Source organism: Podarcis erhardii (assembly GCF_964252035.2).
Source record: "Podarcis erhardii genome assembly, chromosome: 18".
NCBI lineage: Eukaryota > Metazoa > Chordata > Lepidosauria > Squamata > Lacertidae > Podarcis > Podarcis erhardii.
Window position 1 is genome coordinate 2,697,580 of NC_138516.1, and position 71,208 is coordinate 2,768,787.

The window sequence follows — 71,208 nt, forward strand, 5'->3', positions numbered from 1 at the left end:
AGTACCTACTCAATATCCTTGATTTGGAGAACACTTAGCTAAGGCACGGCTTGCAAATGCAGCCGCTTGTTGTGTGGCGCATCTCTTTGGTTGCCCTGCCATACGCAACAGAAACATCAGGATTAATTCTGCAAGCTTTTGCAGGTTGCATCTGCTGTTGGCCATACTCCGAGTAGTCCTATTGAAACAGACGGATGTGGCCAAACGGGTCTGGTGGATCTGCTCTGAGCAGAACTTAATTGGGCTGCAACCCTAACATCACTTTCTTTTTTGGGGGGGGGAGGGGGGGACAAGACCATGCCTAGACGTTATTTCCCCCTTCAATCCTAACTAGTTCCTAACTCTATATGGGCATGAGCAGTTGCACATTAAACGTAATTATCCATATTATAATAACCATATTGCTAGAGACATCCAGAACATTAATGCAACTTAGCAAGTAAACAAAATGTGCTTAGTTCTAGCTGTTAGTCGGGTGGTAGCTTTTCAATACATGGCTTTCTTTTGGGGGCAGGGAGGAAATTAAATTTTTCTCTCCCCCCCCCCATTTCTTTTGGGGCACCTGAAAGTGTAAAAGAACACCAGGGGAAATGTGGGTTTTATCTGAATAAGGTAGATTCAGCTGTGTTTGGCAGCTTCCCTTACAGACAGGCAGCTAAAAAACAGTAACACAAAAATCATATTTTGGGGTGGGGGCGGGAGGCGGATTAAAAGGGTGGGAAGGGAACAGTCTTTTGTTTTCTGTATTTTTGGACTGTGTAACATCCTGTTCTTTATAGTTTTTTTTAAAAAACAAAAACAAAAACATGAGGACTAGTGGAATGACTTTACTGATATATGCAAATCCTACCATTGAGTTACAGGTTTTCTTGGGGGGTGGGGAGGGGGGTATTTGGGGGCAGCAGCACAGGAACTCTGGAGCATAGGAGCTTAATTTATTGTGGCTTTTTTCTTGGCAAAAAAAAAAGGAACCCTGAAGGTGGCTTTGTAAGCGTGTGTGTGTTTTTTTCTTCTTTTTGCAAACTTAAGAACATGACAATGATGTGAAAAAGCGGCAAAACTCTGTGTACATTCTTTTTGATCTCTCTTTTTTTGGTTCGTTCGTTTCCTTTTTTTCTTTCTTTCTCTGTGAAGGCTTTTTTTGTCTTTGTAACTTTGCATTATTTGTAAATGAAATGTAATAAAGTTCAGCTGTTTTTCTCTCTGGCTGCTCAGCTCTGCTTTTCTGAATAATTGTTGTTAATTGCAAAGCTGCTTTGCAATGGGTTAAAAAGGGGTGGGGTTTTTTGCAAAATGCCTTCCTCTTCCCTGGCCAGATGGCAGTTTTGCTTTTTGGGATCTCTCCTGGCTTTCAGAGAGCCTGCCCCGCGGGCAGCATCAAAAAACAAAACACAACCTTCTTGTCCTTAAGACAAAGTAATTTAATTCTCCAAATTCTCTATACATACATATTTTTTAAAAAGTGCTTTCTCTGCGTTTCTTCTTATTGCTTCCGAGAAGGTGCGCATTTCATTACCTGCCTTTAATGCGCCAGAGATTCAGGGCCGAGGAATAAGCGTGCAACTGGGTTTGGGAGGAAGCCCTGCACCACGTTTACCCAAGGTCACCTGCTCAGACTGGCAGCCGCCCACCAGGCTTCTCACCACCTGAGCCTTGAGGGGCTGAGGATCTAACCAAAGCAGGGGCACCTCTCTTGCAGGAAGCCAGAGCAGGCCAGATTGGATAAGCTCAGCACACATTTCCCTCCCTGTCCAGTTTAAAGCTGGTTCAGTCATACATTTCTCAAAATTGGTTACTTGCAAGAATATGACCATTTTCTCACATCGCACCACCCCGTTTTTGCATGAATCGCTGATCTGTGCCTGGACAGTGATTCATGCAGGGGTGCAACGGTGAGCCCCACTTTCTTGACATCAGACCCGAACCCCCTATCTAGGGCTGGAGCAGAAGGAAGCAGCCTCCCTCTGCTGGCAAGTGCTTTGGAGTTCTTGGAGAGATTCTCCTAGCCAGCCTCTCCCCTCCATGTTCTCAAGCGCCTCCGCTGGAACAGCTGGATTAGCTGCTACTCTTCTGCACGGTGCAGAACATTCAGCAGATTCGTGGCCAGTGAGGGATTCCAAGGGGGCTTCCGCTTACTAGGGAAAGGGAGGCGCAGCGATGCCAGAGGGCGGCTGGGCGGCTGCTGCAAGGTATTGCAGTCCATAATCTGATATATCGTAAAAAGAGCAGGAAGCAGAGGGGTGAGTATGTGAGTCTCGGGCCAACCCTAAAAGGCGCTTAGTAGTCTTGCTGGTTCCGGTAAGATTCGTAGTCCTCTGGGATCGTGTCTGTGAATGAGAGAACAGGAGGCAGGGATCTTAGAATGGGGTTACCAGACGTCCCCGTTTCCCGGATTTGTGAATAAGTCCCCGGACAAATTGCATCCCCGGAATGTCCCCGGATTTCATCTAATGTCCCCAGGAAACACAGCAGCAGCAGTCTCAGCAGCCTGGAGCAGTTGGCTGGCTGGCTTCAGGAGCTGCCCGGACGTCCCCATCTGATGGTGGTGTGCAGGGGCTCTAAGACGCAACTGCTGCCTCTACCTTAGAATCATAGAATCCTAGAGTTGGAAGAGACCACAAGGGCCATCGAGTCCAACCCCCTGCCAAGCAGGAAACACCATCAGAGCACTCCTGACATATGGTTGTCAAGCCTCTGCTTAAAGACCTCCAAAGAAGGAGACTCCACCACACTCCTTGGCAGCAAATTCCACTGTCAAACAGCTCTTACTGTCAGGAAGTTCTTCCTAATGTTTAGGTGGAATCTTCTTGTAGTTTGGATCCATTGCTCCGTGTCCGCTTCTCTGGAGCAGCAGAAAACAACCTTTCTCCCTCCTCTATGTGACATCCTTTTATATATGTGAACATGGCTATCATATCACCCCTTAACCTCCTCTTCTCCAGGCCAAACATGCCCAGCTCCCTTAGCCGTTCCTCATAAGGCATCGTTTCCAGGCCTTTGACCATTTTGGTTGCCCTCCTCTGGACACGTTCCAGTTTGTCAGTGTCCTTCTTGAACTGTGGTGCCCAGAACTGGACACAGTACTCCAGGTGAGGTCTGACCAGAGCAGAATACAGTGGCACTATTACTTCCCTTGATCTAGATGCTATACTCCTATTGATGCAGCCCAGAATTGCATTGGCTTTTTTAGCTGCCGCGTCACACTGTTGGCTCATGTCAAGTTTGTGGTCAACCAAGACTCCTAGATCCTAGACCTTCCCTGACCCCAGCAACTAAGCTGTGAAGGGAGGCTTCATGCTGTCTATTACAGCAGCCTCCCAACTCCAAGGGAAGGGAGGCATCGCACTGCCTGAGAGATTGCTGCCCCCTCCTGCTTGCACGCAAGTAGGAATGGGATTGGGGCTGCTCTGATGGGAAGGGAGGCATCGCGCTGGCCTAGCCTCGCCACCACCTCTGCTCTCAACCTTCCTTCTCCGCCTTCCATGCCTGACCCACCGCACATTGCTTCCCCACCACCACCAAAGAACCAACAACTCGGGCTGCCCAGGCTCATGGAGAAAGGAGATAGAAGCCTCAGAGGAAGGGGAAACGTGGTGGTTGAGGTCAAGGCGGCGGCAGCCCCTCTGCCACCGCCATCGCTGCATCATCAACGTCCCAAATGTGTAGTAATTAAAGTGTCCCCAGATTAACTGAAAAAAACTGGCAACCTTATCTTAGAGTTGAAAGGGGTCCTTAGGGTCATCCAGTCCAACCCCTGCAACGCAGGGAGTTACAGAGTCCAGCCCAGTAAAAGAGAGACTTGATGATGCGACTGTGGGGGCAAAGCGCTTTGGTACACCCCTCCCTGGCCAACACTCTGTTCCTACAGCGGCTAAACACCCATAAGAAACTAGGGATCCAGATAGACTGCCTCTGGACCTGGAGGTTCCACAAGAACATAAGGAAACTGGCTGCTGGATCAGGCCAAGGGCCCACCTAGTCCAGCATCCAGATGCCCCCACGGGGAGCCCCCAAGCGGGACCTGAGTGCGAGAGCCCTCTCCCCTCCTGGGGTTTCCAGCAATTCCTGTTCAGAAGCATCGCTGCCTCCAACAGGTGAGTCCCAAAGGAAATACGACCCCAAGGCCCACAACTTGCCGGAGTCCGTTAAAGAAACTGAAACTCGCTTTCTTTTTGCTTGTGTGTGAAACCCAGTCACTAAATCTGTTTTAGCTCCACCCCTTGGCATTAAAATGGGCATGGCTTTGAAGGCTGCCCCCAGGGAGGGGGAGAGAAGATGTGTGGGGCTGGGCGGGAGGGAGTAGGGCTTGCTCACCGTTGCAGCGATACCGCAAGTTGGACCAGATGATATTTTCCTGGGAGAAACAGAAGACCCCCAGGCGCCCGCCTCTCATCGTGGTGTCCAGGACGACCCCTGTGTCGGCCACCAGCTCAGGACCCTCGTAGAAGCGAGCCCTGGAGAGGCAAGGAAAACCATCAAGGATTCGAATGCCAGCACATTTGTGGCAAAAATGTGAGGGTCTCGGAGGCAGGAGCCTCTGCTTGAAAATATTATTATTATTATTATTATTATTATTATTATTATTAATAATAATAATAATAATAATAATAATAATAATACGCTGCCCATCTGGCCAGGCCTCCCCAGCCACTCTGGGCAGCGTCCAACAAAATATTAAAATACTGTAATACATCAAACATTAAAAAGCTTCCCTAAACAGGGCTGCCTTCAGATGTCTTCCAAATGTCTGGTAGTTGTTGTTCTCTTTGAACATCTGGTGGGAGGGCGTTCCACAGGGTGGGCGCCACTACCGAGAAGGCCCTCTGGCTCTCTGTAACTTGGCGTCTCGCAGTGAGGGAACTGCCAGAAGGCTCTCGGCGCTGGACCTCAGCGTCCAGGCAGAACGATGGGGGTGGAGACGCTCCTTCAGGTACACTGGACTGAGGCCGTTTAGGGATTTCAAGGTCAGCACCAACACTTTGAATTGTGCTCGAAAATGTACTGGGAGCCAATGTAGGTTCCTGCCTCCAAGATGATTTTTTGAAATAATAACACAAAATCTCTTTGGAAATAACCACAAATAAAGGCCCCTTGCACCTTAGGAACTTGCCTTATCTGGTTTTATTTTTAAATATGCATTTCACAAAACAAGACAAATACGTTAACTGGAAACTGAAAAGGGAGCTTATAACCTCTTGCTTTGTTTGAAATAAATTTTGCAGGGTGTCTTGCGTTCAGCGACAACAGAAAACAAGAAGATACGGTATACAGTGCTACCTCGGGTTAATTACTTAATTCGTTCCGAAGGTCCGTTCTTAACCTGATACTGTTCTTAACTTGAAGCCCCACTTTAGCTAATGGGGCCTCCTGCTGCTGCCGCGCCACCGGAGCACGATTTCTGTTCTCATCCTGAAGCAAAGTTCTTAACCTTAAGCACTATTTCTGGGTTAGTGGAGTCGGTAACCTAAAGCGTATGTAACCTGAAGCATATGTAACCTGAGGTACCACTGTATATAATTTTAACAGTTTTCCAAAAACAATTTTCTCCCCCCCCAAAAAATTTTTTTAACTTGATCACTTAACATCTTTCATGCTTTCTAATTTAGCTTTAAACAACTTAATTCCTAGAAATCTGATTGGTTCTTATGTACAATGTGTAAAAAGTTTTTTTTGTGAATAAAACGACCTGGGTCGAGGGGTGGGCAGGAATTATTATTACACGTACCCCTCCCAGAGTCTTGCTGGTTCAAGCCTCTGTGTGTATTTTATTATCAGAGTCTAATCCTTCCTTTGCTTTGGAAACGCCTCACAGGACCACCACTGAGCCAGGCCTTCCTGCGGGCACCCATCCCTGGCGCACCTGTGCATCTGGTCCCTGCCACTTACCGGATGTAGCCCACCTGGGGCCGGTGCTGCAGGAACCAGCGGTAGGAGGTCTTGTCCTTCCAGCCGACGTTGCGAGGGTCTTTCCAGAGCAGCTTGACCTGGTTGGCTGTGTCTCCCGTGTGCCAGAGGGAGTTGCGGAGGTATTCTCCAGGGCCCGTCTTGGACTTCACCGCCTGGGATTGGAGGGAAGGGCAGGGAAGTTCAGAAAGCAGGAGCGGGGTTGTGGGGGATTCCCTGAGGACCCCACCCAGATGGGGTTGGAGACCCACAACCTGTCAGCGTCAGCAATCTGCCCCTTTCCTATTTACTGTACAGTGGTACCTCGCAAGACGAAAAACGCGCAAGACGAAAGAGTTTTCCGTTTTTTGAGTCGTTCCGCAAGACGAATTTCCCTATGGGCTTGCTTCGCAAGACGAAACGTCTTGCGAGTTCTTGCGAGTTTTGTTTCCTTTTTCTTAAAGCCGCTAAGCCGTTAATAGCCGCTAAGCCACTAATAGCCGCTAAGCTGCTAATAGCCATGCTTCACAAGACGAAAAAACCGCAAGACGAAGAGACTCGCGGAACGGATTAATTTCGTCTTGCGAGGCACCACTGTATTTTTCGCTCTATAGGACGCACCGGACCGTAGGAGGAGAACAGGGGAAAAAAAATTCTCCCCCTCTCTGCTCATCGCCCCTTCAGCGAAGCGGCAGGAGAAACAGAGCCCCTTCCATTTCTCCACCCGCTTCGCTGAAGCGGCGCTGCGCAGAGAGGGAAAACTGTGCAGCGCCTCTCCAGCGAAGCCAAGCCTGGAGAGCAAGAGGGATCGGTGTGCACCAACCCCTCTCGCTCTCCAGGCTTCAGGCAGCTATCCGCAAGCCTTTGGAGCGCAACGGGATCTCCCGCTGCACTCTGAAGGCTTGTGGATAGCAGCCTGAAGCCCCCGGAGCACAGCCGGAGTTCCCGCTGCGCTCCGGGGGCTTCAGGCGGCTTCAGCGAAAGCAACGTGAAGCCTCCGGAGCGTGGGGGAGCTCTCCCTCTGCATTTTGGAGGCTTTGCGTTGCTATCGCTGAAGCCAAGGAGCCTGCATTTGCTCCATAAGACGCACACACATTTCCCCTTAATTTTTGAAGGGGAAAAAGTGCGTCTTATAGAGCGAAAAATACGATATACAACCCGCCTTTCTCACAAGCTGGGATTCAAGGCGGCTTCCAGCATTTTAAAAATAATGGTTGTAAACATTTTTTTGGTGATCGCTTTCATTCGCAAACCGGTTTTGAGGTTTTCTTTTCAACACTCAGGCATGTGAATCTTACGAAATCAAAGAAACAAACGTCGTGGAATGCGAAACAATTCTAACAAACCAGTGTAGTCAAAATGCATCTGAACACATTTAGAACCTGTTTGTCATAGAACTGTATTTTGTGTTTTTTATCCTGTATTTTTATGTTGTGAAGTGCCCCAAGATCTATGGATAGAGGGCGGTATACAAATTTTAATAATAATAGAGTTAGAAGTGATTTGAGCAGGGGTGTCAAACTCAAATTCATCGGGGGCCGCATCAGCAGTTTGGTCACCCTCAAAGGGCCGGTTGTCACATCACAGGATGGCATGCGCTCAGTATAAAAACAAGTGCAGGTTTCCTGAATGCATGTAAAGTGGAGGTTTCCTGTGTAGAACGGCTGGCGCCACTAGAGGGCCGACGTTCTCTGGCTTGTAGGCTGCCGCGCATGCGCTGAAGAGGCGGCTTTCTTGTGTCAAAAAAGAAAAAAGCGAGAATAAAAGGTGAAGGCTGGCGGCCGGCGGCGGCTACACGGGCCGCATGACGAGGTCTGGCGGGCCGGATTCGGCCCGCGGGCCTTATGTTTGACACCCGTGGATTTGAGGGTCCTTAGTCCAACCCCCTCCAATTCAGGAATCTCAACTACGCCATTCATGTCACACACAGAGAGAGGAGATCTTGAGGCAAGCCTTTTCCTAGAGAAAAAGACTACCAAGAGCAGGAGGACATGGTTGAGGTGATGAAAGCCTAGGGGAGCTTCCAGATGACCTGATGTGTTTGATAGGAGCAGTCCATTCTGATCTGAGCACTTGGCCATCGTCCCATTAGCCCCGGTGTCAGACGGCTGCCCTGGCAGGGGATGATGGGAGTTGTAGTCTAGGACATCTGGAGGACAACATGTGCACCAAAGGCTGCCTTAGCCTCTTCCCTGGTGGCCGGCCAGAGCCTTTGCCTTGTGTCTGCAGGAGAACTGGCTCTTAACTGCTTGAACAGCCTGCGGAGCCAAAATGCAGACAAGATTTGGGAGAAGGTAAGTGAGATACGGGATGCGGGTGGCGCTGTGGGTTAAACCACAGAGCCTAGGATTTGCTGATCAGAAGGTTGGCGGTTTGAATCCCCGCGACGGAGTGAGCTCCCGTCTCTCGGTCCCTGCTCCTGCCAACCTAGCAGTTCGAAAGCACCAGTAGATAAATAGGTACCACTCTGGCGGGAAGCTAAACGGCGTTTCCATGCACTGCTCTGGTTTCCCAGAAGAGCGGCTTAGTCCTGCTGGCCACATGACCCGGAAGCTGTATGCCGGCTTCCTCGGCCAGTAAAGCGAGATGAGTGCCGCAACCCCAGAGTCGGCCACGACTGGACCTAATGGTCAGGGGTCCCTTTACCTTTAATTGAGATACAGATCAGCTGTCGGGGAAAACATCCCTTTTTCCCCGCTCTCGTTGCCAGCGAGGAGAAACAGAGATGGGAGATTTTGTGTGGCCGGTTTCGTCCCCTGTTTTCCTGGCTTGGCCCACGGCGTCTGGGCTCCCCCAGGCTCCTCAGCCACCTACCTTGAGCTGGATCCCCGGTTCCGCCACAGCCCGGAAGGGGTTGGCCTGCCAGTAGGTCTGCTCCATCTGCTTCCACATGACCACGTAGAAGCTGGCGCTGTCCTGGTAGCCGAAGATGAAGCCGGCGTAGTCATCGTCCGTGGCCGTGTTCACGTGGAAGGTGCCCTCGAAGTCCACCCCGTTGAATGCGGTGTACCCTCAAGCAAGGGACAGAGGGGTCACCGCCACAGAATCTGGGGGCGGGGGGCGGCTGGTGGTCTTTGGCCTGCAACTCCTGCCAGCCAGCAGGAGCCCCCAAATGGCTAGGTGTGGGGAGGTGCAGTCCAGCAGCACCTTGAGGGGCAGAGGTGGCCCCCCTGAGAGCATGGGAATCCTGTCTCAGACCCTTGGCCCATCTAGCTCAGGACTGTCTGCACAGACTGGCAGCAGCTCTCCAGGGCTTTAGGAAGGGTTGTCTCCAAGCTCTACCTGTAGAAGCCCCAAGGGACTGAACCTGGGACCTTCTGCATGCAAAGCAGGTGTTCTCGGCCCAGTATACCTGAAGGAGCGTCTCCATCCCCATCGTTCTGCCCAGACACTGAGGTCCAGCACCGAGGGCCTTCTGGCGGTTCCCTCATTGCGAGAAGTGAGGTTACAGGGAACCAGGCAGAGGGCCTTCTCGGTGGTGGCGCCTGCCCTGTGGAACGCCCTCCTACCAGTTGTCAAAGAGAAGAACAACTACCTGACGTTTAGAAGACATCTGAAGGCAGCCCTGCATAGGGAAGCTTTTAATGTTTAATAGACTATTGTATTTTAATATTCTGTTGGAAGCCACCCAGAGTGGCTGGGGAAACCCAGCCAGATGGGCGGGGTATAAATAATAAATTATTATTATATTATTATTATTACTACTATTATTCTACCCCTGAGGCATGGCCCATCCGCCCCACATCACTATTGGGGCAAGTGCTGGGGCCAGATCAGCCAACAAGATGCCAGTGAAGTTAACACTTTATTCAAAGGAAACAGCTCAGACCAGTGAGCATAGCAACTCCTCCTCCTCCTCCTCCTCCTCCTCCTCCTCCTCCTCCTCCTCCTCCTCCTCATATTTATTTATATCCCGCCATCCCCAGCTAAGACTGGGTTCAGGGTGGCTAACACCAGGTATAAAAACAATTGATTAAAATACAACTTAAAAACAAGGCTAAAATACAACTTTAAAATGCAGCCTCATTTCAGTAGAAACTCAAAAACTTTTTGTGGATGAAAACGTCAAGTCTTCACCAAGGCCAACTATCCAGACTGGTCCTACGTGGGCCAGAAAAAAGCCAGGCAAGTCCCCAAATAGGAGTTCCATCACAGAAGGAGAAAGGAAAAAGGAAAGAGGGGAAAGGGATCAAGTTGATTCCAAGCCAAAGGCCAGGTGGAACAACTCTGTCTTACAGGCCCTGTGGAAAGAGATCAGATCCTGCAGGGCCCTGGACTCATGAGGCAGAGCGTTCCACCAAGTCGGGGCCAGTGTTGAAAAGGCCCTGGCTCTGGTTGAGGCTAATCTGACTTCCTTAGGGCCCTGGACCATTAGGGTGTTGCTATTTATGGACCTTAAGGTCCTCCGTGGGGCATACCGGGAGAGGCGGTCCCGTAGGTATGAGGGTCCTAGGCTGTGAAGGGCTGTAAAGGTCAAAACCAGCACCTTAAATCTGACCCTGTACTCCACCAGGAAGCAGTAGGTCTTGCCCTGGTGCGGAAGTTGTGAGGACTGAAGTACCCACCTTCCCACAACTCCCTAAGCCCTCCCCTCCCCAGGTTCTTTCCCTTGCAACCTGAGGCTCCTTGGCTGTCTCTGCTTTGCCCTCTGCACATTCTGGGAGACCGGGGGGGTGGGGGTGGGGGGAGCTGGTCACAGCAGGAGGGGGAGACGCCCTGGCTTCTTCAGCAGCCTGCCTCATCTCTGCCTCTTCTGCCCCCTCCTCTCCTGTCTCTGAATCTGGACTGCTCTCTGCCACAGAATCCCCCCGCTCACTAAACCCTGTTGCCTCTTCAGCTTCTGACACTCCCTCCATCCAGTCTTCTCCCTCTGACTACTCACTGTCACCCCACCACCCCTCATCGGGCTCTGAGCCTTCTTCCCTTGGGGGTCCCCCAAGCTGGTGCCTCCCCCCACTCACCCACAACCAACCAGTCCACGGCAATCACTTTTATCAACAAGCCCATGGCATTTATGTTCGGATGACACAGCTATTCGCTGATATTTTTTTATTGGTGGTTGGTTTTTAGGAAGACTTTGTGAAAGAATATGAATAATGGTGGGGAAAGGATGTGGGATTTATGTGTGAAAAATACCACTTACCAACTGCCAAACCTGGGTCGCTGTTCATGGTCTGAACAATCTCCATTCCCTGCAAATGAGAGAGAGAGAGAGAGAGAGAGAGAGAGAGAGAGAGAGAGAAGGAAGGAAGGAAGGAAGGAAGGAAGGAAGGAAGGAAGGAAGGAAGGAAGGAAGGAAGGAAAGAAAGAAGTGGGTGCTTTTTTCAGTCTGAGAGCATCGTTCCAGAAGCACAGGTAGTTTGGAAGCACTAACTGGACTACTGCAAAGTGCTTGGTGTGGGGCCACCTTTGAAGACCATCTGGTAGCTATATCCAGTGTAGAACAGCTGGGGAGCTTTCTCAGCCGTTCAGAAAACATAACACTGGGAGGGGGCAGGGTCCCAGTTTGCTTGCATCTCAAAGCCAAGGCTGTGGTAGATCAAAAAATTTAGCAGCTACGCAACTTGGAAACTAAATGTCTGAGGAACGGCTCTCTCACATCCATCTCCCTGGGCCACCCCTGGAGATTTGGCTCCCAGTATGTTTCCGAGCACAATTCAAAGTGTTGGTGCTGACCTTGAAAGCCCTAAACGGCTTCAGTCCGGTATATCTGAAGGAGCGTCTCCACCCCCATCGTTCTGCCCGGACGCTGAGGTCCAGTGCTGAGGGCCTTCTGGCGGTTCCCTCACTGCGAGAAGCAAAGCTACAGGAACCAGGCAGAGGGCCTTCTTGGTGGTGGCGCCCGCCCTGTGGAGCGCCCTCCCACCGGATGTCAAAGAGAAAAACAACTGCCAGACTTTTAGAAGACATCTGAAGGCAGCCCTGCATAGGCAAGCTTTTAATGTTTAATAGACTATTGTATTTTAATATTCTGTTGGAAGCCACCCAGAGTGGCTGGGGAAACCCAGCCAGATGGGCGGGGTATAAATAATAAATTATTATTATTATTATTATTATTATTATTATTATTATTATTATTATTAGTTCCCAGGGCCAGACAGAGATGTTTGGAGGGCCACATCTGCACCCCTCTTCTGGACAGCCCCCTCCACACCTGGGTGTAATTGAACAGGGACATAGAAGGAAGCGTATTCTGCGGAAAGCTTTTCATAGAATCCTAGAATCATCGAGTTGGAAGAGACCACAAGGGCCATTGAGTCCAACCCCCTGCCAAGCAGGAAACACCATCAGAGCACTCCTGACATATGGTTGTCAAGCCTCTGCTTCAAGACCTCCAAAGAAGGAGACTCCACCACACTCCTTGGCAGCAGATTCCACTGTCAAACAGCTCTTACTGTCAGGAAGTTCTTCCTAATGTTTAGGTGGAATCTTCTTTCTTGTAGTTTGGATCATTGCTCCGTGTCCGCTTCTCTGGAGCAGCAGAAAACAACCTTTCTCCCTCCTCTATGTGACATCCTTTTATGTATTTGAACATGGCTATCATATCACCCCTTAACCTCCTCTTCTCCAGGCTAAACATGCCCAGCTCTCTTAGCCGTTCCTCATAAGGCATCGTTTCCAGGCCTTTGACCATTTTGGTTTTCCTTCCGCCTTGGACCACGGCAGGAAATGGGGTACGTAAAGGCCCCCAACTGACCTGGTTGAGGACGATCCAGTTGGGATCGATCTGCGCATCTCCCTCAGGATCCAGCACCACCGTCTGAAACGCCCGGAAGTCGGTCAGCGTCACCTGGGCATTCTCTGGGCAGACGTCTATGCGGTCGACCACCAGGTCCTTGTCGAAGTCGCCCTGGCAGGCGTCCCCAATGCCATCTCCTGCAGAGGGGGAACGAGGCTCAGTTCCTCAAGAGCAGCTCTACCCCCCCCCCCACGGGGTTCCCGTTGGATCACGGAAGGACCCAGGCAGGGGGTGGTGGGGCAGGAAGGTCACAAATGACATGCCCCCCTCCCTGCAGACAGATGCCGCTAGAAGAAAAGTTAGGATTCAGGGGCTTTCCCTTTTTTACTTATTTCATATTTATTTACATTTCTAGATCTCTCTTCTGCCCACAGACATTCAAGGCAGCTACTGAAGTTGGAAGACAAATGATTTTTTAATTAAAAACAACAACAGCAAGTTGATGGATCTCATGGATTCGAAGTTATTGTTATGAGTTTGGCGGGGGTGTCAGTATGGGCGATACCCTGGGTCGCTTCCAATCCTGTATACAGTGGACGCTTGGGTTGCGAACGTGATCCATGTAGAATGCATGTTCGCAACCTGCAGCAGCGCATCTGTACATGTGCGGGTTTCAATTCAGTGCTTCTGCGCATGCGCAACATGTGATTCAATGCTTCTGCGCATGCGCGACCGCCGAAACCCGGAAGTAACCCGTTCCGGTACTTCCAGGTTTCGGCGCATCCGTAACCCAAAAAAGCAACAACCTGAAGCGCCTGTAAACTGAGGTATGACTGTATTGTGGGGGAAGAATCTATAAGAGGAATCCTGACCAACCAGTTATTCTGTCAAGGCCATGCCTTTGGTAGGCCAGCTGAGACCTACAATTCTACAGATCCAAAGAGGCTGCCCTGTTGCCATAGAGACGTGTGGGTGGTCCTTCTCCCACATCACCTGCCTGGATGCCACACCATCGTGGGCTGGAGAGCAGGTGGCCAGAGGGGTGTGTATGAGTTTTGCTGATGACTTTGGGGGGGGGGCGGAGAGATGCCTCGCTCTGTGCAGGATTTGGGTCTCTAATTGGGGAAGCAAAATCTGCTGGGGCGTTAATGCTGAGAGCCTCTCTGCCATAAAGGTAAAGGTAAAGGGACCCCTGACCATTAGGTCCACTTGCGGACGACTCTGGGGTTGCAGCGCTCATCTCGCTTTATTGGCCGAGGGAGCCGGCGTACAGCTTCCGGGTCATGTGTCCAGCATGACTTAAGCCGCTGCTGGCGAACCAGAGCAGCGCACGGAAACGCCGTTTACCTTCCCGCCAGAGCGGTACCTATTTATCTACTTGCACTTTGACATGCTTTCGAACTGCTAGGTTGGCAGGAGCAGGGACCGAGCAATGGGAGCTCACCCCGCCGCGGGGATTTGAACCGCCAACCTTCTGATCGGCAAGTCCTAGGCTCTGTGGTTTAACCCACAGCACCACCTGCATCCACCTCTCTGCCCTATGCTCTGGTAAATAAAACCATACATGCTAAAAGAGACCACCATCTCCTCTGAGGAAACACCTTTGCAGTCTTTCAGCACTCTGAGAGGGGACAGCACCTAACGAACCGCTCCAGGTGAGGCTGTGGCGAATGACAAAACCAGAGAGGTGGCCTGGTGAGGTTTTTGCTTTTTGGCAAGGCCAGGTCTCCATCCTTACTGTCAGTGTCTTCCTGCCCGGGGTTAGGGACCAAGCGGCAGTTGTCTGGTCCGGGGGGCCTGCGGTCAGGGATGCCATCGTTGTCGTCGTCCTCGTCGCACTCGTCCCCGATTCCGTCCTGGTCAGAGTCCAGCTGGGAGCTGTTGGGCACCGAGGGGCAGTTGTCCCTGGAGTCCTGGTGGCCATCCCCATCTCTGTTGTGCAGAGAGAGAGGAAGGAAGGGAGGATTGCAAGTTTAGGGTATGGGAACTGAGGCTTCAAGGACGACCAGACCACAAAGGAGAAAATAGAAGAGGAATTGGCAGTGGCCAGGTAAGTCTCTTTCTATGTCTCCTCTTTTAACGGGTCCCTTTAAAGTAAACCGATCCCCTCAGGAAGAATGGACAAAATTCAACGATTATTTAGCTAAATTTGTTAAGTTAAACTAATTGGAAATAGCTTGCAGGCAACAGACTGGTTTAGGAATTTATATAAGTTAAGTGATGTTTAACATGTACAATTTTGAATTGAAAAGATACAAGGATGTGAATGGACTAAGTTAAGTATATAAGAATTAGGATTTGTAAAGCCGTTATAAGTATATGCATGGAAATTCAACCAAGGGGAAGCGAGGAAGTCACTTAACAATGTTAATAAGTGTAATTTTAATAAAGGTTATGGTTTATGTTTGTTTGTGTGTTTTGTTCGTTTATAATTTTGTGAAAATTAATTTTTTAAAAAATTGAAAAAATAAATAAATAAAGTAAACCGATTCCCAGCTCTGAAATTCCTCGGCTGAGCTCCAGCCCTGACTCCAGGTTTCTTTCAAGGTGAATCTGGACCATACGCTCCACAGGAGGCTGCCTGCTGTATCTCTGCATGAGCTAGTCTTGTCCTTCATAGAATCATAGAATCATAGAATCATAGAATCATAGAGTTGGAAGAGACCACAAGGGCCATCGAGTCCAACCCCCTGCCAAGCAGGAAACGCCATCAGAGTACTCCTGACATATGGTCGTCAAGCCTCTGCTTAAAGACCTCCAAAGAAGGAGACTCCACCACACTCCTTGGCAGCAAATTCCACTGTCGAACAGCTCTTACTGTCAGGAAGTTCTTCCTAATGTTTAGGTGGAATCTTCTTTCTTGTAGTTTGGAACCATTGCTCCGTGTCCGCTTCTCTGGAGCAGCAGAAAACAACCTTTCTCCCTCCTCTATGTGACATCCTTTTATATATTTGAACATGGCTATCATATCACCCCTTAACCTCCTCTTCTCCAGGCTAAACATGCCCATCTCCCTTAGCCGTTCCTCATAAGGCATCGTTTCCAGGCCTTGGACCATTTGGGTTGCCCTCCTCTGGACCCGTTCCAGTTTGTCAGTGTCCTTCTTGAACTGTGGTGCCCAGAACTGGACACAGTACTCCAGGTGAGGTCTGACCAGAGCAGAATACAGTGGCACTATTACTTCCCTTGATCTAGATGCTATACTCCTATTGATGCAGCCCAGAATTGCATTGGCTTTTTTTGCTGCCGCTTCACACTGTTGGCTCATGTCAACCATCCCCCGCTCTCCTGTCCTCCATCCATCCAATCGGCCAGGTTGGGTGCAATCGGATCTTAAGATATAGTAGAACTAAGTGCCCTTGAAGGCGCCTGACTGTCGCATCTCTGTATGACTCCCTGCTCTGGGTGCTCTGCCTGTCAGAAGAGGCCATTATGGCACAAATCCAGTGGTGTGTGCTACCCTGAGGGGAGATAATGATTCTCTCTCAGTTGCTCTTACTTTTGGGTGTCATGATAGGTCTCAGGACTGTGGCAGTTCAGCAAAACAACAACTACAGGTGCTCCCTAGCTCCTACCCCCCAACAGGTGAAACGAGACGAGCCATTTCTATAACTTACCGGTCTTGGTTGGTATCACACAGGTCCCCCACGAGATCGTGGTCAGTGTCTTTCTAAATAACAGGAAGCAACAGCTGCATTATTTGCTTAAAATAAAATTAAAAAGTTTACAGGAGCAAAACAAGACTTTGAAATCTGCAACTCTTAACTTAGGGTTACCAGATGTCCCCGGTTACAGGGGACAGTCCCCAGATTTGCAAATTTGTCCCTGGACAAATTCTGTCCCCGGAATGTCCCCAGATTTGCAAATCTGTCCCTGGGAAATGTGGCAGCGGCAGCCTTGGCAACAACACATCATATGGAGACTTCCAGTGAGGAAAAATGGTGGGTGCCACGGCAGCAAGCAGCTCCTGAAGCCAGCCAGAGCCAACTGCGCTACCAGGCTGGCTCTGGGCTGCTGACTGCTGCTGCCGCCACTGCCAAAGGGAAACTGGGGATGTCCGGCGGTACAGATCTCCTGCCCCCTTCTCCCTTTGTTTTGACTGATTGGGGGAAGCTCAGGAGTCGCAGGCTGGCGGCTGTTGCCCAGTTTTTTAAAAACACTGCACATTTATGTTTCACAGGGTGTGAAAGAAGGGCTTTGCACCTTGCCTGGCAGAGAAACCATGCGCCTTGCGCCTCTCCTGGGCAACGGCCGCCCGCCCGCGACTCCCAAGCCTCCCCCGATCTGTCACAACAAAGGGGGCAGGAGATCAGGGAAGGCTCGGGAGTCATGGGTGGGCAGTGTGCTGTTGCCCAGTTTTTTTAAAACTCTGCGCATTTATGTTTCACAGGGTGCGAAAGAAGGGCTTTGCACCTTGCCCGGCAGAGAAACTGCACACCTTGCGCCCCTCCTGGGCAATGGTTGTGCTGCCCGCCCGTGACTTCTGAGCCTCCCTCAATCTCCTGCCTCCTGCCCCCTTTGTTTTGACTAATTGGGGGAGGCTCAGGAGTCACGGGTGGGTGGCACGCCATTGCCCAGTTTTTTTAAAAACTCTGCGCATTTATGTTTCACAGGATGCGAAAGAAGGGCTTTGCACCTTTATACAATATGCATGTGTGCTTGGGCCCAGGGTCTTTTGCCTCACCATCCCCACTACTGACTCCCTGTTGCTACTCAACTTTAAAAAAAAAAAGTATCCCTGGATTCATTGAAAATATCTGCTAACCATGTCTTAACTGCAGGGGTTAGGGAACCATGTCTACATACAGCCCCTATTTCAAAGCTTCTCTTGAAAGATCTAAGCCACACAGACATTCACCTTCAAGGCCAGTCTCTAGGCATCCTTCAAATTGCTCTCCCAGCCTTGGGAAAAGACCCATTTGCAACACACGCCACCAACTCATTCCTTTCCCCAGGAAGCGCATACCTGGTCTGGGTTGCTAATCAAGGGGCAGCTGTCGCAAACGTCTCCAACCCCGTCACCGTCGCTGTCCCTCTGGTCTGGATTGGGGATCCTCACGCAGTTGTCCAGGACATTTTTAATCTCTGCAGAAGCAGGAGGCAAAAACAGCCGTGGTCATCATCAAGAGTGCGGCATCTCGCCTGGCCTGGAAAGCTGTAGGAGAGGTATTCCCTCCTATGCAGGAGGGGTAAGGTAGGTTTTCTCCTCCTGGAAGAGGCATCAGTGCTTATGCCAAAGTCAGGAAGAAGACTTTGGATTTGATATCCGGCTTTATCCCTACCAGAAGGAGTCTCAAAGCGACTAACATTCTCCTTTCCCTTCCTCTCCCACAACAAAGACTCTGTGAGGTGAGTGAAGCTGAGAGACTTCAGAGAAGTGTGACTGGACCAAGGTCACCCAGCAGCTGCAGGTGGAGGAGTGGGGAAGCGAACCCGGTTCACCAGACTACGAGTCCACTGCTCGGAGGAGCAGAGACGCAAACCTGGTTCACCAGATTACCAGTCCACCGCTCTTAACCACTACACCACACTGGTTCTCACAAAAAAATTAATGCCCGATCCACAGTTCTTCTGAGAGCTTACATTAAAAATAAATAAAACATTTTTCAAAAAGCCTCCTGGCCAATTAGTTGTGTGTCTCTTTGTTGATTAATTCAGAAGGTGTGTGCTTTAATTGACTAAATGGTCCATCTTTCCACTCTAACGGAGATGAGCTTTCTCGGTCATGTCGTGGAATGACGACAGGACAGGTGTTGTCTGTGAGATGCTAGGACGGAGCAGCTACGATTATCTTCTCCTGACCATCCCTTTGCCTCAGGCCTGATCCAGCACCCAGGCTCTTCTTACATTCTTGCAGAACCTCCAGTTCCAGAGCCAGTCTATCTCTATTTCTAGGCTCTGTGGGGTATTTGGCCACTGTGAGAAGAGGTTGGCCCGATCTTGGAGGCCTGCTCTTATGTTCATCACCATAATAATTTGTGACTATTATTGCTGTTAATCCACCCGCTCATCATCATCTATCCTGCTCTTCAGCTCCTCTGTCTTTGAAATCGCTCGGGGGGCGATCGCCACAGGCACTCACTGTCTCCGTCCATGTCATCGTCACACAAGTCCCCCCGGCCGTCTCCATCACTGTCTCGCTGGTCGTTGTTCTTCACATTCCGGCAGTTGTCACAGGCGTCGCCAAAGCTGTCCTGGTCGCTGTTGCGCTGGTCTGAGTTGCGAACAAATACGCAGTTGTCCTGGGTGGGGAGAGGAAAGGAGGGGTGAGTCAGGGGAGGGGGCTGCAGAGATACTGGAAGGCGAGAGTTTGCCACTGGACTGGAACCTTGAGCCTGTCTATAATAATAATAATAATAATAATAATAATAATAATAATAATAATAATAATTTATTTATACCTTGCCCATCTATCTGGGTCTCCCCAGCCACCCTGAGCAGCTTCCAACAAAGTACAGTAGTACCTCAGGTTAATACTTAATTCGTTCCGGAGGTCTGTTCTTAACCTGAATTACCACTTTAGCTAATGGGGCCTCCCGCTGCCACAGTGCGATTTCTGTTCTCATCCTGAAGCAAAGTTCTTAACCCGAGGTACTATTTCTGGGTTAGCAGAGTCTGTAACCTGAAGCGTATGTAACCTGAATCATATGTAACCCGAGGTACCACTGTATTCTAATACAGTGGTCTGTTAAACATTAAAAGCTTCCCTAAACAGGGCTGCCTTCAGATGTCGTCTAAAAGCCTGGTAGTTGTTCTTCTCTTTGACATCTGATGGGAGGGCGTTCCACAGGGCGGGAGCCACCACCGAGAAGGCCCTCTGCCTGGTTCCCTGTAACTTGGCTTCTTGCAGTGAGGGAACCGCCAGAAGGCCCTCGGAGCTGGACCTCAGTGTCCGGGCAGATCGATGGGGGTGGAGACGCTCTTTCAGGTATACTGGGCCGAGGCCGTTTAGGGCTTTCAAGGTCAGCACCAACACTTTGAATTGTGCTTGGAAACGTACGTCTCTTGAGCAGGCAGCATTCTCCTTCCTCTACCCTTCCTCCAAGCATTAATTTCAGAGGGTTTAGCCTGAGCAGAACCCAGCCTGGCAACCCAGCAATCCAAGCTTCATAAAAAATACCATACATTTAAAGCACACCTCTCCCCCCACCTAGTTCGCCCTTCACACGACTACCATTCCCAGCAGCCTTCACCAACAACAAGGTTTCCGATTTTAACACACACATGCAATCGCGTTTCTTATTGGAAACTGCCCTCTCTGTTGTGCTCAACAGGGAAAAGACAGCTTTCCTTGGTCCTGAAAGCAAAAACGGAACGGCGCTTGTCTACTTGACGTGCACCCAAGACAGCAGTTCAAACCTCGGTGTTTATTATCCCATCGCCGTCGGCGTCGTCATCGCAGGCGTCTCCTATTCCATCTCTGTCCGCATCCTCTTGCCCGGAGTTGGGGACAGTCACACAGTTATCCTGGAAAGGGAGACAACGGTTAGGCTTTTAAGGTGTTTGTGTGTGTGCCTTACCGGGGCTGCCGGCCAGGGCTTACATCTTTTCCCTTTCTTTGACCAACAAGGTGGTGTTCCTCTGTGTTTTTCCTCCGTTTCATAGTTAACTTGTGACTTTATCTTTTTTATAAAAAATAATCATAACCACAGCAACGCGGTTTGAGTTTGAGTTGCTTGACCAAAGTCACCACACGGACTTCCCTTTTCCCTTAACTTGGAATCCAACTCATTCATTCTCTCTCTCTCTCTCTCTCTCTCTCTCTCTCTCACACACACACACACACACTGGACGCTTGGGTTGCGAACACGATCCGTGAGGGAAGCACGCCTGCAACCCGCAGTGTCCACAACCCACAGCGCTGCGTCAGCGCATGCGCGGGTTGCAATTCGGTGCTTCTGCGCATGTGCAAAGCGCAATTTAGCGCTTCTGCACATGCGCAAGTGCCGAAACCCGGATGTAACCCATTCTGGTACTTCCAGGTTCGGTGTTGTGCGCCCGAGGTGTCTGTAACCCGAGGTGTGACTGTATAACAATTTAAAGTACTCATTTTTACATCCTTAAGATATCAACGACTTCCCCTCTTCTCTTTCCATGGTTCATTTTGCATATCACAAATCCCTTCATATTTTACAAAACTATACCATTCAGTATTCCATTATTATAGAATCATAGAATCCTAGAGTTGGAAGAGACCACAAGGGCCATCGAGTCCAACCCCCTGCCAAGCAGGAAACACCATCAGAGCACTCCTGACATATGGTTGTCAAGCCTCTGCTTAAAGACCTCCAAAGAAGGAGACTCCACCACACTCCTGGGCAGCAAATTCCACTGTCAAACAGCTCTTACTGTCAGGAAGTTCTTCCTAATGTTTAGGTGGAATCTTCTTTCTTGTAGTTTGGATCCATTGCTCCGTGTCCGCTTCTCTGGAGCAGCAGAAAACAACCTTTCTCCCTCCTCTATGTGACATCCTTTTATATATTTGAACATGGCTATCATATCACCCCTTAACCTCCTCTTCTCCAGGCTAAACATGCCCAGCTCCCTTAGCCGTTCCTCATAAGGCATCGTTTCCAGGCCTTTGACCATTTTGGTTGCCCTCCTCTGGACACGTTCCAGTTTGTCAGTGTCCTTCTTGAACTGTGGTGCCCAGAACTGGACACAGTACTCCAGGTGAGGTCTGACCAGAGCAGAATACAGTGGCACTATTACTTCCCTTGATCTAGATGCTATACTCCTATGGATGCAGCCCAGAATTGCATTGGCTTTTTTAGCTGCCGCGTCACACTGTTGGCTCATGTCACCCATCTTGTATTTGTGCCTCTCATTTTATTTGCCCAAGTGCAATACTTTACATTTCTCCCTGTTAAAATTCATCTTGTTTGTTTTGGCCCAGTTCTCTAATCTGTCAAGGTCGTTTTGAAGTGTGATCCTGTCCTCTGGGGTGTTAGCCACCCCTCCCAGTTTGGTGTCATCTGCAAATTTGATCAGGATGCCCTTGAGTCCATTACACCCATCAAAACTTATTTACACTGTTGAATTCATCTTAATGCTGCCAGCATTTTCAGCTGTACACAGTTATTTCCCATATATTCAAGAAATGTTTTCCAGTCTTCTCTAAATGTACGTTCTTCTTGTTCTCTTATTCTATATGTTAAGTCTGCAAGCTGTGCATATTCTGTCAACTTAAGTTGCCGTTCTTCTTTGGTTGGGACCTGGCTCGTTTTCCATTTTTGGGCTAGCAAAACACAGGTCGCAGTAGTGGCAGACATAAATAACCATTTTTGACACCTGGGAATTTCAGTCTGAATAATCCCCAACAGAAAGGACTCTGGGGGGTTTTTTTAGGGGGAGGGAAAGCACTTTTAAACATTTTTTTCCAATTCATTATGGATCATTTCCCAATACTCCTTTACCCCTTTACCAGAGTAAAAGGAATGGAACTCTTAAGTCTGCCCAGGCTGCGCTCGGACAAGGGGAGGCTTAGTCCAGGGTGGAGAGGGCCTTGGGCGTTGAGCGTCTCTTCTTACCTTGCGGCATTTCTTGTCTGTGCAGCGAAGCTTCTCGTCCGGAAAGCCATCAATGTCGGTGTCTTTGCCGCAGATGAAGCCATTACCGGCCCACCCAACAATGCACTGCAAGCAGAGAGTGGTACAAGCATTAACCAAGGAAGGCAGACCTGCTAACATTGGTTCCTCACTTTTCTAGTCTTCACCACACTTCTGCACACGTTTATTATTATTATTATTATTATTATTATTATTATTATTATTAAATTTATTTAATCATTTTTTCAATACAAACAACAACCGTAAAAGACACATACAACAGAAACCATAATAACACTAATAACATTAACAATGCAGATTTGGGACTTCCGGGTTGGCGCCATCGCCGAATGGCGGACTCCCTCCGAGCTCCAGAGGGAGCCTGCTCGGCAGGGGCTGGGTTCTACCGCGCCGGCGACGCGGGGACCCTCAAAAACCATGGGCGCTGAAACCCATGGGCATGGTGACTCGGCGGGCACCGTTTGCGCCCCCCCGACCACGCGAAGGAGCCTTTTTAAAGGCTACGGAGCGGGTGACGGGGGGGGGGTGCTGTGAGTCCTCCGCTTCCCCTGCCGAGTGAAGCCGCATGCCATTTGGCGGAGAGCGCCGACTTCTTCCATTGAAAATCTGGACTCAAAAGAATAACCCGTGAGTAATTGGAACTTGGATTAAAAAGGGGAACAAATTTTTTCTTAAATTCGGAGCGATCGGGGGAGGTGCAAAAAGGAAGTCAGCCTCCCCCCTGTTGTAGAGGAGCTAAAGCAAAGGACCTGACAACTAAGATCGAGTGCAACCTTTTTTTTTGATAAAGTTATTAATTTCGCGATGGAAAATTATAAGCTGGGCTGGAGGAGAAAAGTGGAATGTGAATTAAAATACAACCCCCCCCCCCGAAAAACCCCGGGAGCGATCCGTGAGAGCGCCGGGAGAGGAGAAATAGAGGTTTTGACAGCTGTCAAAGGAGCTGCCAAAACTGAAGAACAAAAAGAGAACTTTGTTACGAGGACTTTGCTGGTTACATTTGTTATAAATTGGATATAAACTGTTTAAAACAAGGAATAATAAGTTACTTTGACTGGTGGGTATGATCGGGAAGGAAACTGAGTTATTATAATCCCTCTAGAGGAGCTGTGGGTCATTACAAGTATTACTGGCATGGAATTTGAATCGGACTTTTTATCTCCTGGGAAACTGCAGAAATGGAACACTATTTTGTCTACAGAGGTCTACACACTAAAGGAGACAATAGATTTATCTATTGAAAAATGGAAGGGACTTGACGTAATGTTTTGTTCCTGAATAACAAAGCCTCTGTAGAGGAATTACAAGCTTTTTGGAATTAGAACATTTGTGCAGGAGAGCAGGGGGAAAAAAAAAAAAGAGGAGAAGAGAGAACAACAAGAACAACAAGAATAGCAAGAACTGGACAAAGTTGGAAGATAGACCCCTTCCAAGATTGGACATTCGAAATCAAAGATGACCAAAAGATGGCAAAGATTATTAAAAAGACGGCAAAGCGGACTGGTGAAGGACTATGGTTTAGATGTGGGAGCTCCAGGACGACAGCAGACATTGACGGACATTGGGAACGCAACCGGGAAAGGGGGGAGGGAAATTTGGAATCCAAAGGGTGTTAAATTACATTTTATTCTTTCTTCTGTTTTTTTTATGTTAATCTGTATTGTATATTAAAGAGGGGAACTCGTGGAAGGGAACAGGTCGATTTTAGGGGATGGGAAAATATTTTTTAAATTGGGTTAATGATAATAATTTTAAAACTTGGGGTAAGAATTTGCTGAATTTATTTGAAAGAATTGGAATACAAGAGGGGGAGGGGAGGGGAAGTCCTGGAAAGATGATATTGAAAATAAGGTCTCAAATTTGGATGTTTTTCTTTTCTGTTATATTTGAAAATTTTTAATAAATATTATTAAAAAAAAACAAAACAATGCAGATTTGAAGACTGGTACACCTATGATTATGCCCTTTTAACAATATTTCCCCACCTCTCTCTCCTCCCTCTACTTCCCACCACTGTCCGCCTTATCGCTTAAATATTCCTTCCAGGTTTCTTCATATTTATCCATTCTTAATTTGTGTCGACATGCAGTTTGTTCATACGTAGCTCGTCTGTCCATATTATCAATCCATGTGCTCAATGGAATCTTTTTGCAGCTCTTCCAATTCATGAGTTTATTATTATTATTTTAAAAACTTGTTCTCCAGTAAAGTCGCCATGCGTCCTTTAACTTTGCCTTATCACATTTTTTTTTTGTGTGTAAGCAATTTCCTGAAACATTGTGCGGTTTTGAATCAACACAATGCATTTTCACGCACAGCAGCAAGAACAAAAAGGTTCAGTGCTTCACGAAGGTCCCCCCTTAAATCAACACAGATTAAGGTGTGAGCGAAGGGAGGGTATTAATTTCTGGAGGTGCATGTCTGACTGTCCGGCCGCTAGGGGGCAAAAGAGACTAAACAAAACAAAGGCTTTGAGCTGTAGAAAACTTTGCTGTTCTAACTGCAAAAAATGACCCATACATTCTGAATCTTAAAGCATCAGTTTTAGAACAGGCCTATTTTGTTGTTCTTTTGAATCAGTGAAACCCCCCCCCCCAATTTGGTGAGGGAAATATTTAGAAATGGTTTTGGATGGAGTATTCGCTTTTCTGTTTATTCTGGACGTGCAGAAGCCTGAAATTCACATTTCTAAGGGTGAGCCGGGGGAGAAAAACACACCAGCCACCCCGATCTCCTCTAGTCTGCAGAACTTTGCAGCTTCCCCATTCGCTAGATCTGGAGATGCTTAGGGAGGGACGGGAGGAGGAGGAGGAGGAGGCTTTGAACCCACCACACAGCTGAGTGTTCCATCGCGTTCCACAATGCAGTCCGCTTTCTCGTGGCACGGGCTGAGATCTCCGTTGGGACACCTTCTCTCCATCTTGCTGCGGCAGCCGGAAACCTGGTCCCCTGTGAAGCCAGGCTTGCACGGCCCACACTTGTAGGAGCCCTGCAGGGAGAAGAAATGGGGTGGTTTGCAGTGGGGGCATTTGCAGGGATGGCCAAGCAGCCGAAAGGATGTCCTCTTGCCTCCCTGGATGCGTAAAACCTGCTCTGCTGTTTCGTGGTGCTTTCTCTTTCCCTTCCACCAATCTTGGGACATCCTTGCTTTTGGGAAACACAGGCCAGTGTGTACTGTTGTTGTAAACAAAAATCTGCCCTTTTTTCCCTTATGGGGTATCCAAGAGCCCATATAGAGTTCTTAGGTAGGTTCCCTATTGGTAGGAGAAGATAACAGAGGCCAACCAGAGAATATTGAGAAGCAAAGCAGCTAGGAAGCCTGATCTTCATTGATCTGTTGCAACAGGGTGCTCCCCTCACATGCAGGAGAGAGGAGGAACCCAGAAAAATGGTGTGCAAGGCCTTATATAGACATTTTAAATTCTCTACCCTGGAGCTCCAGACCACCCCTCCATACATCATACATACATGACAGAAGGGGTGTAACCCAAGACCACCACCCCAGAAACATCATACCTACATCACAGAAAAGGCGGTCTACAGCAGAAATCTGAGTGCGTTGTTTATATCGTCTGACAGGTTACCTGTTTAATGGTCACTTGATTGGATTGCCTGGGGAGCCTGGCCAGTCTTTTGTAATGATAAATACTTAGTTCCTGAGCCAGGTCACAGGCTCACACCCTATTCATATCTTAAATGTGCCCTTAAGACAGGATTTGTGAAGGAAAAGACAACGGGGAGGCCTTTCCATTTTCCTTTGACCTTGCAGAGAAAACATTTGGTCAGTTTGGGAATCAAAAATGGTTCCAGGTCGGTCTTCCTGTGCTGATCTATGTACGTGCTTGGTTGGTACACTTATGAACATTTAACCTATATCTAAAACCTCAAAATTCCTATCACACCGTGTGCTTTGTCTTGCTTTCAACGGGGTTCTCAGTGTGCAAACCCAGGTCTCTTTCCTTTGCTTTCGGTGGGCTGGGCACCCCAAGGTGGGTGCCATTTGCACCTCTAAACATGAATGAGCAACTGCTGATGCATCTAGCTGTTACCTGGCATAATTTAAATGGGATAGGCAGAGCCAGGTGAGCGGCTTTCTCGGGATCATTGTCTGCAGCGAAACTAAAATACATTAGTCAGGAATCTAACATCTTGCGCTGCTTCCCCTTTTGTTGAAAGGAGGGGTGGCGGTTGCCTTTTGCGGCGGGACAGAAGGAAGGTCTGGTCTGAGGCAACTGCCAATAATTACCCGAGTGTTGGTGCAGATGGAATTGGGGACACAGGATTTGGCCATCCCTGTCTCGCACTCGTTGACGTCATTGCAGACCTGCGTGGGAAAGAACAGAGAGGGGAGATTGGTGCCTGTTTACCTGGCGGCAAAAACCAGCGGAGTGTCCTGTTGTGGCAACTTTAAGGGCCAACACGTTTATTATGTCATAAGCTTCTGGGACAGGGCCTGAGTTTCTGCAGTAATAAATCTGTTTGTCCTCAGAGGTGCCGCAAGACCTTTTGACTGTTTCAAAGGCATTTTTGGGTGGTCAAGTATTTGGGAGGATCAATAGCCCCACGGGGAAACACAGACTTGGCCTGCAATAAGCAACTCCTTCCTTGCATCTCTGCATGTGTGACTGCAATAGGTAAAGTCTGCTATCTAAGGGAGATTCGCCAGCTTAAACGCTGCTCACTCTGCACACCAAAAGGGCTTCAGTAGGTAATTGGACCAAGTGCTAGGGTGAAGATACTGGGTGAAGAGGGACCAGAGGTATGCTTGGAACTGAGCGGCCTTGTATAGAGGCACTGCCAGGACTAGAACCCAGAGCCAGCACAGCATCAAAAATGGAAACAGGAGCAGAAATTGCTAGTATCCATTTATTCACCCCGGAACCAAAATCAACCTGGGAAATATGGTATTTGCTGTCGTTTTCTACTGTCAGCTCACAAACGATTCATAACTGATTTCATACACCCATCCCCATTCTCTTTGAAATGAATGGGGTTGTAATAATGCAATGGCAAATGGATTGTGGCTTCGGGCCCTCGTATTTACGGGGCCGCCTCTCCTGGTCTGCCCTGCAGAGGACATTAAGGTCCATGAATAACCATAGTTTAGAGGCCCCAGGCCCTAAGGAAGTCAGACTACCCTCCGCCAGGGACAGGGCCTTCTCAGTGATGGCTCCGACCTGGGGCAATGCTCTGTCCCAGGAGACCAGGGCCCTGCAAGATTTAACCTCCTTCCGTCGGGCCTGTAAGACAGAGCTATTCCACCTGGCCTTTAATTTGAATTCAGCCTGATCTTTTATTTCCTTTCTCTTCCCTCCCCCTCTCCTTTTATGAAGATCAGCCGCTCTGAGACCCCACAGCTAATTCTCCCCTGGCCTCCTCACTGGCCCAAGTAGGATCAATTCAGCCAGCTAGCCCTGGGGATTATCTAATGCTTATTAGATGGATTTCCCCTAAATTGATTTCTGAACTTTGAATTTTATTGTTATTCATGTTTTTATTCTGTATTTAATTTACAATTAAGTGTTTTTAATTTGTTGTTAGCTGCCCTGAGCCTGGTTTTTGAACTGGGAAGGGCAGGGTTTAAATAAAAAAATATTATTATTATTATTATTATTATTATTATTATTATTATTATTATTTATTCTTGTAGGGTACATAATTTCACCAGAGAAGACACGAGAGGCAGATGACATGGCCTTGGGTAGGAGACGAACTGCAGCAGAAGAGAAACAGGATGTTGGGCAGAACAGTAGGCAATGCCGTCTTCCATCCCTGTTCCTACCAGCCCTCCTGCCTGCAGGCCTCTGGAGCATAAGCAGGCTGCCTGGCCCTGACTTCAAGGAATGGCAAAGAACTGGAAAACTGGGAAGAACCCTGCTCCACCCCCCTTCTCTTTCCACAGCTGTGCTCAACACCCCGATCAGAGAGCAGAAGATCCTACCCTCCGAGGAGTTACCTGCTTGTTCGCCCTGGCAAAAGCCAGACCGACTCCTTCCAGTATGGGACCAGTATAGCCAGGAGGGCAGGGGTTGCAGTGGAAGCCGGGGGCTGTGTTGACGCACTGGACTCTGGGGAAGCAAGGGTTCGCTGCACACTACAAGGAGAAAAGGTTTCGCTTATTTGTGCATGATTAGAGCATCACTAAGGGACAAGGGTGGCGCTGTGGGTTAAACCACAGAGCCTAGGACTTGCCGATCGGAAGGTCGGTGGTTCGAATCCCCGTGACGGGGTGAGCTCCTGTTGCTCGGTCCCTGCTCCTGCCAACCTAGCAGTTCAAAAGCACGTCAAAGTGCAAGTAGATAAATAGGTACCGCTCTAGCGGGAAGGTAAACGGCATTTCCGTGTTCTGCTCTGGTTCGCCAGAAGCGGCTTAGTCATGCTGGCCACATGACCTGGAAGCTGTACGCCGGCTCCCTCGGCCAGTAAAGCAAGATGAACACCGCAACCCCAGAGTTGGTCACGACTGGACCTAATGGTCAGGGGTCCCTTTACCTTTATAGCATCACTGTAACAGTGGCTTTCAAACGGGTGTGTGTGTGTTTGCGGTTCTGATAACACCATTTGGGACACTGGCTTGCATTCCCTCCATTGCTCTGCTACCCCCTCCCATGGCAATCTCCTTGGATCGGGTCCTTCCCCCACCGTCACATTCTCAGTTGGAGCAAGGTGAAAATGAAGCCAGTGAGCTTGTCCAACATGCCTCCCCCATTGTGTGAATCATGAACACCTCCCATAATTCTATGGGGATCTAGAATACCAGCCTTCACTTGGAAAGTAGACAATTTGGTATGGGGGTGGGGACCCAATCCTTTTGCTCCAAGAAGAACTGTGTGTGTTTGCGGGGCAGAGGAACCCAAGCCAATCTTAGTGCTTGCCCTCCACTCCCAAGCCAGTTGAGGAAAAAAAGCTTCAGAAGAGATTTATGGCTTTCTCCTCCTGCCTCCCATCTTTTACACAGAAGGAGAGGGGGAACCTCCTGACCTCATCAATGTCGGTGCAGTGGGTCCCGTTGCCCGTGTAGCCCAGAGGGCAGGCCCCACAGCGGAAGCCAGTGGGGGTGTCTGTGCAGGTGACCCCCGGGAAGCAAGGATTCGGGTAGCAGCGATTAAGAGCCGCCACGCTGATGCCGGGGCCAGTCGCTCCTGTACCGATCCCTGGAAGACAAGGAAACAAAGGAGTTGGGCTGCCCCCACTGGAGGCTGGTCTGTTAGGGGCAAATGGGGCACTGCCCCACCAACCACAGTCATCTCCCTCCTCTCTGCCTTCTCCCTCACAGCCAGCTGGCCGCCAGATTCCTCTTCCTTCGTCTCAAACTACGCTAACACCAAATAAAAAAATTCCTTCCAGTGTGCATGCACACGAAAGCTCATACCTAGAACTAACTCAGTTGGTCTTTAAGGTGCTACTGGAAGGAATTTTTTTATTTTGTTTTGACCATGGCAGACCAACACGGCTACCTATCTGTAACTACGCTAACACCAGACATTTAAAGCATTATGGCACCACTTGAAACAGCCATGGCCTGAAGCGAGATGAGCGCCGCAACCCCATAGTCCCCTTTGACTGGACTTAACCATCCAGGGAACCTTTATCTAACCACTGAGCCTCTTGGGCTTGCCGATCAGAAGGTAGGCGGTTCAAATCCCCGCAATGACGGGGTGAGCTCCCATTGCTCGGTCCCTGCTCCTGCCCACCTAGCAGTACGAAAGCACACCAGCACAAGTAGATAAATAGGTACCACTCCAGCGGGAAGGTAAACAGCGTTTCCGTGCACTGTTCTGGTTTTCCAGAAGCGGCTTAGTCCTGCTGGCCACATGACTCCCTCGGCCAATAAAGCGAGATGAGTGCGCAACCCCAGAGTCGTCCGCGACTGGACCTAAGGGTCAGGGGTCCCTTTACCCGTGTGGTGCTGATAATACCAAGGTTGCAGGTTTGTTCCCCACATGGGACAGCTGCACATTTCTGCCTTGCAGGGGATTGGACGAGATGGTGCTCAGAGTTGCTGTGTGCTGGAGCAGGACTAGCGGCTGCCATTAGTGGGCTTACAGGGAGCAAGGGAGAGGGAGCAAGGACGAGCTGGCTGTCCTTCAGCTGCAGCCAGGCAGAAATTGCAGTGCACACCCAGCCATGCGCTATTAGGCGATTAGGGGCCACGCCTTGGGTGGTGCTCTCAGGCGGCAGCACTCTGGCCCCTTTCGGCTGGCTGGTTGCACCTGGCAGGTGAGATGAAATCGGGTTGCAATAAGGACCCTGTGGTCCTCTCCCTCTTTTGCAGGAGGGGACGCCTGGGGGCCAGGATGCCTCTGGGCATGCACAAAGCGCCATTCGCTCCAATTGCTAGCTTTTAAGGAATGCATTTCATTTTTAACTCTTCCAAGAAATGGGCTGCAATGTGTTGGGTCTGTATGGAGATAACTTTGACACTTACCACAAGCATCGCACTCCATCACGGTGTTCTTCAGGAAGGTGAGCTCCTTGATCTGCAAAACAATGGTGAAAATAAGCACCAGTTTACAGCCTCTTCCTTGGTGATTGGGGGTGGGGGGTGGGGGTGGGGGTAGGAAAGCTCAGCTTCCGACTCAAGGCCAAGTATACAAAAGCAGAGCCGAGCTGAAATGTCCCAGGCGAGGTGCTTCTGAGAAAAATTATTTCTGAGGATTTTCTTCTTCTGAACCTCCTAGAAAAAAAGAAAATCCTTTGCAAAAGTTGCTCTCAATATTGTTCTGTCCCAACCTTGTGGGATGGTTGTTGCTTTTAATAACAACAACAACAACAACAACAACAACAACAACAACAGCAACAATATTTATAGCCTGCCCTTCCCAGTTCAGAAAACCGGGCTCAGGGCGGCTAAAAACAAATTTAAGACACTTAATTGATGCAACAAAAAACAGCATAAAATACAGTATATAATGTGAATAACAATAAATTCAGAATTCAAAAATCTATTTAGGGGGAAAATCCATCTAATAAACATTAGAGGATCACCAGGGATAGCTGGCTAAGTTGGTCCAATTTTATAAAAACTTTTACTAACTTTTTGAAAGAAACAAAAAATACAGTCAACAGAAGTAACAAAATGCAACATGATGGTTGTTCCATCAAGATTGGAAACAGTCCTGATGAAATCCAGACATGCAGTATGGTGGATCCTAACATTTTAGGTGGGCAACCCAGCCAGATGGGTTGTAGTAAAATTGAATTTAAACTTCACACTAATAAGTCTCTCCGAAGATTTCCATCCGTTTCTCCAAGTGTGTGTTGTGTTACTAATAGGGATGTGGGTGGAGCTGTGGTCTAAACCACTGAGCCTCTTGGGCTTGCCAATCAGAAGGTCAGCGGTTCGAATCCCCACGAGGGGGTGAGCTCCCCTTGCTCTGTCCCAGCTCCTGCCAACCTAGCAGTTCAAAAGCACACCAGCGCGAGTAGATAAATAGGTACCACTGTGGTGGGGAGGTAAACAGCATTTCTGTGGGCTCTGGTTTCCGTCACGGTGTCCTGTTGTGCCAGAAGTGGTTTAATCATGTTGGACACATGACCCGGAAAACTGTCTGTGGACAAACGCTGGCTTCCTCGGCCTGAAGGCGAGATGAGTCCCTGTGGGACACCCTCCCATCATAAGGACTGTTAATGTTTTCATGATATCTTAAAAAGGTAAAGGGACCCCTGACCATTAGGTCCAGTTGTGGCCGACTCTGGGGTTGCGGCACTCATCTCGCTTTACTGGCCGAGGGAGCTGGCATACAGCTTCTGGGTCATGTGGCCAGCAGGACTAAGCCGCTTCTGCCGAACCAGAGCAATGCACGGAAACACCGTTTACCTTCCCGCCAGAGCGGTACCTATTTATCTACTTGCCTTTCGAGGTGCTTTCAAACTGCTAGGTTGGTAGGAGCTGGGACCGAGCAACGGGAGCTCACCCCATTGCGGGGATTCGAACCGCCGACCTTCTGATCAGCAAGTCCTAGGCTCTGTGGTTTAACCCACAGTGCCACCCACATCCCAGCGCCACCTGCGTCCCCATGATATCTTACTGTGTTTTAATTTGTTGGAAGCTGCCCAGGATGGCTGGGGCAACCTAATAATAATAATGATAATGATAATAATTTGCTGGCACCAGCTGAAGATGTGCCCTTTTTGCAGAGCCATTCCTACAGGGGCAGGGGACACGGGTGGCGCTGTGGATTAAACCACGGAGCCTAGGGCTTGCTGATCAGAAGGTTGGCGGTTCAAATCCCCGCGATGGGGTGAGCTCCCGTTGCTCAGTCCCTGCTCCTGCCAACCTAGCAGTTCAAAAGCACATCAAAGTGCAAGTAGATAAATAGGTACCGCTTCGGTGGGAAGGTAAATGGCGTTTCCGTGCGCTGCTCTGGTTCACCAGAAGTGGCATAGTCATGCTGGCCACATAACCCAGAAGGTGCACACCGGCTCCCTTGGCCAGTAAAGCGAGATGAGCGCCGCAACCCCAGAGTCAGACAGGACTGGACCTAATGGTCAGGGGTCCCTTTACCTTTACCTTTAGCTACAGGGGCAGGGGGCCCGTTGTTGTTGTTTTTGCCCTGGGTGAAACCTCCAGAGGGGCACCATCGAGGCTCCCAACCTGCTTTTGTGTGTGTACGCAAATGTGCTTGCGGGGTGCCAATCTGGGTCTCTGACCCGGGTGAAATAAAGCCTAGTTTCGCCCCTGCTTTTTGCCCAGGGTGGAGGTAACGAGGCCAAATGCCAATTAATGTATTGCGCAGTGTGTGCTGTTTTGACGTTTTGAGTTCCCTAAGGGCGTTCCTGAGAAAAACGAGGGACTCTCTGTTAAAACTGGCTTGGTCGATAAAGTCTGGACCTCGTTCCCATTTGGATTTGGCCTCGAAGGCAGGAAGAACTGCCCCAGCCGGGGAACAGCAGAAGGTCTACTTGAGGTAATCACCTCATCCGGCAGAAAGCTGGAAGGTCACTGTTTGCTTTCCAACTCGCAATTAAACTGTTGCCAACATATTGCGGTTTTTTAAGAAGCTTTAATCTAACCCAGACCTTCCTGTAAACCTGGGCAGTGCGGGCCTACAGGGACCCGTGGTGGTTTCAGCTTCCACTGCCAGATTTTTTATTTATTTTAATTTCTTTTTGCGTTTTTGTGGTTGGGTGATTTGTATATTTCAGGAGCAACTGACAAACACCATCCCACCTCAAAGTGACAAGGGCATGCGCGACCTTATTTTGGAGATATGCCCCCTTTTTGAAAACGTATATTTCGAAAGGGCAGAGGCTGAAGAGGGATGGGTGTGCAGTTAGAAGAGAGCAGCGCAAGAGCATGTGAAAAGTTCCTTTTCTTTTTTTCAGAAAAAAGAGCAGAGGAATAAGCTTGTGAAGAGGGATTTACTGTATTTTTCGCTCTATAAGACACACCAGACCACAAGACACACCTAGTTTTTGGAGGAGGAAAACAAGAAAAAAAATATTCTGAATCTCAGAAGCCAGAACAGCAAGAGGGATCGTTTGCGCAGTGAAAGCAGCAATCCCTCTTGCTGTTCTGGCTTCTGGGATAGCTGCGCAGCCTGCATTCGCTCCATAAGACGCACACACATTTCCCCTTACTTTTTAGGAGGGAAAAAGTGAGTCTTATAGAGCAAAAAATACGGTATATCTAGATGCTAGGATATAAAGGATAAGGAAAACAGGAAGACACAATGAGAGGTAAAGGAGGTGCTGTGGGATGGGCGGAAGTCAATGTTTTTATTTTTAGTGTTTATATTATTAACTTGTAAGATATGGATTTGTGGTGGGGGGTTCTTTTGCATGCTGGTTTTTGTGTATTGTTATTTTTCGATATTTTTCGTGTTGTTGTTGTGTGGAAAATACTAATAAAATTTATTACCTAGCCACGGAGGCAAGCAGCAGCCAAAAGACTTTGCCCATGTTGATTCCCCCCCCCAAGCCTTAAGAACATAATCAGATCGGACCACACAGGGCCCCCAAAGTCCAGGATACTGTTCTTGCAGTGGCCATTGTCTCCTGGGATAGGTACTCACAAACACTGCTGCCCAGTGGCGTAGCATGGGGGGGCGCAGGGGGGGCCGGCCGCACCGGGCGCAACATCTGGGAGTTAGGGTTAGGGGGCGCAAATTACTTGCCTTGCCCCGGGTGCTGACAACCCACGCTACGCCACTGCTGCTGCCTTTTACTGCGGAGGCAGCGCATATAGTCAATGTGGCTCGCAGCCACTGAGATGATGATGATGATAATAATAATTTATTTATACCCCGCCCTTCCCGGTTCAAAAATCGGGCTCAGGGCAGCTAACACCAAATTTAAAACACTTTAAAACACTTAATTATAAAAGCAGCATAAAATGCAGTATGAAAACATGAATAACCATAAAATTCAAAAATCAATTAGGGCTAGCTGGCTGAATTGGTCCTACTTGGGCCAGCGCAGAGGCCAGGGGAGAATTAGCTGTGGGGTCTCAGAGCGGGTGATCTTCACAGAAGGGGAGGGAAGAGAAGGGAAATAAAAGATCAGGCTGAATTCAAATCAAAGCCTTTTCCTCCATGAATAGAGAATAGGGGGTCAGTGATGGGGAGAGGGCCAATGCTTTCTGTTCTCCCAGTGGGCAACTGGACACCATTATGGGAGGCCCATAAGCAGGACCTGAGTTCAAGAGCACTCTCCCCTCTTTCATAAAAGGGTTTTCTTTCTTTTTGAAAAGTCAGGCCCCTGATGGACTGGACTGGCAGGTCCATCTGGCCCCCGGCATGGTCTCTCTGAGAGGCTTGCAAGCGGAGGCGTCCCAGCTGCCTGGGGAATCTCTGACTTCATCTCAGCAAGGACGGCCGGAGAGGAACGCACGGCGGCGACTCCCCCCAGAGGCCCCCCGGCTCCGCAAGAGTTTGTCCTGGCACAGAGAGGGCCAGTCTGCTTTTCCAGTTTGCTGGCAGGGAGAGGCGGCCAGGGAGTCGGGGGTGGAAGGGAAAGAGCGTCTGGAATGTGGAGTTACACAAGAGTGAGGCAGCCGGACAAAGCACACTTTGGATGGCAAAGGGCAGAAGACCCCCAGACGATGCTTCGCCCTCGTAGCATCGGGGCAGCCATCTTGCTGCATGCCCTCCAACATTTCTCCAATGGGAACAGCGATGTCCTAAGGAAAAGCGGGACGTTCTGGGATCAAATCATAAACCGGGACAGCTTCTGTAAATCCAGGACTGTCCCTGGGAAATAGGGGTGTGAAAGGAATTTTGAGGTCTTAAAAGTAAAGGGACCCCTGACCATTAGGTCCAGTCGTGGACGACTCTGGGGTTGTGGGGCTCATCTTGCTTTATTGGCCGAGGGAGCCGGCGTACAGCTTCTTGGTCATGTGGCCAGCATGACCAAGCCGCTTTTGGAGAACCAGAGCAATGCACAGAAATGCCATTTACCTTTCTGCCGGAGCGGTACCTATTTATCTACTTGCACTTTGATGTACTTTCGAACTGCTAGGTTGGCAGGAGCAGGGACCGAGCAACAGGAGCTCACTCCGTCATGGGGATTCGAACCGCTGACCTTCTGATCGGCAAGTCCTAGGCTCTGTGGTTTAACCCACAGCGCCACCCGCATCTTAGATATATGTTAAATGTTCATAAGTGTACCAACCAAGCACGTACATAGATCAGCACAGCAAGACTGACCAGAAACCATTTTTTATTCCCAAACTGACCAAATGTTTTTCCTGCAAGGAAGGGGGGGGTTCAGGAAACCTCCCCATTGTCTCTTTCCTCACAAATCCTGTCTTAAGCGCACATTTAAGATATGAATAGGGTGTGAGCCTGTGACCTAGCTCAGGAAAACTAAGTATTTATCATTACAAAAGACTGGCCAGGCTCCCCAGGGTATCCAATCAAGTGAGTGTTAACAGGTAACCTGTCAGACAGGAGATAAACAACGCGCTCAGATTTCTGTTGTAGACCGCCTTTTCTATGATGTAGGTATGTTGTATCTGGGGGTGGCGGTCTTGTGTTACACCCCTTCTGTGATGTATGTATGATGTATGGAGGGGTGGTCTGGAGCTCCAGGACAGGGAATTTAAATTGTCTATATAAGGCCTTGCGCACCATTATTCTGGGTTCCTCCTCCTTTCCTGCGTGTGAGGGGAGCACCCTGTTGCAACAGATCAATAAAGATCAGGCTTACTAGCTGCTTTGCTTCTCAATATTCTCTGGTTGGCCTCTGTTATTTTCTCCTACCAATAAGGAACCTATGTAAGGACTCTATATGGGCTCTTGGATACCCCATAAGGGAAAAAGGGCAGATTTTGATCACAACAAGGGCACTTGGAGGGCCTAGGATGCTGGGAAAAAACACCCTCTGGGAAGCCAACGTGCTTCTCTTCTGCTATGTGGCATAGAGAGTCTGTTATGCTGACATTCCCGGTGATGCCAAACGCGGGTGTCCAGTGCCAACAGGGGCTGGAGCCCAAAGAAGGACCATTGAGAAAGTGGGGCTTGAATCTCACTTGTGGGTTTTCTGCAATGGGCATCTGATGATCAGAGACCTACCCTTCCTTCTCCCCCTGGAGATTTGTTTGCTCCTAACTGGAGAGGCAGGACATAAGCAGAGATCTGTTGGGTGGGCCAGAGGGAAATTCCACCCAACATTTTGTTTCCGATGGGTGTGCAGCAAGGCACCTCTGGGGACAAGTAGACAAGCAAGGCAAAGTAAGGAAAAAGCACCTCCTCCCAAACTCGCCGCTGCCCTGTGGTCTGTCCCAATAATCTAGTCCTGGGGGTGGATAAATTAATTGGTCTAAATAAGGGGTGGGGAACTGTGGTGCACCCACAGCCTAATTTCCAGTGCTATGGGGGGGGGGAATGAATGGAGTGATGGAAGGAAGCTGAGGGGGGGAGCCCTCTTCACACATCAGGGCTGCTCTGTCTGTCTCTTATTGGGTGGGAAGGAATATGTCTAGGTATGTCATTGCTTTTCTCCCAAGAAGCACAAAATTAAAAGATGCCTGCTTCTTGGGAGAAAAGCAATGACAAACCTAGACAGCATCTTAAAAAGCAGAGACATCACCTTGCCAACAAAGGTCCGTATAGTTAAAGCTATGGTTTTCCCAGTCGTGATGTATGGAAGTGAGAGCTGGACCATCAAGAAGGCTGATCGCCAAAGAATTGATGCTTTTGAATTCTGGTGCTGGAGGAGACTCTTGAGAGTCCCATGGACTGCAAGAAGATCCAACCTCTCCATTCGGAAGGAAATCAGCCCTGAGTGCTCACTGGAAGGACAGATCCTGAAGCTGAGGCTCCAAGACTTTGGCCACCTCATGAGAAGAGAAGACTCCCTGGAAAAGACCCTGATGTTGGGAAAGATGGAGGGCACAAGGAGAAGGAGACAACAGAGGACGAGATGGTGGGACAGTGTTCTCGAAGCTACCAGCATGAGTTTGACCAAACGGCGGGAGGCAGTGGAAGACAGGAGTGCCTGGCGTGCTCTGGTCCAGGGGGTCACGAAGAGGCGGACATGACTAGACGACTAAACAACGACAACAAGATAGATAGATAGATGATAGATGATAGATAGATAGATAGATAGATAGATAGATAGATAGATAGATGATAGATATGAATGACCCTGTCCACTTTTAGCCCCTGACAGATTATCCCCAAGGGAATGTGACCCTCAATAGATTTTATTTATTTTTTTAAAAGCTCCCTCTCTCCCTTTCAGGAGATTTTGGATTGGCCCAGACTTTCACTCTTTAAGTTCAGGATCCTTGCCTTGTTCTCCCAGGTCACAATATCTTAATTGCCATAGCTGTCAACCTTCCCTTTTTTGTGGGAAATTCCCTTATTCCAGTGCCATTTCCCGCTGCTTCCCGCTTCTGTCCCGGATTGTTAGATATCCTATAGACTGTCCCCGGGACAGGTGAGGCTGCTGATCCCTTATTTTCAAATCTGAAAGTTGACAGGTATGTCAATTGCTTCTTGTCCATTATAATCAGGGCTACAGAATCAGTTCTTGGGGTGCTCTCAAACGGTAGCCATGCTCAGACAGACCCACTGAAATGAAAGGACACGGTTTACTCCAGTCCATTAGTATAGGTGGAACTTATGAGGTGGAACCTATGAGGAACGGCTAAGGGAGCTGGGCATGTTTAGCCTGGAGAAGAGGAGGTTAAGGGGTGATATGATAGCCATGTTCAAATACATAAAAGGATGTCACAAGGAGGAGGGAGAAAGGTTTTTTTCTGCTGCTCCAGAGAAGCGGACACGGAGCAATGGATCCAAACTACAAGAAAGAAGATTCCACCTAAACATTAGGAAGAACTTCCTGACAGTAAGAGCTGTTTGACAGTGGAATGTGCTGCCAAGGAGTGTGGTGGAGTCTCCTTCTTTGGAGGTCTTTAAGCAGAGGCTTGACAACCATATGTCAGGAGTGCTCTGATGGTGTTTCCTGCTTGGCAGGGGGTTGGACTCGATGGCCCTTGGGGTCTCTTCCAACTCTATGATTCTATGATTCTAGGTGGATGCAATGCAGAAGAGGCTTCCCCAGGTGTAACACCTAAAGTAAGGTTACAAGACGTCCCCGTTTCCCAGGGACGGTCCCCGGATTTACCAACCAGTCTCCATACAAAATCCATTGAAGTTGAAAGTGCCCCCGGATTCATTGAAAAAAAAAATCTGGTAACCTTTACCTAAAGCCAGGTTTTGGCATCTGGGGTGGGGTGCTGACCAACGTCACCCTGCAGCCTGCATCCTCCATTTGCAGTTTCTTTGCAAGTTTCTAGTCCTTAGGAAACCTTGGCAAGCACTAGAGAACACTGCAAATGAGGAAAACCCTGCAGCTTGGGTTGGAGAGAGGTGACCCCATGCAAAACAAATCATCGCCCTACCAACAGTAGAATCCTGGAACTGAAATAATTATCAAATACTTAAGGGTAACCGTTGTTGTTGTTGTTGTTATTAAATAAAAGATCTGGTATGCAAATAGCCTGTGTGCAATTAGTACATAATTTGATGGTGGGGAATGGCTTTCGTCTGCCATGCCGGGTTCAGGTGTTTTAATCTTTTCCCTCCTTTTTAACTTAAAAGGAGGAGGGTGCAACTGGCTTCTTGTCTCCTTTACCTGCTGTTTCAGCAGTTCTGTGATCTGCCGCAGGACCTGATTTGTCTCCCTCATCTCCGAGAGCATCTGGGGCGAAAGGTCTCCGCCTGCAATGAGAATGCATCAGATATCTTCCTGTTACTTCAGGGCGCAAGAGAATCCCGGGGCTGACTCTGAGCTAAGGCGTCTGCCCAGCCCCATATTCAGCCTTTTGAACAAAATTATCTGACCAGTCACTTCAAAGAAACCATGAATTGGGAACAAGGTATAGCAGTTACACCGAGAAGTCATATTCAATCATGCTCTGTGAAAGTAAAGCGCCAAAACCAGCTCCCCCCCCTTTTTACAATTAAAATCTGCCCCCTTGCAGTTAAAGTCTCAATCAACTTTTGTTTCAGTTGATTAATCTATTCACAGAGATAATTCAGTTTGGTGGCACCTGAGACCCAACCCCTACTCCCTGCTCTTTGTCCAGCCAGCCGCCCCAACCAGTCAACTGCTGCTGTTGCTGTCCAGCAACGTAGCTTGCATCTGAATAGGGAGGTTCTTGACCAACAGCTATCTTGACCAACAGCCATTGATAGACCTCTCATTCTCCATGAATTTATCTAATCCGCCCCCCCACACTTTAAAGCCATCCGGCGGCTGCTGCAGCAACATCTTGTGGCAGTGAGTTCCACAAGATTAATTATCTGCTGAGTGACATAGTGAAATTCATTTGTGGATCGGTTGAGATTAAACGGATGAACCCAAGTGAGGAAATACTATGCAAGAGAGAGGATATTACACACACACACACACACACACACAAACAAACAAACAAACACACATTTCTATCCACTTTTTCTTCATCTATACTTTATTTAATTAAGTACCTTCTTAATCACTTCCCCCCGTTAAATGAAAACCTCAATTTTTTTTAAAGGGGAGGGCCTATAGCCTAGTGGGTAGAGCAAGTTCAAACCCAGCACCTCCAAGGAATATCTTCTTGCATGAGCTCTTGGGACAGCTGCTGCCAGTCAGTGCAGACAAGACTGCACTAGATGGGCTAATGGCGGCTTCCTGTATAGAGAATAATAGAATTGCAGAGTTGGAAGGGACCACGAGGGTCATCTAGTCCAACCCCCTGCAATGCAGCCTGGAGCTTGAACACACGGCCCTGAGTTCAAGAGCCCTCACGCTCTGCGGCAGGCATTGGCAAACTCAGCCCTCCAGATGTTTTGGGACTACAACTCCCATCATCCCTAGCTAACAGGACCAGTGGTCAGGGATGATGGGAGTTGTAGTCCCAAAAACATCTGGAGGGCCGAGTTTGCCTGTGCCTGCTTTACGGACTGAGCTATCTCACAACAGGATGCAAATAGAGCCAGGATAACTTTGGTCACCCTTCTCTGCACTTTCCCCACAACTCCTTAAGTTCCTTTTTAAAGACAAGACAGGGCAGTTTGGGGTGCCCACGATCAGATAATAATAATAATAATAATAATAATAATAATAATAATAATAATACATTTTATTTATACCCTGCCCTCCCCAGCCAAGACCAGGCTCAGGACAGCTAACACCAGCTATAAAAACAATTGATTAAAATACGAATTGTGGTATGTGCACATCTGTGGAGCTAAAACTTAAGGGTTAACTGGTGTGTGTGTGTGTGTGTGTGTGTGTGTGTGTGTGTGTGTGCGCGTGCCTGTAATTGCAATTACACAAGTTGTTCCAAACCCAGTGAAGCCCTGGAAACCGGCAGCTTTTCATCCACCCCACCCTGCAAGGTAAATTGCCCAGAAGCTCCTTCCACAAGTCCGTTCCTGCTCAAACATACAAAGCCTCGGGTTTTTTAAAGGTTGCAGCTTCCAGTGTTAGGTCATATGCCCCCCCCCAAAAAAACACACACACACACCAGGAACTATTCTCCAAACCCCACCAATGACTTGCCCCCACAATTGCAGATCAGCCATTTCAGGTTGTGACTGAGGTATGACAGGGTATGAAATTCAGGTTGTGACAGGGTATGAAATGCGTCCCTTGAAATTATTATTATTATTATTATTATTATTATTATTATTAGTGCAATCCAGGACTAGGAGCTGCCTCAGGGAGACCCACTTTTCATTCTGGTTTTGGTAAGAGGAGCTAATCCTCTCTTCCCCCCACCCTAGCAAAAACCACCTCCCTCCCTCCCTCAGTTTTGATCTGCCAGGATGCTGGGCACGGGGCCTTCTTTGTAGTGGCACCAACACTTTGATCTACTCACTCTCCTCCAAAGCCTTGCCCCTCTAAGACCTCCTACCTGCATCTGTGTTGTTGTTGTTGTTGTTAATAATAATAATAATAATAATAATAATAATAATAATAATAATTTATTTATACCCCACCCATCTGGCTGGGTTTCTCCAGCCACTCTGGGCAGCTTCCAACAGAATATTAAAATACAATAGTCTATTAAACATTAAAAGCTTCCCTAAAGAGGGCTGCCTTCAGATGTCTTCTAAAAGCCTGGTAGTTGTTCTTCTCTTTGACATCTGATGGGAGGGTGTTCCACAGGGCGGGTGCCACCACCGAGAAGGCCCCCTGCCTGGTTCCCTGTAACCTCACTTCTCACAGGGAGGGAACCGCCAGAAGGCCCTCAGTGCTGGACCTCAGTGTCCGGGCAGAACGATGGGGGTGGAGACGCTCCTTCAGGTATACTGGGCCGAGGCCGTTTAGGGCTTTAAAGGTCAGCACCAACACTTTGAATTGAGCTCGGAAACGTAGCTGTTCATTGGGCTTGACAAAGTCTCTGGCATGCTCTGCCCACCATTCCCAGAAGTGAACTGTGCTCCTAACGAGACCGTGATTGATTATTGCTCATCCATCCTGGTGTGATAAGAGCCCTCCTCACTGAGGACTGCTCACATGCCCTGACTGAACTACAGTATTGGTAGAGAGGAGCACCTTTAAAACTTTTTAAACAAATATAAAATTAATAATACTCCCTGCCCCCTTTCAGGGCATACACACTCCCCCCCCCCCCATTTTCAATAAGGACACTGCCTATTTTCTGGTATTCTGCCCCTCTCCACCTGTCAGTGTTCCCATTCCCCCTCCCCCTTTTTATTTTTTGGGGCGATGCTTTTTTCAAAATGGTCCGGAATCACACAGGATCCTGTGTTCCTGTCTTGCTGTTGGAGGTCATGCAGCCCCTAAATCTTCCTTTCTCGTTTCTGTGTCAAGTGACAAAGCGTTAATTCAGCTTGCAAGTAGAGAGGTTTGCCTGTTGCCCAGGGACATCTCCAATCAGGCTGGAAAAGACCCCGGAGTCTGAAACCCTGGAGAGCCACAGCCAGCCAGTGGGTTCTTGTGGCAATGAGTTCCGTGAGCTGACTATACCTGCTGGTCAGTTTTTTCACTGATCTGGCTCAACTGTTAGGAGGCAAGCAAGAACACACTTCTTACATGGGTCCAGTTTCTAAGATATTTAGGAGGAGCCTCCTCTGCAAGAGGTCTGGAGGGCGGCAACATGAGAACAGGGCCTTTTCTGTGGTGGCTCCCTGCTTGTGGAATGCTCTCCCCAGGGAGGCCCGCCTGGTGCCTTCACTTCGTATCTTTAGACACTAGGCAAAAACGTTCCTCTTCTCCTAGCCCTAGCCTTTTAAACTTGGGGGTGAGTATTGTTTCTGTTTGCTACTATATTATGTATTTTTGTGTTTTTATATTGTAAACCACCCAATGATCCTCAGATGAAGGGTGGAATGGAAATTTAAATCATCATCATCATCATTTTGCAATGCAGTTCTCCAGGCAAATAGTATGTGCATAAAGATGCATGCATTAGTGAAAATATTTTAAAAATTGCTTGCAAAGTTTGAACAGTATGCAAAATTGCATACCAAAAGGTATACCTTATGGAACTCCCTGCCGATAGAAATCAACATTTTTGTTTATGCAAACATACCCAGGCTGGACATGTCGATATTTTGACGTGTTTTAATATATTTTACTGCTAATTTTAATTATTTCCAAACATTTTAAACTACTTTCATTAATGTTTTTAATATTTCCTGCAGGACACATAGATGTTTTTACCTACAATCAAGCGGTACAGTGGTACCTCGCAAGACGAATGCCTCGGAAGACGAAAAACTCGCAAAACGAAAGGGTTTTTCGTTTTTTGAGTTGCTTCGCAAGACGGATTTCCCTATGGGCTTGCTTCGCAAGACGAAAACGTCTTGCAAGTTTGTTTCCTTTGTCTTGCAAGTTTGTTTCCTTTTTCTTAAAACCATGCATTCACTTCGAGGAGCAACTCATAGCACGCGGTGTGGTAGCCTTTTTTGAGGTTTTAGAAGACTTTGGTGATTTTTGAAGCTTTTCCAAAGTCCGTGCTTTGCAAGACGAAAAAACTCGCGGAACAAATTAATTTCGTCTTGCGAGGCACCACTGTATATATATTTTATTATGTAAAATAAATAAATTATAGGATAACCGCACAACAAAATTCTGATGAATCTTCAGGAGGATTATTATTATTTTTTAAAAAGAAAAAGCTTTGCAAACTAATGTGGAAAGGTGGTTAAGTGAACAATAAGGAGGAAGAAAGACAGAAACCGTATGCAAAGATGCAATGTAATATACTCCCATACATTCTTAAATAGACATGACTTTATTATCCTAATACGTATGTATGTAGATGTTAAAATCCTACTGCATTCTGTATAAGCCCATACCAAATATTGTTGAAACAAAAAATAAAATAAAAAAATAAAATAAAAAGTTCCTTCCAGTAGCACCTTAGAGACCAGCTAAGTTAGTTATTGGTATGAGCTTTCATGTGCATGCACACTTCTTCACACGAAAGCTCATACCAATAACTAACTTAGTTGGTCTCTAAGGTGCTACTGGAAGGAATTTTTTTATTATTTTATTTTATTTTATTTATTTTGTTCCGACTATGGCAGACCATGGCTACCTACCTGTAACTACAAATATTGTTATATTTATCCAAACAAAGCCTACATCTGTAAGACGTCTTCTACACATCTCCTTTTCCCTCTCACTTTTCTTTTCCTCTGTATCATTAACCGAAATTCTTTAAAAAAAAAAAAAAACAATAAAGGGGGGGGGAATAAGATTGACAGATCTGTCCATCTTTACATGAGGAAATGTGTGAATCTCTCTCTCAAAGGCAAACACAGCTGAGCTAAGACTAAGCTTGCTTTCAGGGGGCTGGACTTGGGACCACTGGATTCGAACGACAAGGAAGGAGATTTGGGCTAAACACCAGGAAGAACTTTCTGATGTGGAACGGTCTTGCTCCGGAGCTGGTGGACTCTCCTTCCTTGGAGGTTTCCAAGCTGAGGTTGGAGATCCATGGACTTTCTAGCTATAATTCCTGCACAATAGGGGATTGGATTAGATGACCCGCAGGGTCCTTCCAACTCTAGAATTCGAGGATGCTAAAGATTACAGATAGATAGATGATAGATAGATAGATAGATAGATAGATAGATAGATGATAGATAGATATAGATAGATATAGATAGATAGATAGATAGAGAGAGAGAGAGAGAGAGAGATGATAGATAGACAGATGATAGATAGATGATAGATAGATAGATAGATAGATAGATAGATAGATAGATAGATGACAGATAGATAGATAGATGATAGATATAGATAGATAGATAGATAGATAGATAGATAGATAGATAAATAGATAGATAGATAGATGATAGATAGATAGACAGACAACAGATACCGTATTTTTTGCTCTATAAGACTCACTTTTCCCCTCATAAAAAGTAAGGGGAAACGTGTGTGCGTCTTATGGAGCGAATGCAGGCTGCGCAGCTATCCCAGAAGCCAGAACAGCAAGAGGGATCGCTGATTTCACTGCGCAGCGATCCCTCTTGCTGTTCTGGCTTCTGAGATTCAAAATATTTTTTTTCTTGTTTTCCTCCTCCAAAAACTAGGTGCGTCTTGTGGTCTGGTGCGTCTTATAGAGCGAAAAATACGGTAGATAGATGATAGATAGATAGATAGATAGATAGATAGATAGATAGATATAGACAGATAATGTATTACGGTCGGAGACCAGCTTATAAAACACACTTGGAGGTACAATCCCAGAAGGAAAACAAACATTTAAAACAATGTACACCAATAAATTTAAAATTTATAAATGCGATAAGCGTATAGGCAGTTAAAACTTTAAGATAAGCTACCGCAGAGAGATGACCCAGAGTCACCTATTGAACCGAGTTTGGGGATTTTCTTAACGAACTAGTTTGAGTCAGGGGATGGTCTGCGCCTACAGATCTGTACACAGAATCTGGCGACCATCCGGGTCGTCTTATGATCTTTGCCTAACAGGAAAATGTCAATTTTTTGCTTTTCCGGGAGGTCAGCGAGCCTCACCAGCAGGGGATCAGTGGTCTCACTCTGTGCCTCTTCCTAAAAGGGACATCTAAAGAACAAGTGCTCTGGGCTTCCTATCTCCCCCAATGAACAGGCGCAAAGTCTCTGAGCATATGGGATTTTTTTAAAGGATCCTTCCAGGACCGGCGAGCTTCTGGCGAGTGTAAAAGCCCTTCTTGCATATTTGGATATGAGAAAGAAGAGATATGCTGCCGGTGAGGCTATATCTCTCTCGATTTCTCCAATTTTATAGTCGGGGCACCTTGAGCAGTCCTGTTGTCTCTCGGTGCCTATGATTCTCTGCCTGACCGTAGCTTTTGCCTGGCCCAACCCCAGACTTAGAAGGGCTTGATTGTTTGCGAAACTTGGTTCGTCTTTAAGGTGCAGTTAGCAGCCAGCTACCTAGGCAAACATGAACCATGCTATCAAGATTTAATAAGAAAACCAGGGTATGTTGCTAAAACAGAAGGGAACTGATCACACAGGAGCCTCAAAGGGGATGACTTAAAGAATGAAAAAAAATCAACCTGGATGGTTTATTTTACAAAATCCCCTCCTGACTTTCTTGAGAAAGAACGAGACTCCAAAAGGGAATCTTAACTCACCTCTTCCTCCAGGCATCTGGCCCGAGCCATAGGAGCAAAGGCTCAGAAGAAGAATTAACCTCGGAGCGACAGTCATTCTCAAAGCCTGATGGTGATGCCCGTGCAGGCAGCCTGCCCCTTTTTAAGAGTCTTTTGTATATATAAAAAAATTGGCTGGGGAACTCATGAACCTCGGCTCTGCTTCCCCTGCTGAGCGCCTGGGCTTTGCTGTTTATGAAGCTTCATTTCTGCCCTCTGAAGTTTTTATTCGCTCCGATGCTCACAGGAGACGTCATCCCTGGCTCCTGGTCCAGCGGGAGAGAGCGAGAGAGCGAGATAAATTAAATTAGAAGAACAAACAGTGTATGAGAAAACCATCAAGACGACTGCTTACCTTGCGGTGGTGGATTGGCATGTTTTTATTTTCTAATGAAATCGGGGGAAAACAACAACTCGGGGATTAAAATGTTTGGAGGAATGATTTCCTCCATAGCATTCTTCAAAACTTACCTTCCCCTGTCCCTGTGAAACCTTAGTTGGTGAAAAGTTACCCCTTACATACATTCCTTCTCCCCGCCACCTCCTCTCCCACCGCTGCTGAAATTCCAACTGTAAGCTCTTTGCGGGCAGAGAGCTACTCTGCTCTGGTTTTGTAAATTGCCTAAGCAGCATATTGCGCTTGGCAGCATGGTGGCAGAGGTTCATGCTTCGTGCTGTGCTTAGCTGAGCCTCAACCACCCCAGACAGCTTGTGCCCCCAACTCCTGAACTGCCCCCTCTGACCTCCAGTTGTGGGGGGGAGAGGGGGGTCAGGGGGGTCCAAGGCCTGTCTTTCTACTTTTTAAGAACAGATGAACAGCCAAAAGTTCAGCATCAGGGCCAGATTTAGGTTTGATGAGGCCCTCAGCTACTGAAGGTAATGGGGCCCTTTATATGTCCAGCTGTCCTTTGTCAACAACAAATTGTTGCTGCTTTTCTTGTTGTTGTTGAATATATGCTATATGGTAATTTATGGACCTAATAGGTATCTAAAGCCATTCGCATACAGCAAATAGGAGCCTACACAACACAAAACACTGTTGCTGTATGTAGGTTTTATTTTCTTTGTGTTTTATCTTATATTTTAGAAATGTACATCCAGTTTTCCCCCCTTTAAATTTTATGGGGGCCTCCAAGAGAGTGGGGCCCAAAGCTATAGCTTGTTTAAAGGTAAAGGTAAAAGTACCCCGGACCATTAGGTCTAGTCGTGGCCGACTCTGGGGTTGCGGCGCTCATCTCGCTTTATTGGCCGAGGGAGCCGGCGTACAGCTTCCGGGTCATGTGGCCAGCATGACTAAGCCGCTTCTGGCGAACCAGAGCAGCGCACGGAAACGCCGGAGTGGTACCTATTTATCTACTTGCACTTTGACGTGCTTTCGAACTGCTAGGTTGACAGGAGCAGGGACCGAGAAACGGGCACTGTTCAGCATCCTGTCTTCCATCTATCTATCTATCTATCTATCTATCTATCTATCTATCTATCCATCCTACCTAGTGGCCAACCAGATTGGCTAGCAGCCATCCACAGTCTTCTCCCCCGTGAATTTGCCCAGTCCTTTTTTAAAGCCACCCATGTTTGTGGCCCCCACTGCAGGAGGAGGTTCCATAGTTCAACTCTGTGCTGCGTGAAGGAGGCCTGTCTCTTACCTGCCCTGAATCTTCCAGCCTCCAGCTTCTTTGGACCCCTGCCAATTGTAGCGTGAGAGAGGGAGAAAAGCTTTTCTCTGCATCAGACCTAACCTGGAGATGACAGGGATTTGAATCCGGGGACTTTGGAATTCAGAGTATATCCTCTACCACTTTTGGTTAAAGATGAAGTAAGATTCTAGTCCTCACTGTTCTGAACAATGGAGTACTGTTGTACCTTGGATCTCAAACGCCTTGGCTCCCGAACAAATCGGCTCCCGAACGATCAAAACCCGGAAGTGACTGTTCCGGTTTCCGTTCCTTTGGAAAGCCGAATGTCCGATGGGGCTTCTGATTGGTTGCAGAACCTTCCTGCAGCCAATTGGAAGCTGTGCTTTGGTTTACGAACATGATGGAAGTCGAATGGGCTTCTGGAATGGATTCTATTTGACTTCCAAGGTACGGCTGTAATTGAAAGAGGAACTTTGGACACTTCCTTATTCTGAGCGAGGCCTGGGGTCCATCCAGTCTTAACTGCTGGCGCTCTACCACAGAACTGCAGCCCTTCCCCTAAAAATTAATCAAGACTCTGGTCCTCATTGTTGTGAATAAAGGGCAAATTTACAGGAGGGGACATTTTATCATATGTGGTGGGATTGTAAGGTAATTAAAAAAAAAAGGGAAATGATATACAACGAATTGAAGAAAATGTTCCATTTAACATTTTTTAAAAAACCTGAAGCATTTTTATTAGGGATGGTAGGGAAAGATCGGCCAAAAAAGCCGAAAAACATCATGTATGCGACAACGGCCGCGAGAGTTCTGGTAGCACAAGGATGGAAGACTGAAGAAACCCCAACTAAAGAATCATGGCAAGAAAAATTGATGGACTATGCAGAACTGGCAAAACTGACATATAAGCTACGGGACAAGGATAACTGTGACTTTAAAGATGAATGGGAACCCTTTACAAAGTATCTGAAGACCCAACAAAACGAACTGGACTCCTTGGCAGGTTTTGAATAAACATTCACAAACTTTTTATTGATAATAATCAGCTAAATAGTTTGAGGATCTCAAGTCAAATCCGTTTATTGTGAGGACCATGCCTGTGCACAAAAATCAACACTAAAATCAATAGTTAAAAATATTAAAATTCATTACATACTATGCCAACAAAACCTTCTTCCCACAAAGTAGAAAAGGAGGGAAAACGAGCAGCAAGTTAAACAGACGATGAAGGGGTCTTTACATTGTCGTTCATAAATCTTTCCCTGGCTTTCATGGCCTTCATCACAAAGACCGCTACCACATGGGTAATGTGTGGGTTTGCATCAACTAACAAAAATTTTACTCTATCTTCAGGACTGGTTATAGAGATGGGTATAATTTGCAGCAATGCGTCTCTAAAGCCCGAGTAAATGGGGCAATAGAGGAAGTAATGTGTAAGATCCTCTTTAATTTTCATAAGGCAAGGACATAAACGATGTTTAACTGGGGTTTTTGTGTATCTACCGGTCAGATAAGTAGTTGGCAATGTTTGAAACCGTGCCATAGTGAAAGCTCTCCGAAGAGTGGGATCGGTGATCTCCACCAGGTAGTTGGCACAGATTTTGACTGCTTTTACTCGTGGGAACCAGTAGGAAAACCCAGAGTTTTTTATCTTGGTGAAGTCCAAAAAGGCGTCTTTTTCAAAGATCCATTTTAAAGATCCATTTGAGGATCTATAAAACTGTGTAACATGCAGCAAACAGCATTTTTAGAGAAATCAAAGACTGGAACTGAGAGAAGTCGGGGGGGGGATTTGTGGGGGGGGAGGGAGGAAAATGGGAAAAAAATATGGATGGTATGTTTCTGGATAATATGTTTTGTTTTAATTTTGAATAAAAAGTTTGTTTTTTTTAAAAAAGGGCGAATCTACATTGTACCTTTATATTGCACCACTCTATCCAGCTCAGTACCTTGCCAACAAAGGTCCTTATAGTTAAAGCTATGGTTTTCCCAGTTGTGATGTATGGAAGTGAGAGCTGGACCATCAAGAAGGCTGATCACTGAAGAATGGATGCTTTTGGATTCTGGTGCTGGAGGAGACTCTTGAGAGTCCCAAGGACTGCAAGAAGATCCAACCTCTCCATTCGGAAGGAAATCAGCCCTGAGTGCTCACTGGAAGGACAGATCCTGAAGCTGAGGCTCCAAGACTTTGGCCACCTCATGAGAAGAGAAGACTCCCTGGAAAAGACCCTGATGTTGGGAAAGATGGAGGGCACAAGGAGAAGGGGACGACAGAGGATGAGATGGTGGGACAGTGTTCTCGAAGCTGCCAGCATGAGTTTGACCAAACTGCGGGAGGCAGTGGAAGACAGGAGGGCCTGGCGTGCTCTGGTCCAGGGGGTCACGAAGAGGCTGACACGACTAAACGACTAAACACCAACATCCAGCTCAGTATTGTCAACACTGACTGACAGCAGTGGCTCTCCAGGTTTTCAAACAGGGGGCCTTCACAGCTCCAAGTGCCAGGGACTGAATTAGGGATTTTCTGCAGGCAAAGTTACAGCCCCTTCTCCAGGCAGACATGACAGCTTGACAGATGTCTTCCCAACCCAGCCGGCAAGCTGTTTTTCCCCAACAGGGGCGTCACTTCAAAAGAAGTCTTATGTATGTAATTTTTTCTCTCTTCTTCTTCTTTAAAGAAGGTTGTTGTCGGTGTTGGGGAAGGGAATTCGTGGAACATGGGCTGAAACCGCAGGAGCGGACAAGCGCCTCTTGTTAGACCATCCCGGCAGGAATTCCCATTAAGAGGGCTGGACTTAGAATATGGAGCAATAGGAATCCATAGGGGCAGGCGAGCCTCAAAGCCCAACATTATTATTATTTTTTTAAAAAGAAAAACCCTTGCGCCTAGAAATGTCCGATCCAACACCAATAAAAATGAGGCCATATGGAAAGAGTGATTTTCTTCATCCAAACGAGGTGTTAATGGATTGTTTTTTGGGGAGTGGGGGAGCCCCTCCCCCAAATCTTGGAGGCCAAGCACCTTGCAAAAGCAGAGCAAGGGTCGCCTTGTGGTTATGCTTTGTTCAACGCTCCCCCCCCCCACTGTAAAGACAGGAGCCCTTTTTGTTGTCAACTTCTATTTACCAGAATAGCTCCTGTGCCTTTAACAGCAGCGCTTCCAACGTAGCAGATAAAAGTTCTTCCCCACGGTGGATGGAGAGAGTCAAAGTTCAGCTGGTATGTCAATGTGAGCCCTGCCAATAATAGAGCCAAAGGAGTAGGTGCTGTAGAGAAAAGCTGGCAGGCAACCCTTTCTCCAAGGAGTTGCCTAGAACAATATGTTCTTAAGCTGTCCTGACAAGAGAATTGTCTTGGTGGTCTGCAAAAAGGGCCTCCCGGTCTCTGGAGGCAAGACTGGGAAACGGGGCCTCCTCAGTGGTGGCCCCGTCTTTCTATAATTCCTTACACAGGGCAGCAGCCGAGCTAGGTTTGCTGATGCGATTTTAAGTTTTAACATTTCACAGAGGTTTCAGGATGGCGGGTAGATGGGCTTGGTATCTAAAACGTGAATTTTCAAAAGGTTGCAGCACCTCAGCCTTTCTCAACCTTGGGTCCACCGATGTTTTTGGCCTACAACTCCCATCCCCCCTAGCTAGCAAGGCCAGAGTTCAGGGATGATGGGAGTTGTAGTCCAACAACATCTGCGGACCCACAGGTTGAGAAACACTGCCTTACCCAGTCGCCCCAAATACCTTCTTTTTATACTGTGAGTAATGGAAAGTGACGGCTAGTGAAGGCTATTTAAACAAGTAAATTTGGACTGGGGGAGTACCAAAAAGGTCCCTAAAAGAGGCATTTGAAGGGCACTCTGGATAAATGGCATTTTTGCTTAAATTGCAGTTTGCTTATTGCCATTGCCCTCAACTGCCCTCACTTGCCTTTGTTGGTGTCATTAGGCTGCCCGATCTGACGAGCTGCAGAGCATCGTGAAAATGTTCCCTTTCTCTGTGAGTCCTGATTTGTGTGGAAGACCACCTAGGAGGAGGAAGCAGAAACTGCCAGGAACAATAACCTTGAACAGGACTAAATATTCACATGTTTCAGGACCACCCCCCTCAAAAAGGGAAATAAAAATGAGAACATTGTGCAGAACCTCTGTTTGGCTGCTTCTAAATTGGACCCTGCTGCTGCTGATTATTTTTGATATTTGTGGGCTGGGACAGAGCCACTGGTCCATCGGCTCTGCTGAGACCCATTCCATCAGGTACCCTCCTGCCTCTGAACGTTGCTAGCTGGTCAATATTAGGAGCAGTCGTTTAGAAACCGATGCTTGCGTTTCAATTTTCCTATTCCCTCCTGCTCCCTTTCCCCTTGTGTGTTGTGTTGCGAGTTGGGTTTTTTTTTTAAAGATTGTAAGCCTGCGAGTCAAGACTGTCTTATTTTGATTGTATGTAAGCTGCTCTGGGGGTTTTTCTGGCTGAAAAGCAGGGTGACAAAGCCTCTAATTTAATAAATAAATAGCAGTTTCTGCATTGATTGGCAGCATTGCTGGTGAAGTCAATTCTGCTGTGGCTGCAGAGACTGGTAACTCGTAGCTGCTGCCTCCTGTGTTGTTCATCAAAGTGATCTCCCTGGGGCAAATAATAATAATAATAATAATAATAATAATAATAATAATAATAATAATATATTTATACCCCACCCATCTGGCTGGGTCTCCCCAGCCACCCTGGGCGGCTTCCAACAAAGTATTAAAATAAACAGGGCTGTCTTCAGATGTCTTCTAAAAGTCTGGCAGTTGTTGTTCTCTTTGACATCTGGTGGGAGGGCGTTCCACAGGGCGGGTGCCACCACCGAGAAGGCCCTCTGCCTGGTTCCCTGTAACTTGGCTTCTCGCAGGGAGGGAACCGCCAGAAGGCCCTCGGCGTTGGACCTCAGTGTTCAGGCTGAACGATGGGGGTGGAGACGCTCCTTCAGCTATACTGGACTGAGGCCATTTAAGGGCTTTAAAGGTCAGCACCAACACTTTGAATTGTGCTTGGAAATGTACTGGGAGCCAATGTAGAACTTTGAAGACTGGTGTTATGTGGTCTTGGCGGCCACTCCCAGTCACCGGTGTAGCTGCCGCATTCTGGATTAGTTGTAGTTTCTGGGTCACCTTCAGAGGTAGCCCCACGTAGAGCGCATTGCAGTAGTCCAAGCGGGAGTAAACTAGAGCATGCACCACTCTGGCGAGACAGTCTGCAAGCAAGTAGGGTATCATCCTGCGTACCAGGTGGAGCTGGTAGACGGCTGCCCTGGATACAGATTTGACCTGTGCCTCCATGGACAGCTGTGAGTCCAGAATGACTCCCAGGCTGCACACCTGGTCCTTCAGGGGCACAGTTACCCCATTCAGGACCAGGGAGTCCTCCACACCTGCCCGCCTCCTGTCCCCCCAAAACAGTACTTCTGTCTTGTCAGGATTCAACCTCAATCCGTTATCTGCCATCCATCCTCCAACTGCCCTGACGGAGGTGTACCAGGTACTGTTGAATCGTCTTGGGAGTCCACTCAAGATCCGAAGATTTGCTCCTTCGCTTTTCCTTCTCTTTACACTGTTCTGCAAAGCGCTGGGTAAGAATTTTACTCCCAAAGCCTTTCTCACAAATGAGTAAGAGCTGTTTGACAAGTGGAATGGTCTCCCTCTGGAGCAGGGGTCAGCAAACTTTTTCAGCAGGGGTCCGGTCCATTGTCCCTCAGACCTTGTGGGGGGCCAGACTATACAGTGGTGCCTCTGCTTGCGAACGGGATCCATTCCGGAGGCCCGCTCGCAACATGAAAAGAGCGCAACCCGCAGTGGTGCATCTGCGCATGCGCGGGTTGCGATTCGCTGCTTCTGCGCATGCGCGTCATGTCATTTTTCGCTTTTGGGCATGTGCGAGCGGCGAAACCCGGAAGTAACCCTTTCCAGTACTTCCAGGTCGTCGCAGGATGAAAGAACGTAACATGAAGCGGATGTAACATGTGGTATGACTGTATTTTGAAAAAATATGAACGGATTCCTGTGCCCCACAAATAACCGAGATGCATTTTAAACAAAAGCACACATTCTACTCATGTAAAAACATGCTGATTCCCGGACCGCCCGTGGGCAGGATTTAGAAGGCAATTGGGCCGGATCCGGCCCCCGGGACTTAGATTGCCTACCCATGCTCTGGAGACTGTGGACTCTCCTTCCTTGGAAATTTTTAAGCAGAGGTTGGGAGGCCACCTGTCCGGGATGCTTTAGTTGAGATTCCTGCATTGCAGGGGGTCAGACTGGATGACCCTCGGGGTCCCTTCCAAGATTACAATTCTGCCGCAAGGCAGTGGAGCTTCAGGACCAGAGTTTTCCTTCCAGGTGGGCTACCTTCCCAAGTTAATGAGCCCCATTTATCCAATTGCCAGCAGCTGTCCAGGATTTCAGGCAGCCCCACCTGGGGAGTGAACCCCTGGACCCTTCTGCATGCAGAGCAGCTGCCCTTATCTCCTGTGCCAGGGGGCGGAAGGACGGCTCGCAATGTTTTAGGTCAGCGAACAAATAAAAAACCTCCCCTCTCCAGTAAGGCCAAAGTCTAAAATTACTGAACTGCATCACTGGCCCCCTCTTAAGCTGCCAGTTGGTCGCAGGACAAAGTAGTTTAGCCAGGAAAGAGAATTCCAAGACTCTGCTTTTTCGGTAAGAGGAGGTGATGTTCTCCTGCCTCCTGGACGGGGTCTGGAAGTTATTTTTCTCTATGTGTGTGTCGTTTCTTTTTTTTTTTGTGCGTGGCAGAAGCATGTGAGACCCGGTAGCCAGCGGATGGCCTTTGGGAATGCTTTTGCTGAGCACACAGCGTCCCAACAGGGTGAGATCACTCCTTTCCTTTATTTTCCTTGGAAAAACACACACCCTGAGCCGTTCCTCTGATGGTTCGGGGAACTTGTGGCTCTCTCCAAAGCTCGCTGTTTCCCCCAAAACAAAGACTTTACCCACAGAAGCTGAGGACAAACACACCTCAGCAGGCCAGGTGGCTCCTCTCTGACTTAATGAAGAGGTAGTCTTGGGAACAGGAGGAAGAAAAAGATGCTGGGAAGCTTAAAGGATGTGGGTCTACTCCCAACACAATCCTGTTCCCCACAAAGGCTAACTGGACAGCTCAGGGAAGCCCACAAACAGGGATGAAACAGCTCTCTCTCATGGTTGCTCCCTAGCCCTATCTCAGAGGTTGATTGCCCTGGACATGGAAGTTCTGGTTGGGCAAAGGATATAGAAAGAAATGTGTTGATTTGGACCACAGCTGTGCCTGGTCTGTGCTAAGTTCCTAGCATCTCAAAGTGTTGGTGCTGACCTTTAAAGCCTTGGTCCAGAATACCTGAAGGAGCGTCTCCACCCCCATCGTTCTGCCCGGACACTGAGGTCCAGCTCCGAGGGCCTTCTGGAGGATCCCTCACTGCGAGAAGCCAAGTTACAGGGAACCAGGCAGAGGGCCTTCTCGGTGGTGGCTCCCGCCCTGTGGAACGCCCTCCCATCAGATGTCAAAGAGAAGAACAACTACCAGACTTTTAGAAGACATCTGAAGGCAGCCCTGGTTAGGGAAGCTTTTAATGTTTAACAGTATTTTAATACTTTGTTGGAAGCCGCCCAGGGTGGTAAATTATTATTATTATTATTATTATTATTATTATTATTATTATTATTATTATTACTAAGGAATGTGTTCTGTGTGAAACTCCAGGGCAGCTGCTACCAGTTAGTGTGTGCAGACTAAACTAAGCCACATAGACCAGCTGCCTGATTCTGTATAAGGCAACTCCTTGCGTTCTTCTTGTCCCAATTCATGCAGTGGAATGCTTCCAGGAAGGTGAGCAAGGTGATGGAGATAATAATAATAATAATAATAATAATAATAATAATAATAATAATAATCATTTATTATTTATACCCCGCCCATCTGGCTGGGCCTCCCCAGCCACTCTGGGCGGCTTCCATAGAAAGCAAAAATACAGTAAAATATCACACGTTAAAAACTTCCCTGAACAGGGCTGCCTTAAGATGTCTTCTGAATGTCAGGTAGTTGTTTATCGCTTTGACATCTGCTGGAAGGGCGTTCCACAGGGCAGGCGCCACTACCGAGAAGGCCCTCTGCCTGGTTCCCTGTAGCTTTGCTTCTCGCAATGAGGGAACCGCCAGAAGGCCCTCGGTGCTGGACCTCAGCGTCTGGGCAGAATGATGGGGGTGGAGATGCTCCTTCATGTATCCTGGGCCGAGGCCATTTAGGGCTTTAAAGGTCAGCACCAACACTTTGAATTGTGCTCGGAAACGTACTGGGAGCCAATGTAGGTCTTTCAAGACTGGTGTTATATGGTCTTGGCGGCCGCTCCCAGTCACCAGTCTAGCTGCCGCATTCTGGATTAGTTGTGGTTTCCGAGTCACCTTCAAAGGTAGCCCCACGTAGAGCGCCTTGCAGTAGTCCAAGCGGGAGATAACCAGAGCATGCACCACTCTGGCGAGACAGTCCGCGGGCAGGTTGGGTCTCAGCCTATGTACCTGATAGAGCTGGTAAACAGCTGCCCTGGACACAGAATTGACCTGTGCCTCTATGGACAGCTGTGAGTCCGGAATGACTCCCAGGCTGCGCACCTGGTCCTTCAGGGGCACCGTTACCCCATTCAGGACCAGGGAGTCCCCCACACCTGCCCACCCCCTGTCCCCCCAAAACAGTACTTCTGTCTTGTCAGGATTCAACCTCAATCTGTTAGCCGCCAATTCAGGGGTAGACTGCCTCTGTGTGTGGAGGCCCCATTTGTAGCCCTTAATAGCCTACCTAATCAATCCCCCGGTGACTCACCTCCCTGTCTCGCCCTAAGGCGAGCGCTCCTCCTGCGAGTACTCAGTCTCTGCAGCTCAGGAGACGTCGGTGGGTTACTAGACCCAGGGGCCGCCTCAGCCTCCCCTGACCCACTGGAGCAGCTGTAAGTGATGGCCCAGCTGAAGGCAACGAGGAAATCCCCGCATCTGGAGCCAGGGCAGGCTCAGGCCCCTGACTCGGCCCAGCTGGTGTTTGTTGCAGGGGAACCTGTGCAGGCTGGGACTTTTCAGGATCAGGCCCCAGACTTGGTTCAGGTGATGCCTGAGGCAAAGGATCCGGTGCAGACTGAGACTCCTCTGGTTCCGAGCCCGAGTCCCAGGCCATCACAGTAGGGAGACCATCACACCTGAGGTGGTTGGGCAGGACTCCCCAGGGAAACCTCCCAGGCCACCAGAACTTATAAGGCTGGAGACTGGACCCTGGTGGACACCTTTCCTTTCCCAACACATCACCTGTTCAGGAGCTCTTCAGGTGGGAGGCTGTGGAAAGGGGGAGGAGTGCTCATCTTCAGGCCAGAAGGTTGGTCCTTTAAGGCTCTGAAGGTCTCTACAGGTGAGTTTAGCCTGGAGGCAGCAGTCCGGACAGAGGTACAACAGCAACAACAACAACAACAACAACATAATAATAAATTATTTATACCCCGCCCGCTCTGGTTCAGAAACCGGGCTCAGGGCGCCTAACAACAAATTTAAAACACTTAATTGATACAACAAAAACCAGCATAAAATACAGTATAAAACGTGAATAACAATAAATTCAGAATTCAAAAAGTAATTTAGGGGGAAGATCCATCCAATAAACATTAGATGATCCCCAGGGCTAGCTGGCTAAATTAGTCCTATTTGGGCCAGTGAGGAGACCAGGGGAGAATTAGCTGTGGGATCCCAGAGCGGGGAATCTTCATAAAAGGGGAGGGGGAGGGAAGGAAGGAAGGAAGGGGAATAAAAGATCAGGCTAAGTTCAAATTGAAAGCCGGGCAGAATAGCTCTGTCTTACAGGCCCTGCGGAAGGAGGTTAAATCCTGCAGGGCCCTGGTCTCATGGGACAGAGCATTCCACCAGGTCGGAGCCACCACTGAGAAGGCCCTGGACTCAGTCTACTCCCAGACTCTGTCAGAGCATGGGGTTTGCTTGGAGCTGTCCGTGGTTCAGCAACCTTTGTCCAGCCTTGCCGCTTTCCTCCAGTGGTTCCGGGATTGGACCAGAACTCGACAAACCTCTGCTGCAGTGTGTGTGTGTGTGCTGGGTAAGTTCTTGTAGGGAGGAGAGTCCTCCGAAACCCGGAGCCAACACAGCTAACCACATCTGGTCCTCTACCTGACAGTCATGGAGAATGGCCAGTGTTCTTAGACCTCTGCAGCATGACCCTTTCAAAACCAGGGCTGGCTGGTTTTCCTTCCATAGGTTGGGCATCAAACCCATTTCCTGGGGGATAAGGTAAAGGTAAAGGGACCCCTGACCATTAGGTCCAGTCGTGGCCGACTCTGGGGTTGTGGCGCTCATCTCGCTTTATTGGCCGAGGGAGCCGGCGTACAGCTTCCGGGTCATGTGGCCAGCAGGACTAAGCCGCTTCTGGCGAACCAGAGCAGCGCACGGAAACACCATTTACCTTCCCGCCAGAGTGGTACCTAGTTATCTACTTGCACTTTGATGTGCTTTCGAACTGCTAGGTGGGCAGGAGCAGGGACCAAGCAACGGGAGCTCACCCCGCCGCGGGGATTCGAACCACTGACCTTCTGATCGGCAAGTCCTAGGCTCTGTGGTTTAACCCACAGCGCCACCCGTGTCCCTTCTTGGGGCATACTTTCTGTATAACCAGCTCCCCCCTCCCTAGCTATTGGTTGGTCTCTGGCGATGTCCACCTCTATTCTACTTCTCTTTTTCCTTAAGAAGAAGAAGTTGTTTGCTTAATCAAAATGCCAATCTCTCTCTCTCTATATATATATATTCAAGATGGAGGGCAAGGAAGGAACAATTGAGTCAAGGGCACAAAGCGAGCCAGGAACTGAAAACAGTATTATTACCATAAGGCTGATTTCTGGTAAAAAGTCGGGATCCAAATGAGAAACCTGATGCCAAAGTGTGTTTTTGTGACCTCCCGCAATTGGGTCAGAAGTCCCGTGGTTGTGTGTGTGTGTGTGTTGGGGGAGTATCAAACATCAGCCACAGGAGTCGTTGGTTCTTGCCATCTCTTCTCGCTCCTAATGTCCAGCACGGGTCCATTTCATGATTTCATCCCCACCTGACCCGTGTTCCTTCCACCTCCTCCTCCTTCTCATCCCACGGAGCGTTTCCTTTCCATCGGTTCCTCTTTCAACCAGTAGCTCAGCTACCGCCTAGGAACTCGGCCCAGGGTTCTAAGGAGGGGAGGGGAGGGGAAGGCGATTGTCTTTTAATTGAAAATGACATGAGTAGCAAAGGAAAAAATGTCTGAAGTTTCCTGCCAGGCCCTTTTAACAGCTCCTCCGGGCGAGCGATTACGCCATGCGCTGCGTTGGGTGGCGGTAGGAGAAGCATGCTCTGGCAAGCCCCAGCAAGGCCGCCTGCAAACCTCATCACAACGAACCATTTGGAGAGTGAAGCCGAGGGGTGGGGGTGGGGGGTGGAGAAAAGAACAGACAAACACACAAGAATCAGTATACTCTGTGGCCAAAGTACCCGGTAAATGAAGCCCACCGGAAGATCAGCAACCAAGTGGCCCAGCCAGATGGGTGAATTGGATAAGAAGGTTGTGGTTGTGGTTGTTGTTTTAACAGCCCTTGTCCAGATTTCTGGCTTGTTTGGAAGATTCAAGACCAGGTTTCCTCAGCCTCGGCCCTCCAGATGTTTTTAGCCTACAACTCCGATGATGATGATGATGATGATGATGATGATGATAATAATAATAATAATAATAATAATAATAATAATAATAATAATAATTTATTATTTGTACGCCACCCATCTGGCTGGCTTTCCCCAGCCACTCTGGGTGGCTTCCAACAAAGATTTAAAATACATTAAAATGCCACACATTAAAAACTTCCCTCAACAGGGCTGCCTTCAGATGTCTTCTAAATGTCAGGAAGTTGTTCTCTTTGACATCGGGTGGGAGGGCGTTCCACAGGGCAGGCACCACCACCAAGAAGGCCCTCTGCCTGGTTCCCTGTACTGTAACTTGGCTTCTCGCAGGGAGGGAACCGCCAGAAGGCCCTCAGCGCTGGACCTCAGTGTCCGGGCAGAACGATGGGGGTGGAGACACTCCTTCAGGTATACTGGACCGAGGCCGTTTAGGGCTTTAAAGGTCAGCACCAACACTTTGAATTGTGCTCGGAAACGTACTGGGAGCCAATGCAGATCTTTCAGGACCGGTGTTATGTGGTCTCGGCGGCCGCTCCCAGTCACCAGTCTAGCTGCCGCATTCTGGATTAGTTGCAGTTTCCGGGTCACCTTCAAAGGTAGCCCCACTACCCTAGCTAGCAGGACCAGTGGTCAGGGATGCTGGGAATTGTAGTCTCAAAACATCTGGAGGGCCGAGGTTGAGGAAGCCTGTTCAAGACAGTCTACAAGCCAGGACTTCCTTCACACAACATATAGTCAATGTCCACCAACTTGGATGGCTTTAAAAGGGCACTCAGCAAATTCTGGGAAGAGAAAGTGGTCTGTTGATGGCTAGTGGCTCCAAGGGCTCTGCTGTGGCTCCAAGTGATGTTTCTGAATACCAGTTAATGCACGAGGGGAGAGTGGTCTTGGGTTCAGATTCTGCTTGGCAGCTTCCCACGGGGGCATCTGCTTGGTACCTGTGAGAACAAGATACTAAACTAGATGGGCCTGATCCATCTGGCTCATCTTCTGTACATATGTTCTGTTGTGCAGCCAAAAGTCTTTGTGCGGGGGGCCTTTTCGGTGGTGGCTCCCCACTTGTGGGATGCTCTCCCCAGGGAGGCTCACCTGGCCCCTTCATTACATATATTTAGGCGCCAGGCGAAAACGTTTCTCTAGAACCAGGCTTTGTCTGATTAAACGATCTGTGGCCTTTTAAACAAGTCTGTGGGACGGGGAGGGGTTTTTATTTTGGTATTATGTTACGTATTTTTGTGTTTTTATACTGTAAACAGCTATGTGATTTTCGGATGAAGGGCGATATAGAAATTTAATAAGGAAGAATAAGACTTTGTTGGCTACCATCCAAAACATGCAATTCACAAATTAAAAACAACAACAACCCATCAGTTAAAACGAAACAATCTGCTTCAGTCATTCAGCCATTGCCTCCAAAAAAACACTCAACACACCTCAAAGGGCTTGGCAGAAGGGCAAGCTTTATAGCTGGCACCAAAATAAATCATTATTATAATCTCCACTTCCCCCAAATCAGGTTCCAATAGGGTTTCATCCCAGTGAGGCGTGTCTCAGGATGACGACCCGGGGCTGCCTGATCTTCTTTCCACAAGCGCTGCCCGTTTGTTGGTTCATTTGCTCCTTCAGCCATATGGCGGCCTGTAAAGGTTTCCCAAATTTAGTCTTGGGCCCTGAGCGATGCTTCGCTTCCGTCCACATAAGCTGAACACTGTTAATTCTGTACAGATGGGTGGATTGTACAGATTCCCCAGACTCTGCAAAGGTCTCTCTCTCTCTCTCTGGCCAAACCCTTCTGTTGCTGAAGGAGTCATCTTATACAAGGCGTCTCTTTGTATAGCTGCCTGAGCCGCCTGTGGTTGACAGAGGTGGTCCAGCTTACCTTTCCGTTCCTCCTTGCCTACTGAGTTAACTGCTGCCCTTTTGCTTCGGCGACACTAGTCCTTTTCTACGGAATTGACGCAATTCATTTGCTCAAGTTATTATAGGGGAGAATCCGCCAGGCTCTTGCATTCCAGTCTTCTCTGCTTCGCCTTCCTGTCTTCTCCCACTCACCAAGACATAGGGGTAGGGGGATTTCCCCCCACCCTTTGACATGTAGCCTCTCTACAGAGGCGCTCTGCGGAGTGTCAAAGCAGCACCGAGGCATTGGTGGAGAGGGGCTGTACGTCCGTTTCTGCTGGGGGCTTCAGTGCCCCACTGTTTTGTTAATGGAGAAATCTGAGGGCTCCCTTGGACAAAAAACAAGGACACCAGCCAGGAATACCAGAGCAAAACAGCAGCCAGTAGTCTTGGTCATTACTGAAGACTGTCGCGACAGGACTCCCACCAGCCACAAGGTGGAACAAGATGGAAGCCCCGAACAAAAGAGCCCCCAAACTTTTATTAGCTGCTAATCCCCATGTTACAGCCCCCCCAAACTACATCACTAATACATCATGGTTACATCATGAAAGGGGAGGTCTGGAGGCAGTAATCTGAGCATCCTGGACCCTGCCCCATGGTTCCCCTTGCCCTCCACCAAACACCCATCAAGTGGAACAAAAGAGATCTTTACATTTCCCTGTTTCCCAGCCAAGTTCATCACACCCTTTGGTCTGCATCTTGGTTTGTTATTTCTGGAATGGCTACCTGTCTGGCACTCAGGTACGTATCAGGAGGCCAGGGATTATCACTCAGGCAGAGGGGCTGCTGAGTAGCTGAGCTCACATCTCTATATGAATTTTCCCGTTGAGCCAAAACATAGATACATTGATCAGTGAATTGTTACATTTGGTATTGTGCAGCAAAGGCCCTTTGAATAGATAGGAAGAAACTGTGATGAAGTGTTTTGTTTTGTGTGTTTGTTTTGTGGGGACAAATCACAAAAGTCACAAAAGTGAGTGTGCTGGTTTTGGTAGTGGGTTGCATGTGCATAATATCTGCTGGAGGGACAACCCCCCCAACCTACACATAAATTCCTTCAACAGTTTCCCGTTTGTATTTCCACATTTACTTTTAAGGGAAGGGAAACAGCTCAGTGCAAGAACACATGCTTGGTTCAGTCCCTGGCTGGGAAATACCCTGTGGGTGGAGTCACTACCAGTTTGTGTGAACAATTCAGTATATGAAGCACCTTCTCATTTAAATCAACCCTTTATTGATAACATTATTCAGAATGAGGAAGATCCGTTGTTTTTTTATTTTTTATTAATTTATTTAACATAATTATTACAAAATATAAGCAAAATATTGCAAATACATACATACATACATACATACATACATACATATTTCAGATAAGCACATATACCCGCGGGTGGCGCTGTGGGTTAAACCACAGAGCCTAGGACTTGCCGATCAGAAGGTTGGTGGTTCGAATCCCCACGACGGGGTGAGCTCCCATTGCTCGGTTCCTGCTCCTGCCAACCTAGCAGTTCAAAAGCACGTCAAAGTGCAAGTAGATAAATAGGTACCGCTCTGGCGGAAAGGTAAACGGGGTTTCCGTGCGCTGCTCTGGTTTGCCAGAAGCGGCTTAGTCCTGCTGGCCACATGACCCAGAAGCTGTACTCCGGCTCCCTCGGCCAATAAAGCGAGATGAGCGCCGCAACCCCAGAGTCGGCCACGACTGGACCTAATGGTCAGGGGTCCCTTTACCTTTTTAGTTCTGAGAGTACATGAAACCCTGGAGAGCTGCTGCCAGTCAGGGCAGTCCTGGGCTAGATTAGTTCTAAGACAGTTTCCGTTGTTTGTACGAACCACAAGCAGGACTAAAGTCTTAATTTACCTTTTAAGGGACAGTCATGTGATAAGAGCCCAGGCACTGCAAGCTTCAAGCCTTTGCATCTCCACAAAGGGGCTGGGGAAGACTAGAGTTGTAGCCCCAAACATCTGGACGACACCACTTTGTGAAAGGCTGAGGTGAGGTCAGGGCCAAGAAGCGCAACCATTTCCCCAAAACAGAGCATGCCAGTAAGCATGAATAACATGTGTTTCACAATGCGCTCTTTACTCAACCCCTTTCCTGGGTTTCTCCCAAGGGAGACCGTTCCACTGCTGAACAACTCTTACTGTCCCGGAAGTTATTCCTGATGTTTAGCTGGAATCCCCTGGCCATGGTTGTCTGCTGCAGGAAAAAAAAAAAGAATCTCTTGCAACACCTTAAAGGCCAATGATTTTTTTTGTGTGTTTTTTTAATTAAAGATTTTCTTGGTTTACAAAAGTGTTTGCAATGTCTCTCTCTCGTATCCCCCCCCCCATGTGACATTTTTACAAATCAGTTTCATTTGTTGAGACATTGGGAAGAAGAGGGGGAAAGAGGTGGAGGGGGTGGAGGGGGGAAGATGGGGGGGTTGGGGCGATGTTCCTATTTTACTTAATGTATGTAGGGTTTGGTGTCAGCGTCGCTTGTGCTGGTTCTCTGCTGTTCACTTGTGTTCCTTTGGTGATGAGAGAGGTTGGAGTTGGCCTAAGGGCAGGCACCCCCAAACTCGGCCCCCCAAATGTTTTGGGACTACAACTCCCATCATCCCTAGCTAACAGGACCAGTGGTCAGGGATGATGGGAATTGTAGTCCCAAAATATCTGGAGGGCTGAGTTTGGGGATGCCTGGCCCAGGGTGTGGCTGTTCATTTGTGGTTGGCTGTGGTGGTCTTTGTTTTCATGTGTGAGTGGGGTGGGCGGGTGTTTTGGATCAGGTTAGCCATAATGATCTGTATGCTGTTGGTGGATTTTTGTCATTGTCTTGTTGAGCTATGTGTGTGTGATAAAGGGGTGAAGGTGTCTTCTTCTATTTGTCCCCATGTCAGTTTTTGGTTAATTTTTCTAGTAGGGCTGTTTCCCATACTATTTGGTCCCATTGGTCCATGCTTACTCCTGACAGGTCTCTCCAGTGTCTGGTTATGGTGTTTCTGGCTGCTGAAAGTAGGCTGGTTATGAGTTCTTTGCGGTGTAAGTGGGCATTATTGTCTTGGAAGGTGTTTAGTAAGGCCAATTCTGGGGTGGTTTCTAATACTTGCTTGGTTATTTTACTTGCCAATGAATTTGTTGTAGCATCAAGCTGCATGTGACAAGAGTGGACTGTTCTGCATGGACATTTGTGCCAAGGGTATCTGGTGCGGCTCCCTCCAGATTCTGTTGGACTGCAACTCCCATCAGTCCTGCTCTGAGCACTGGTCACCCTGGCTGCGGTTGATGAGAGCTGGAGTCCAGATCGATCTGAAGTTCACAGCATGTTATTTCTTGAAGGGGAACTATGCAGCCTAGGACCCTCGTACCTACGGGACCGCCTCTCCTGGTATGCCCCGCGGAGGACCTTAAGGTCCACAAATGACAACATTTTGAAGGTCCCAGGTCACAAGGTGGTGAGATTGGTCTCAACTAGGGCCAGGGCCTTTTCAGTACTGGCCCCGACTTGGTGGAACGCTCTGTCACAAGAGACCAGGGCCCTGCGGGACTTGACATCTTTGCGCAGGGCCTGCAAGACAGAGCTGTTCCGCCCGGCCTTTGGTTTGGACTCAGTCTGACCCTTATGTTTCCCTCCCCTTATGGTTTTGATCTATGGGCTACTTTTAAAATGAGGCTGCATTTTAAATGGCATTTTAACCTGTATTTTAAATTGATTTTTTCCCCTATTATGTTTTTACAGTAATTTTACTGGTGTTAGCTTCCCTGATGGGGTATGCGGAGGATGGGGTATGAATAAAATTTATTATTATTTATTTTTACTTGAAAATGATTTACAGATGGTGTTTAACTCTGAGTAGACTTGCTAAGATGTATAAGACTGAATCAGATAAGTGCTGGAGATGCAATGAGGTGGACGGAACATGCTTTCATATGTGGTGGACATGTAAAAGGTTAAAAGAGTATTGGGAAATAATCCATAATGAACTGAAAAAACATGTTTAAAAGCACCTTCCCCCCCAAAAAACAGAGCCCTTTTTGGGGGGATAATTCAGATGGAAATTCCCAGGTGTCAATAAAAGGATTATTATGTATGCCACTACAGCGGCCCGTGTTTTGTTAGCCCAAAAAATGGAAAATGAATGATGTCCCAACCAAAGAAGAAGGGCAACTTAAACTGATGGAATATGCACAGCTTGCAAATCTAACGTATAGAATAAGAGAACAAGAAGAAAATTTGTTTAAAGAAGATTGGAAAATGTTTATGGGATATATGGGGGGGATTGTGTACACTTGAAAACGTTGGCAGCATTAATATACAGTGGTACCTCTGGATAAGAACAGGATCCATTCCGGAGTCCCGTTCGCATCCTGAACTAAACGCAACCTGCGTCTGTGCATGCGCAGGTCGCGATTCACCGCTTCCGTGCATGCGCATGATGTCATTTTGACCGTCTGCGCATGCGTGAGTGGCAAAACCCGGAAGTAACGCACTCCGTTACTTCTGGGTTGCCGCGGAGCGCAACCCAAAAGTGACTCAACCTGAAGCAACTTCAACCCGAGGTATGACTGTAAATCCAGCAGTGTAAATAAGTTTTGGTTTTTTTAAATAAATATTTATTAATATTTTTAAATATAAGTGCACAAATAATAAACAATCTTATTTCTGTCACAAACATAATTTCATCACTTCTTTGGACTCCCTCGCATCTCCCGCTCCCATTTACATCGTTAAAAATTTTTTTCCAAACAAATTATCAACTTGTTTACAATCTCATGTCCACTCATTCAAATATAATCTAGCACTTTTTCCAAAAAAGTTTATATTTTCTTTAGTCTCACTTATCATCAAATTTAAATCTAATTTAGTGGTGGCCAATTTTTTATAATCTAGCATCCTTCTTAACATTCAACCAAATTACAATGTTTTTGTAGATACATCTTGAATTTCTCCCAGTGTAAATAAGTTTTGATGGGAGTAATAGTAATGGAATACCAAATGGTTTAGTTTATATAAAATATGCAGGGATTTCTGCTATGCAAAATGAACCATGGAAAGAGAAGAAGGGAAGTTATTGATATTTTAAGGTTTGTATAAATGAATACTCTACATTGTAAAACAGAAAATTTAATAAAAATCACAGAGAGAGACAGAGAGAGATTTTTTTCTTTAAAAAATGTTTGGGGGAACTCTCATTTTGACTCAAGTAAACCACCATTTTACAGTTCAATTGTGGTTCCAGCTGTTTCATCCCGCAGCTGCTGTGATCTGGGGTTTTGGGCTGAACGTGGAAAGAAAGGGGGAAAGGAACAAGAGAGAAACAATCCAGAATTACAGGATCATTTATCTTATTTTCATTTTTCGTCCCCCCAGGCCACTTAGCATAAAAGCTGCTGCTGACTGCTGGATGTTTACACCGAATCGCAGAGAAAATAGAATGTCCTTCAACAGCCCTCTGGTGGAAGAAGAGTGAAATGGACATTTTTCTCCCTTTTCAAATAGCGCTAAAACTCAGGATCTGCCCCAGTGAAATGGGCAGTAGATTCAGAGAGAAAGGACTCATTCACACAATACGCTGGTGGGGTCTCATGAGGATTTCCTCCCCTCCACTTCAAAATCGCAAACTGAGGTGAAAATGAAAGAATGAGAAACTGAGAAAAACAGAAACGGATAGATTTGCAAAGCTTTCCCAATCCCCAGGTAATTCTACTCACTTTGGCTTCTTTTGGCTTTTCTCCAGCTGGACATACTTCACTTCTAATTTCTGACTTGCAATGGATCCACATCACCAGAGACAGATCCGAGGGACTGATAGATTTTGCCTTCTCAAATATGAGGGAACAACCCATGTGTGTGTATGTTATGGAATTTAGATGGTTCTTAAAGGAGCGAGATGGTTTCTGTTATGTACTGAAGTTCTCACCCTGGGCCAGCAGGGGGATACTGTAGATAGTTTTCACTCAGGTCCGCATATGCAAATAAGGAATTGAAAGTGACGTTCAGTGATTGGATAGTTACAGAAAGTGGTTACTGTTGCTTTGTAGTTGAGCTCTAGGATAAGCAGGTTGGCTGAACCCTTCAGCCCAGTTCTCTTCTGGCCTGTGAATAAACAAGAGCTGTTTGAAGAATCGCTGTGCCGTCGGATATGTTCACCCACAACTTAACAGTGTACACAAAATACGTATGTGGAAAAATAGACTGTTAGACCTTTAAAATACACCCTTGTGAATGTCAATACTTCCCTCTTCCCCCAGCATAGGAAAAGAGCACATGATGGTAACTTAAGAATGGTTTACTTACAAATTATTCAAAGGTCAGATTTCATACAGCATTCAGAAACATAGAATCATAGAATCCTAGAATCCTAGAGTTGGAAGAGACCACAAGGGCCATCGAGTCCAACCCCCTGCCAAGCAGGAAACACCATCAGAGCACTCCTGACATATGGTTGTCAAGCCTCTGCTTAAAGACCTCCAAAGAAGGAGACTCCACCACACTCCTTGGCAGCAAATTCCACTGTCAAACAGCTCTCACTGTCAGGAAGTTCTTCCTAATGTTTAGGTGGAATCTTCTTTCTTGTAGTTTGGAACCATTGCTCCGTGTCCGCTTCTCTGGAGCAGCAGAAAACAACCTTTCTCCCTCCTCTATGTGACATCCTTTTCTATATTTGAACATGGCTATCATATCACCCCTTAACCGCCTCTTCTCCAGGCTAAACATGCCCAGCTCCCTTAGCCGTTCCTCATAAGGCATCGTTTCCAGGCCTTTGACCATTTTGGTTGCCCTCCTCTGGACACGTTCCAGTTTGTCAGTGTCCTTCTTGAACTGTGGTGCCCAGAACTGGACACAGTACTGGAACTGGAAACAGTTGCACAGGCAATAAAACTTGGCTTAGTGGCGAAAGTTCCTGAATCGTTGGTATAGAGACACAAGAACAGTTTGTGAGAGTGATGGGGCTAAGCTGGAGCAACCCGCCTAGCTGAGTCAGGTAGACTGGAAGGGAACAAAGCCTTGATTACCTGGTCCCTCCCAAGGTGAGCTAAGTCTTAAAATTAAGGTCTTATATATATAATAAATGTTCATAAATGTACCAAGCAAACATGTACATAAATATAAAAACATGTACATAAATATAAAAGCCTCCCCATTGTCTCTTTCCTCACAAATCCTGTCTTAAGGGCATATTTAAGATATGAATAGGGCGTGAGCCTGTGACCTGGCTCAGGAACTAAGTATTTATCATTGCAAAAGACTGGCCAGCCTCCCCAGGGTATCCAATCAAGTGACCATTTACAGGTGACCTGCCAGACAGACAGGAGGTAAACAACGCAGTCAGATTTCTGTTGTAGACCGCCCTTTCTGTGATGTAGGTATGATGTTTCTGGGGGTGGTCTTGGACTCCAGGGCGGGCAATTTAAAATGTCTATATAAGGGCAGCCACACCTTTGTTCGGGGTCCTCCTCCTTTCCTGCATGTGAGGGGAGCACCCTCTTGCAACAGTTCAATAAAGATCAGGCTTACGAGCTGCTTTGCTTCTCAATATTCTCTGCATGGCCTCTGTTCTTATCTCTGACCGATGGAGAACCTGCAAAGGACTCTATAAGGGCTCTTGTGTCCCCCATAAGGGAATAAAGGAAGATTTTCGTTTATTACAAGTGTTTAGCTAAAGCGATCCCTATAGCAATGTACTATTTTATCTCATCTTGAAAAGCCAGCAGTTACCTCTTGGTAACCAGGGCAAGGTCTAAAACTGCCACAAGATTGGGGGTGGGATGTTAGCAGCCTCATATCGACTTCCGCTGACCCTTGCAATGTAATGTCGTTTTTTAGGTACATGGGGGTGAGTCAGGAGGGTTAAAAAAAGTGACAGAAAGTCTAAAGCTTCCCCATTTTAGCTGGGTTAAAAGATTACAGTGGTACCTTGGTTCTCAAACTTAATCCGCTCTGGAGGTCTGTTCCAAAACCAAAGCGTTCCAAAACCAAGGCGCGTTTTCCCATAGAAAGGAATGCAAAATGGATTAATCCATTCCAGACTCTTAAAAGCAACCCCTAAAACAGCAGTTTAACATGAATTTTACTATCTAACCAGACCACTGATCCATAAAATGAAAGCAATAATCAATTTACTGTTCTATAAAATAAATAAGATAGTATTGTAGACAGTATTGTTGTTTAGTCGTTTAGTCATGTCCGCCTCTTCGTGACCCCCCTAGACCAGAGCACGCCAGGCACTCCTGTCTTCCACTGCCTCCCGCAGTTTGGTCAATCTCATGTTGATAGTGTCCCACCATCTCGTCCTCTGTTGTCCCCTTCTCCTTGCTCCCTCCATCTTTCCCAGCACCAGGGTCTTTTCCAGGGAGTCTTCTCTTCTCATGAGGTGGCCCAAGTCTTGGAGCCTCAGCATCAGGATCTGTCCTTCCAGTGACCACTCAGGGCTGATTTCCTTCAGAATGGAGAGGTTTGATCTTCTTGCACTCCATGGGACTCTCAAGAGTCTCCTCCTTCATGGATCACTGCCTTGCCGTGGCGAAGGAGCTTGAACAACTCAGAGAAGCTATGAGCCATGCCATGCCGGGCCACCCAAGATGGACAGGTCATAGTGGAGAGTTTTGACCAAACGTGATCCACCTGGAGGAGGAACCGGCAAGCCACTCCAGTATCCCTGCCAAGAAAACTCCATGGACAAAGACCACATTTGATACTTTGTGTATATACTGTTCCAAAGTTAAGACTATATCGTCTGTGAAGACTTTAGTTTATAGTTTTGTCTGCCCACTCTTATCCCCCCGATTTTATCATTGTTTTCTTAGATTTTGCAATAAGATTCTAAAGTAAGAATAAATAATAACGGAGAGAGCGGGCACCCCGTCTTGTTCCTTTCATGATATTACAGTTTTCTGAGGTAATACTGTTTACTATAATATTTGCCCTTTGTTCCTTATAGATAGGCCCCCTTTGACCTGACATCTTCTTATGTCTGTATGGAACCTCCAGGTGCAGAGAAAGTCTACCTAGATTATTATGTTCTTAGGGATATTTGGCCACTGTGAGAACAGGATGCTGGGCTCAATGGGCCCCTTTTGGCCTGACCTCAGGGTCCTGGGTTTGAGCCCCCTTCTGGCCTTGCTGGGGGTTGGGCTAGATGACCCTCAGGGGTCCCTCCCATCTCTACAGTTCTATGATACATTCCATCAAAGCTGAAAAGCTTCCCAGATTTTGCAAATGCAGCTCTATAGCCCAAGTAGTGATTTCACATAGTGTGGGTTGTTGGGGGGGGGAATGTTTGCAATAATAAGAATAATATTCCCATATATTAGTGAAAATGATATGGAGAAATTGCATCTTGTTTAATGGAGGGGGAATTGTTCTGTATTAAAAATGTGTGCATTCATAATTTAAAGTACAGATAGCAAGAATGTATAAAACCGGCTCAAATATATGTTGGAAATGTAAGGAAAAAGAAGGGACTTTTTATGACATGTAGTGGGATTGTAGAGAAATTAATTTTTTTGGGGGGGGGAAATGATATATAATGAGTTGAAGAAAATGTTCCAGTTAACATTTGTAAAAAAGCCTGAAGCATTTTTGTTAGGGATTGTAGGAAAAGACCTGCCAAGGAAAATGAAGTATATATTTATGTCTGCGACAACGGCGGCAAGAGTCTTAATAGCGCAAGGATGGAAGAATGAAGAAACCCCGACGAAAGAACAGTGGCAAGAAAAATTGATGGAGAATTGGTGAAACTATGCAGAATTGGCAAAACCGACGCACAAGGACAACTGT

At 47.7% G+C, this 71,208-nt stretch overlaps 1 protein-coding gene across 1 annotated transcript; it reads right to left on the reverse strand.

Annotated features, from left to right (window-relative positions):
- Positions 1 to 278: 278 nt before the first annotated feature.
- On the reverse strand, positions 279 to 46,545 carry COMP (cartilage oligomeric matrix protein). The gene is made up of 19 exons (XM_081846126.1): positions 46,194 to 46,545; positions 39,217 to 39,302; positions 30,560 to 30,611; positions 29,113 to 29,285; positions 28,088 to 28,225; positions 26,378 to 26,455; positions 24,962 to 25,120; positions 22,093 to 22,197; positions 19,922 to 20,029; positions 18,645 to 18,804; positions 17,529 to 17,647; positions 16,180 to 16,232; positions 14,301 to 14,494; positions 12,581 to 12,759; positions 11,027 to 11,075; positions 8,698 to 8,894; positions 5,887 to 6,059; positions 4,315 to 4,454; positions 279 to 2,327 (listed from the first exon to the last, which is right to left on the reverse strand). Exons 1-19 carry the CDS (start codon positions 46,267 to 46,269, stop codon positions 2,278 to 2,280), a joined length of 2,289 nt encoding a protein of 762 aa, XP_081702252.1. The 5' UTR covers positions 46,270 to 46,545; the 3' UTR covers positions 279 to 2,277.
- Positions 46,546 to 71,208: the final 24,663 nt, after the last annotated feature.

Bases quoted from the DNA above. Each gene is read 5' to 3' on its own strand.
- COMP (XM_081846126.1), bottom strand. From the start codon at position 46,269: ATGACTGTCGCTCCGAGGTTAATTCTTCTTCTGAGCCTTTGCTCCTAT. The intron at 11,076-12,580 runs GTCAGTTGGGGG...TCTCATTTGCAG, and splicing joins ACTGGATCGTCCTCAACCAG to GGAATGGAGATTGTTCAGAC. The intron at 4,455-5,886 runs GTAAGTGGCAGG...TTGCCTCTCCAG, and splicing joins CCCCAGGTGGGCTACATCCG to GGCTCGCTTCTACGAGGGTC.